The sequence below is a fragment of the Protopterus annectens genome, chromosome 3.part1 (genome assembly GCF_019279795.1).
Source record: "Protopterus annectens isolate FY-2018-M chromosome 3.part1, PAN1.0, whole genome shotgun sequence".
NCBI classification, from domain to species: Eukaryota; Metazoa; Chordata; order Ceratodontiformes; family Protopteridae; genus Protopterus; species Protopterus annectens.
Window position 1 is genome coordinate 1,308,709,808 of NC_056732.1, and position 72,089 is coordinate 1,308,781,896.

A 72,089-nucleotide genomic window follows, 5' to 3' on the forward strand; every position below is an offset into this window, starting at 1 on the left:
CACATGTCAACAAAGACTCACACACATTTTAACAGTTGCCAGGACCAGGAATAGAACTCCTACCTAACTAGTTTGCTACATTATGTTATTACACAGTTATCACAAGCACCACAGCAGTTATATGTAGGAAAGCTGTCCAAAGGTATCTTTAAAGGTGAGTGACATCAGCTGCAGTGCTAAAGGATGGGTGAGGGAAATGCATTAAGTGTGAATGACCACAAAAGCAGGTTTCAACAAAGACTCACACACAAACACACACATTTTCACAGCTGCCAGGACCAGGATTAGAACCCCTACCTAATGAGTCTGCTATACTATGGTATTACACAGTTATCGTAAGTACCACGGAGCTTATAGGAGTGAGATTTGGCCAAACGGTTATTTCAAGGTGACTGACATCAGCAGGAGTGGTAACATGGGCAATGAGAAGTGCAGTGTGTGTGAATGGGCCATCAATCATTCCTCTGGAAACACACACACACACACACACACACACACACACACACACACACACACACACACACACACACACACACACACACACACTTTACATTTGACAGGACTGAGTATACAAATGCTACATGAATACTGTTTTTTACTATTGTGTTACACAGTTATCACAAGCACCACAGACACTATAGCGCTGAGGACTACCAAAAGGAATGTCTACAGTGATTGACATCTGTACATCATGCGATATAGGCCAATTGGATGTGTAGTGGGTGGGACAGGCCTTATAATGGGATTTTATCTGTCACTGTCTGTCTCTCTCTTCCCCACATCTCTGTGTGTGTATGTTTGACATATTATAGTGTGTTGGCCTTGGATATGTGTGAGTATTCCTATCCAATGTGTGTGTGAAGCATATATGGTGTACAGTTTGGTGTGTGTGCATAGATATCTGCAAATGACAGATATGTATAGTCCACTGCGTTGTCAGACATGGGATTCATTTCTCTAAGTGTAGGAGCATGCCCAGTATGACCTTCTGTATTGAGTGTGTGATTCCATTCCAGGTAGGATTGTACTCCAGTCCAGGGTTTGGTTTTCTCAACCTACAGATAGCAACCTGTTTCTGCAGGATATCTGTAGATAGGTTGACAATATGGTGTCACAATGGACGATAGATAGGGGGATACTGTAACTATTGCTGTCTGTGCTGCTTGTGTTACATGATTGGTGTTAGCAGAGATATTAAGATATATGTACTGTTTTACACTGTGATGTATTATGTCATCGACTACTGACAGATATAATTATTTGGTCATAGTTATTTACTGGGAAATACAAGATGAATGAAGCTGAGTCCAGCATTGTGGTCCGCAGCCTACACATTCTTGCACACTCCTGCCATTCTGGAGGAGTAGAATTCCAAAGATGTGTGCAGTTGACAGTTACATTTTATGCACTCTGTCTAGGGTAACGTCATCAAGGTAGCTGCACAACTTTCCTAATGCTCTATAACTGCACACAATTAAATAATGTTCAGCATGAAATGTCACCTGTTTTTTTGCACATCCAGTAGACACTTGCTGATGAGTCTGTGTAAATGGTCCAGCACCTTGGTAGTATGGTGGCTGAGGATCCCCTTGTTGTACATATATCAACTTAACAGAATGGCCATATCCTGCTGTGGCCATACCTCTCAGCTGTACAGATTCACCCAGGTTACCCAGAAGCAGGGCTCATATATCTGGTCAGTTCCCCTTCACATTGTGGTTTATGAGCAGGTTTATAGCCACCCATTACTGGGTTTGCAAGCAGGGGAAATATGCACACACATCAGAGTTTCAGACTTCACACACTCCATGACGTCCATGCATGTACAACCCCTCCCCCAATCTGTTATTCTATCCTCTTCCTAACATTATGCAAGCAATATCTGGGAAGTATCCCTATAGTTGGCCCTTCATCCCAGCAGTATTTATGGATTGGCCCCCAGTTCATGCAGTAGGACATGTTGGCATGCTACTGGGATTTGTCAATATGGCCTTGCATTTGTGTTCTGTTGACTGTGTTAATTTGTTATTTGGGGCCCCATGAGATACCATACATTGGCACTACGGGTGAGGCACAGGCCTTTGACAGAGGAATGTAGGCCATTTGGTAGTAATGTAGGCCATCTGTAGCAGGCCAATGCATTCTGTACCTCCTACTTTCCCAGGCTGCGAGCCAGTGGATTCCCCTGGGGTGACAGGGTAAGTGTTTGAGGTGTTAATGGCAATAGTTCCTGTACATATTGACCCATTGGTCCAGATGCATGCAGGGTGCTGCTTACAGCTAGGGGCACGCCTGTATAAGACACCTCTTCAGCATGCTGCATTCTGTGGGTATTCCCATACAGAGGTGGGGTCATACTGCACTCATTCCCAACAGCTAGGATATGACCTGTGATAAACCTGTGGTTGATGGTGGGGTGAGCTGAGTGCATGTGTGATATGGAAGCTACTTGCAGCTGACTCACATATATACCTGGGACATTCCCCTTATGCTGCCTTGTGCAGGGACATAGGCAGTCTCTCATTACCTCATAGCTGTGCCTTTTGTGCTCTGCCAGTGATTGTCCTGACAGCATCAGTATTCCATACTACACAGACAACTAAAGTGCTGCTAACTTGTATGTACAATTCCAAAGTTGTGTGCAGTTGACAGTTACATTTTATGCACTCTGTCTAGGGTACTTCCACCTGTGTACTGTGTGTATATCTGTGCCCACATTCATGGCATGTCCATCTTTCAGAGAGTGACAGATATTTTAAGGATGACTGCTGACATGGGTATTGCTGAGAAGCATTGTGGTTGGCACTGCAGTTGTCAGTACATGTCCCTGTCATCCACAGTACTGTCCATAGGCCACCAACACACAGCCCTCCATGCCTACAAGCTGACCACTTCAACACAATATTGAGCACATGACAACCTAACACATGGACCCCTGCATATTGTACATATGCAACAATCTATCCTGTAGATTGGGCCAGCTCGGGTAATCTGTGCTCCACTGTTATTACACCTCACACTTACATGTTACTGCATTTCTGCATGGGATTGTGTGGGGGGGGGGCACACTTGATGACTTTAAACATTTCCTATGACTGTACTGGTATTTCAGGTACTCTGTTGGCTTCCATTTCATTTTGTATTCTGACCTATCATGCAAACTGGAAGCATATCGGTAGTGTACAGATCGTAGGTTTTATTGACCTACGTTTCAGTTTCGGACTTCTTACCTTTCAGAACTGACATACAACTGCCAGACCTGTTGTAGTCTGTCTGTGTAGGTCTGGAGGGAGGCTGTTAACCATTGCCATCAATTGGAGGCCTTAGACCACCCTTTCTTTATGGTCATCTACACCTGTTCTGCTGGCTGAGGCTGGTGGTGGGTATGTGAGCCACACTGACAAGCATGTGTGTGTCCTATAGACACACATTTGAGCCATGAAATGTACTGCAGTGGGATTTGTCACCTTATCTAGTAGTGCCTAGTATGTTGATAGCAGTATTTGTTATGGATTTCATGCTGCCTATATAGGTGTCCACTATCTGCTGCCATCCCATTCAGCCACCCGATTCCCTGATACTCACATCCATACCATAGATACAACTATCAGAACATACTACTCCATTCAGCAATTGGTAGGAAGACTGACTTACCTTGTGGCTGTGCCAGTATTGCGGATGGCTCGGGAGGGTTGACTATGTCAGATGCACATAGTACACTCCCTATACATGGTAAAGCACAGGTAGTGTCATGTTTGGCATCCCTTTTACTGTATGTGCGAGTCAGAGAGAAATGTCATTCCCTGAGTCCCTACCATATCAGTGTATGTACTATGCACTGTCTCTGCCAAGGCCTGGGCATACTGGGCATGCCTCCTTCTGCCTACATGGGCAGGCTCAGGCAGTTCCTCCTCCGAGCCACTCTGTGCCTGTGATGGCCTTGGCAATAGTGAGGGGCTGTGTGGCCTTGCCCCGTGCTGTTCCTGCTGCAGCTGTTTCCGCAGGATCATATTGTGTAGCATGGCACATACTATGAACATTTGTGTACATGTAGCTGGAGAGTACTGCAAGACATCACTGGATATGTCCAGGCAGTGGAACCATGATTTGAGCATTATGATTCTGGTTTGTGCGTGTGCCTCATTATGGAGTTCTTGTCGGGTGTGTGTGCATTTCTGATTGGTATCATCAGCCAAGGTTCCAGTGCGTAACCTACATCCCCTCACTAGGTGGCTATATGGGATGTCCCCACTAGCAAATGACTGGTACAGCTGTGCTAGTCGACCTAGCTGCCATCATAAACTCTCCTTTCAGCAGATTATTATACACAAGCTTTGGGTGCATACTAGACCTGTGTAAGCAAGACGAATTAGACAATTTTAACAGTTAATGAAGATTTAAAAAATGTTAGACAAACCTCCATCTTTTGCTTTTAAAAATCAAGAGATAGTTATACTATAAACGGTCAATTGGCTCTTTTGGTAATAACCCTACTGTTTGTAGGGTTCTCATCATGCATCCTTGTTATAATTGTAATGCTTGTGGATATGTACTTAAACATTTGGATTTTATACATCGTGATACAGGTAAATGTTATAAGTTGAAGTTGTTTGCTAACTACAAAACAGCTAATGTACTGTATTTAGCTAGCTGCTGTGTATGTTCATGTTTTTATGTGGGAAAGACTAATCAAACCTTTAGGGAATACATTCTTGAACACCAATATGACATTAAGAAAGAAAAGCTAATGAACGCTTTAGCTAAACATGTTTAGTTGGATAGTGTTGAACGTAAGTTCAAACTATGGTTCTATGAGTCTTGGATTTAACTTTGAAAGATAAGGTTCAGGTCCATGAAATGCATAACCCTAGTATAATTTTTCTTGTGAATATGTAACAATTTCATCAGGGCTGAATCAGAGAATGGCTTGTAGGTCGGGCATAAGTCGCTTCTCAATAAACGATATAAGATGGAGTAAAGGGAGTGGGCCTTTAGTTGGTCTGCATAAGACGTGTCTTACGCTTTGTATTTTTTTAATGAGAAACCTCTTATGTTGCTACAATTGGTGTAAATGCCTAGTTAGGTACATGCAGAAAGGAGCATTGTACTCAATTATGGACCTAATGAGGGACACATGCAACTTCACTATGACTTCCTTTGATTTTGATGCCTTGCTTTTACTTGTAAGTTGAACCACACAGAAGGATCTATCTGTATTTCTAGGTCCCTCCCCACTGGCTCCACTTTTAGGGGTGTGCTATCAATATCATAATTTGCAGGGCTATCTGATTTACTGATTTACTGAAGGGTATGATTATGTATTTTTTAGCATTTAGTCTCAGAACATGGTTTGGGCACCAGTTATTTGTCATTTTTAGGCCTCTATAGGATGTCAACATCATTTGAGGATTCAATGATTGCTCCCAGCATATAGTCATCAGCAAACCTGGTGAGCCAGAGCCTCCCCAGCATTGGCCTTCACTGCAGAGAAGTATATGCCAAACAGGAGAGGTTCTAACACTGAGGCCTGTGGGACACCACTGGTAACAGGTTCTTTATTGGAAGTGGATTAAACTATCTGGACAACATGTGCCCTGTCAGTGAACCAGCTGGCTATCCATCTGATGATGTAGAAATTTATGCCTAACTTGGTAAGTTTATCTATGATCCTTAGGTGGGGGACTGTGTAAAAAGCCAGGTCTAGATAAGTGGTGTGTACCATTTTGCCCTCATCCATGGCCCTAGTGATTTTCTTGAAGAAGTCCACCACATTGAGCAGGCAAGACCTCCTTTTGTCAAAGTCAAATTGGGTCTGGTCCATTGTTTGGAGAGTTCCTATGTCATTATTGATCAGGTCCATGATAATTCTCTTTATGGCCTTGCAGAGAAGATTGGTCAAGCTTATGGGTCTATAGATCCCAGGGTCAGTTGATGGGCCCCTCTTGTGCAGAAGGATGACTGTTGCAGTGATCCATTCCTTTGGGACAAACCCTGTCTGGAGGCTGTGGTTAAAGAGGTTTTCTAGTGGCCCTGATATCTTTTATTTTAAGCTATTTAAAAAGCATCCTGAAATGTTCAAAGCCATGCAGCCTGTGTTTTTGGCTTTAGTGAGCACAGTAAGGACCTAGTCCCTCATAATGATGAGAAGGGGAATGGTTGTGGGTATTTCTTTAGGTGTGGCAGGAAGTGATGGGGGGGGCGAGGGCTTGTCCAGAATATGAACCCAGGACTTCTCATAACTAAATCGAGGATCATACCCCAGGTGATATAGAGGGTGCCCTATAGTTAGTCATGACATGATTAGGCGTCTTGTTAATGGCAAGTTGGACATCCAGATCATTATCTTGTATAACTAGTGTTGAGGTGAAGGTTTTTTTTATAAATATGACAACATCACCACCACCTTTAGTGCCTTCTTCTAGAGCAGTGTGCCTAAATGTATGATCGACATTGAAGCTCTGCACTGATGGAGTGCTCTCTTGAGAGATACCCCCTCACTAGCTTGCTGAACCTCAAAGGATTCAGTCCTATGTGACCTCCTGCACATCTATAAAGCTAATAAAACCTTCAATATCTGCTGAAGAGATCTTAACCTACTCTGAAGCATAAATAGGGCCTGCAGGCAAGATAGATATATTCCAGATAATTCCTCTATTATGGAACAGACTTCCTTTGAATGTAAAACAAAGTGGCTCCATCTTTAAGCATAACCTGGATGAAAGGATGGGCAATCATAAATTCCCCCTGGGTCTAGTCCCTCAAGCCCTCATTGAAATGGGTCGAAGCTAGGGAGAAATTAGTTATGTCAATGGGTATCTATGTTTTAGGGTATTGTGGCCAGGCTACTAATGGTCCTGTGGCTCAACAGCCTAGTATTGACCTATAAACCTATGAACAATTGGCTACCAAAATACCTGGTTAAAAGACATAATCCTTCATCATCAGATAAATAAGACACTTTGGTGTGATGAATTCATATCTCAGCGTACCTCCATCTCTGAAATAAACTTCCACCTCATTCAATCATAGTAGCATTCTTGCTACATTCAAGGTAAACATGGATTTTAATGGCAGCCTCAAATTCTTTACCAGTCTAGTTTGTGTTGCCATCTTTGAGGCTGCAGGGAACCTTTGAATATTGTTTATTTGTTTGGTTTGCCGTGGTCTGTAAATTAATTCCTAAGCACTTAACTATGAGTTTGCAAACTTAATAAAAATAATGGCAGCCTTTGAGATTTTGAAGAATGCAAAGGACAAGATATCTATTACTGAATGTGAGCTCTAGGTGCCTTTCACTATGTTTTCCCATACATTGAACACATTTTATACATTGGAAACCAGCAAGCTGTTTGGTCAGTTTTGCTTGTCTGTTTTCTCTGCACATATATAACTTTGTAAAGGTATATGTGGGCATGCTTGTCTCTCACTGGATTTTTCTCTGTTTTTATTGTCTCTTGCTTGCAAGAAAATGAGTCATGGACACTCACAGTCTATATCAATGCTGGACGCCATAAACATTCAGGCACCTGGCTGGTCTGGTACAGGTTCAAAGCTATGTATTTAGCAAGTATTGAATGGCCAGCAAAAAAAAAAAGAAGAAAATATCATGACATGATTCAAACTCTTGAATTTTCAGACTAACAAATCATCCCAGTTTTTACATGTTCAGTAAGGAGGTCATTATTTAGCTGTAACTTTCCCAGTCTGGAGAAGAAATATAATAATAATAGTCAGGTTTAGTGTTGTCAATTGATCGCATTCACATTCTCAGCAGATACTATGTCATTGTATAACAAATATGTCTTGCGTTCATTTCCCATGTCTAAGGCCGTATTTACAATGGACAATGAGATTTAGCAGTGCTGACAATGACATACAATGCTCTTCCTGGGGTAGAAACCTGCTAGCCTTGGGGAGCTGAACTCATACTTGATGTTTTAAAGAAAAACATCATCAAGGTAGCTGCACAACTTTCCTAATGCTCTACAACTGCACACAATTAAATAATGTTCAGCATGAAATGTCACCTGTTTTTTTGCACATCCAGAAGGCATAAACGATTGATCCAATAAATTCATAGAGGTGTGTGTGTGTGTGTGTGTGTGTGTGTGTGTGTGTGTGTGTGTGTGTGTGTGTGTGTGTGTGTGTGTGTGTGTGTGTGTGCATATATACATGTGAGTGCGTGCGTGTCTGTGTGACATATCCTGAAATAGTCAGGCAACAATCCAGGACTGGTTTTCTGTTTTTTGCTCTTTGCTTCTTGGTATGGGCTATGGAAACTCCATGACCTTGAAAAGATTGAAGCAGTTATCAAATAAGGAATGGATGATTCTTCTTGCTTTTGTTCTTTGTGTGAAAATGTTAAAGTAGGTATCAAAGGGAATGAAGTAATGAATGTATTGCTGTGCCAATGAAACGAATAGAACGATATATAATGATCACTGTATAAACAGCTTTTACATATCCATATATCTATATCTGTCTATGAATACATATACATAAAATACAGATATAGATACATTAAGATGCATTAGCAGTATATATATATATATATATATATATATATATATATATATATACACATATATATAAACAGTATGTATATATATATATATATATATATATAGATATATACACACACACACACACACACACACACACACACACACACACACACACACACACACACACACACACACATCTATATCTCACACCTTATGCATTCACACACACACACACACACACACACACACACACACACACTGAAAAAAAGTTTTCAACCATCTAAAATATAAATTATTTTATTTAAAATTGTTTACATTTAACAAGAAAGGTAATAAAACAAAATTCAATGCTTGTGTTTAAGAAAAAATGAAATGCACAATTTTTAAAAAATGTGCATTTCTAAATAGAAATGAGTAATAAAATAGATCCGTTTATGTTACAGTTAAAAGTTAATTCTGTAAAAAGATTAAAAATTAAAAGGCAAGTAATATAAGAAGCTCAATAATAATATACAACATCTGCTTATTTTCGAAATCCAAATATTTTCATAAGGAATGCACTACTCATTCAGTGACCTTAACTGCACCTTCATTTAGTTAACTTTTTCTGGTGAAGGTCTGTATTACATATGAACATACTTCATGGTTTATGATGTAATATTATTAGACAGTCACTGTTGCTAAGTACACTAGTAGATGCATGAGCAAAGGTGGTTACTGCACATTAATTATAGTTGAGAGCATATAGTCTTCAAAATGTTTTGGGCATATTTCAAATTCTAGCATGCCTCCGTGATGGCAGTAAGCATTAGCTAATGTGCCCACATTTCCTGTGTTCTTTGCATTCATTTCTTCCCTACAATATGCCTGCCTCTCCACTACTTTCCTTACATGTGCACACCCACACATGCACACATGTGAATGGTTTGCACTATGTACTTATAATAATAGTCTGATTGTTTACATTTATGATATAAAAACTAAGCAGGTAAAAACAAACAAACAAATAAAATATCCCTGAAGTCTAAGTATCATACTGGAAAAGTTGAGTGTTTGAGAGATACCATTAATGATTTTTAAATAAAATGAGTAGTAGTTTTTCCAGTGTACTTACTATCAACCACATTGTGTGATGAATGGCAGCTCTTTATATGCTACCATTTCAACTTGAATGCACCATACTGGTGTAATGAATTTATATTAGTTATATACCTCAGTGCAATCTAATATAGATTGAGCGACCCATCCCTAAAGAATTCAGATTAACATGTATATGTAAAATTGTCCCATTTTCTAAAGCACCGAGAGGTCATGACAAGATTTTGACTTCAGTTTGAATGCCACATTCTTGTTGTTTTTGGCAACTACTTTATCCAGAAATCTCCTAGCCTTCTTAGGCAAGCTTTCCTTCCTTTTGTGATAGCTCATCCGCTTTGCATTCATTTCTTTGCTGTCTCTCCTTAAACGAAGTTGACGCACGATCCCTTCAAATAATTCTTGGACATTGTGCTGGACAGCAGCTGATGTTTCAATGAACTTACAGTCAAACACAACAGCACATGCTCTACCCTCTGAGAAAAATAAAAATAAAAATAATGTAACAGAATAAACTTCAGAATGTGTTCAGCCATTATCATAGTAAAAGTGAATTATAGGCAATATGGAAAACAGCTTTAAAATGTGATATTAAAGTGATAAAATACTTTTTGCACACAAACCGCTTTTTCAAATACATAAACATTGCTTATATTTAAAAAATATTAATCCATTACAGCCATAAAATGCAATATTTATTAAACAATAAATATGACTACCTGCCAAATCTATACCCATAACACAACATTAAATTATTCTAACAACAATAAAATATTTTAAAAGCAAACAGATTTTAAGCAATTCCATTAATAACTTCTAGGTATCTTATGCCTAAATCAAGGTCTTATTCTTGTAGCTCAGTCAAAAGCAGGTTGTCCATGGGGAACCATGTTATAACTACATTATTGGCCAAACACAATATCACATTTGAATAAAATGCACTTAACTGAAATAATTCTAAAAGAAGAGAAAGGCATTTAGGCAGTGTGACACAAAGGAAAATATAATATCCCTTCATCATCAGTGATATATATTGCAGGGTTAAATGTTTTGTAAAAAATAATTAAAAAAAAAAAAAAATGTAATAAATGGCGACTATCTGATGCAAAAGTTTTCACCCTGACTACAGTAATAGCAATCCTGTTTCAATTAGCAGATTAGGAACTAGAATATCAGCCATAAGAAAAAGTGGTGAAGGATTGGCAAATGTCCTTCTACTTCAAGAGCACCTTCAGTGGGGGCTAAAGGCTAGTCTTAGTTATAAACAGAAGCATCCTGAGGTACATACATTGTCTGAGAAGGAGAGCATATATAAGAAGGGAACGTTTGTATATGCAAACCTACAAAATCCATTCTATTTTGGATATCCTTGAGCCAAGCAAAGAAAAACAAATAGCATAACCAGGAAAAGAAATGTTCTCAGCCACATATACAATAGGTGGATGGCTAGAGCCAACATTTGTCCTTCACTACGTACTCACTGATGATTAAGGTTCTTCTTCAAACAGATAACCCACATTGCTTTATGACATAAGGAAAAAATGAATGGGGGGGGGAAACAAATACTTTTAAACTAGGCATGTTACTCTGCTCTACTGTATACTAATTATTGTGTTATCCCCCCCCCCCCAGAGATTTCCTTCCTAGGTCTCTGATCAAAAGGCCCCTTCTGAGCTCTATAGGACTATCCTGGTAAATAAATGAAAATATGTAAAGAGTAATAGTGAAGGACAAGCAATCAATGAAAATAAATCAATAAATCAAGTTTATCATCAGGAAATCTGGAAATCAGATATTCTGTCAGGAACTGAATTATGGTACATACTTGTTAAGCATTCTGAGTCATTCTGAGCACTCGTATACTCCTGAAGTTTATTTCCCAAAATATGTACTGTTACACTTCAATTTCCTATTTGCATTTACTTTATTTTGTCATAATAGCCTTTTATTTTTTGTAACTGTCACCCTGAATGATGTAAAATGTGATCATTAGCAAAATATCGGACTAATCAGAAGAATTCTCTTCGTTATTCATCTTAGAAGAGTAAAACAAATCCCAGACCTTTTACTTTAAGTGAAACAATTGATTTGTCCTACAGTTAAACTTTTCATTCTTTGTGGTAAAATTAGCAAGGTGTTTGCTTATCTTCAGTATAAATAATATTGCAGATATAAATGAAACCTGGATTCAGGAATATTGCAAAGCAGACATTGCAGGAAACAATGTACAGTTATCCAGTCTTCTGTCCTCATTCCCTCAGTATCATTTAAGACCTCCATACTTGTCTAGGTAAAGTTTCAATAAACACATCAGTTTCCAAAACAATATTACAAGTTTGTTTTAACATGTGCATTGGGTAGGACTGTGGGTGGTATAAAGGATGGGGCTTTTGTCAGTTTTTCCCTCTTTTAAAGATAGCAACCCTATTATTATGTTTGATAACTGCAACACTGTTTGAGAAAAAGTTGCAAACTTAATCCCAAACTGTATGTCAGATTTTACTCCTTACTGACTATGCATATGATTGTGGTATTCCTTTTTCATGATTGTCACAATCAGATAATCCAAAATAATCACACATAAATATATTATAATTTCCTATGTCATTGTAGTATGTAACTTTGTTGTATACAAAATAAAAATAATAAAAATAGATTAACAGATGTAAGCATTGTTACAGAATACTATCATTGTATTATTATGCATCACTGATGTATATGAAGTCAAGAATAATTCAAATGTAAAATTTTCCACTTGTCATGTCATGTTTCTTAGTCATGACTAAAAAAGCCTCTAGATTATCCCATTCATATTTAATGATTAAGCAATAACCCACGTCTGGGTGTGGGTAATGCTAGATTTACATTTGACAATATGACCAAAAAATGTATAACATCATTAGAATGTATTTGCAAAGATTCATGGGAATTTTTAAAAGGAATAAAAAAAGAATTTTTTGCAGAAACACGGTTTATGATTACCATTGATATTATTGATTTATTCCCAAGCATCCCGCACGAAATAGGACTTGATTGGTTCAACGAGATGTTAGTTACAACTTTTAGTGGTGACATCATTAAGTTAATAGTAGAATTTATGGGAATTATTTTAAATAACAATTTTATAATTTTTAATGGAGAACTTTCATATGCAAATCTTGTCCTACATCATTGGGAACTGGAACACATCTTTGTATCAAATTGGGCCAAATATATTGTCCACTACAAAAGATTTCTGGACGATATATGCATTTTATGGAAAGGTACTTACCATGATTTTATTAGTTTTATAGATTACATCAATGGATCTACTAATTTCTTAAAATTTACTTATGAAATTAACTCTAATCAATTACATTACTTGGACATCAATTTAATGAAAAACAACGAAACCAATAACTTTGAATCTAGTATCTATAGAAAGAGTACTTATTCAAACATGTTTTACATTTTGACAGTAGCCACCTTTTTCCAAAAAAAGAGTATCCTTAAAGGCCAACTAATTAGAGCATCAAGAATTTGTAATACAGACAACTTATTTCAAGCTGAGATAGAATATTTAAAGACTCTTTTTCTAGAGAAAAAGTATCCTTTAAGTTTGATTAATGATTTAATTAATGAAATTTCAATGAAAAGAAATGAAAAATATGCCCCACTTTTAGGTAATGAACTAATTAACAATACAAATGAGATTGAAAATAACGAAGAATATAAAAAGCAAGCATTTGTATATACCTTCAATAGTGATAGTAATGAAATAGAAGCCATTATTACAAAATATTGGCCGGTGATGTCAAATAATTTAGAAATTAACAAAATGATTCCAAAATTACCAAAGTTTATAAGGAAGAGAAATAATAACCTTAAAAATCTCTTTGAAAAAGAAACAAGTAACAACCCAAACAACACAAAACTAATGAGGGGCACCTATAAATGTGGAGCCTGCAAGCAATGTGCTTTTATGCTTGATGATATAGGATTATATTTAAAATCAAGAAGTATGGGTTTATATGCCCTAGGACATTACAATTGTAACTCGAAGGGCATAATATACTTAGGAATATGTCAGCATTGTTTATCTTTTGAAGAGTATATGAACATTCCAAATAAAACAAAAAAAGAAACGAATGCATTCTTTAAACATTCTTTAGCATGCAAAGAAATGAATTTAAAATTTTTAGTGCTTGAACAGGTAAAAAATGATATCAGAGGGGGAGACTGGGAAACATCCCTGGAATACAGGGAATTAGTATGGCAAATTAAATTAAATGCTGCAAAAACACCAGGGTTAAATGAGCATGTTAGTATAAGCAGTGTATTAAAACAAAGAAGGGCAAAATTATAACAAAGCAACAATGAATTAGAAACTTAAGCATAGATACTAGGGTGAACAGGTTTCAAAATGGTTTTATGATTTTTAAAAAAATTTTTGATTTTTTATATATATGTAAGAATATATTGTATAATTAATTATTTATTTATTAAAGGTAATAAGTTATGTATTTATTCAATGATTGTAGTTATTTATAATAATTACAGTAAAGTAATTTTTGATGTACAAATTAACATCCTAAATAAAAATACATATAAATTCTTTTAATGTAGAAAATACAAAAATCAACAACAATAACAGCATTAATGTAATAATTTTAATAAATAGCACAAAACTGCAGTACATATCCATAAAATGCCAATATATCAGTGACCGAATCAGTAAAATCAAATGTTAAGAGATGACAACCATCATTTTTATGACTAATCCTTATAAGTATAGCTTTCTACCCAAGGGCAATGAGCATAATACAAAGGAAGAAAAGAAATTCATTTGCAGCTTGTTTGAAAAACACCACATGCATAAACATAAGCAGTCCGGTCAAACAAAGCACTCCACAATAAGTGGTGGAAGCTAAAGAACATAAAACACGTTACAAAAAGGACATCTTTTAAAGATTGTTTAATATTTTTAACACTTCTTATCCTATGAAGGGAATACAGCTTTAAGTATAGAAACGCTTGAAAAAGTCCTAATGAGATAATTACACAATTAATTAAGCAACCAAGGGGTATATAAGCATATAGATTGCATAGTAAAATTATCTTGAGAAAGCCGATCTATTGGAATTATTCTTTTGTGGTTTACATTTTGAGTTAAGAACAGAACTGTAAATCTTGTTTTTTATTGGCTTCATTGAATCTTTTGTTTTTTACTGGCTCTATCTGAATAAAATTGGATTATCAAAGAAAACGTTGGTTCTGCTGTGGTTTTCGTTACAAACCTTGAGGTTGTCCTGCATTGTTCTTGTTTGCTTATAATGCTAGATTTACCCACGGTTGGTGTGGTTTAGTCACGAGGGCAAAGCCTGAGTGACCAAACAAAGACAACCGTGAGTAAATCCAGCATTGCCCACACCCAGATGTGGGGTATTGCCATTATACAATGACATTATTTAAGAAAACAAAACACTTACTTTTCTTAAATAATGTCTATGCTGCCCTTCCATGGTTTTTCACTATCCTGGGGCTTTTTCTGATGTACTGTGCATGCATATGGGACTTGTCCTCCCACGCTTACACGGTACATCAGAGCTGTGCAGAGGAAGCAAAAGAGAAAGGAAGATCTCCATTGCTATTTTTTTTAATTCAAAATAAAAAAAAAGTAAAAAACAAGAAATTGGGAGACATTTTACTTTCAGGAGAGCTGAGATAGACAAAATAAAAGAATAATCAGGTACGTTTCTTTAATTTTGCAGAACTTACCTGATTATCCTTTTATTTTTGTCTGTGCCATCTCCCTCATTTGCTTTAAGTCTCATGGTTTCTTTTTTTATTAAAAAAAAAAAAGAAAAGTAAAAAACTTATGAAAAATGCTAACAGGAAAAAGTCTGGGTGACCAGACCTTTTCCCATTGGTATAGCCTCCAGTTTACAACAGGCACGCTGGTTGGGCTGGCCAATCCGCGTGCTTGTTTTTTAATATTAATTGCCAGCCATTGTATAAAATATAAATAAATCATTCAATGGTACATAATATTTATGGAACAGACTAATTTGCATAGATTAAATAGAAACAGTGGAAAAACTGAAACACTCATTTAAGGCATCCTATGCTGACATTGAGGGTCTTATTGTTAGAGATGAAACAAAAATCTTTTCTGCTATAAGAATAAGTTTGATAACTGCAAGAAGATCCCTAGCACGCCTACTGAAAAGCAAAACGACTTTTTCTTTCAGGAGTGGAAGCATTCAAACTCATCTCCTGCCTCATCCTATTTAGAAACCTACTTACACCTAGCCTGTATGTATTGCCACACCTCCTAACACGTGTAGAGATCCTACATGGACAGCCTTCACCTGAGCTAAAATTCTGAGAATGCAGTTTTCCAGCCTACCTGTAAACAAATGTATATATATCTCACAAACTATAAAAGTTATAAAAGGTTAATGTACAAAAGTTATTCATTGCACTCTCCTCTTCACAAAAGTTATATTAATATGTTAGCAGGGCCTAATGATAATTTATGTTGAAAAAATAATGAAATAATATGCAAATTAATTATGCATTTATTTTGAATTTGTTAACTGGGATAAAACATTGATCCTATTTGACCTATTTCACTCACAGCCCTGTGTAAAACCAACAGACAAATTATTCTATAGAGAGTGAATGACAAAATGCAATATATACAGATATACAGTGTGACTCTGAGAGTTGGTTTGAAGGTATAAAGGCAATAGATACATGATGTTATATACAGAGTGACTGACAAAGCACAATAGATACATAACATTATATACAGGGTGACTGACAAAGCGCAACAGATACATGACATTATATATGACAAAGCATTATAGATACATGACATTATATATGACAAAGCGTTATAGATACATGACATTATATATGACAAAGCGTTATAGATACATGACATTATATACAGGGTGACTGACAAGCACAATATATACATGCATTATATTCAGAGTGGATATCAGACTTGCTGCATTAAAGGAATCGCAATGAAAAACAGAATCCGAGCAATGTATGCAGAGGGAAGAAGGGCAGGACGGGCTTATGGTATCTGGCCAGAAATATAGCAATTGCATTTTCCTAGAGTTTTATAACATGCTTTTATTTCTGAGCAGAAAATGGGGTAAGAGGAATGATCTTTAAGAAAAGAAGGCAGAGATTCGTACAGTTTGGGACCAAGGACTGAGAAAGCACGGTCTGTGCAGTATAGCCTAGTCTGTAGAGTTTGGAGGAGAGAACCTAAGTGATTAGGATTTCTAAAGTTATATGTTGGTGCATCTCTGAATAGTCAGCGGGATGCTAGTTGTATGTAAATGTAAAGAAGCATTAATATCAGTGTAACCATAGCAGATAGACTCCAACTATTAGTCTGATGTTTGTTAGTGTATATATGCTGTGCATTTTTCCGCAAAGCAATTTTGCAAGTGTCACTTCACTTTTGAGTTATTTGCATAATTATGAATGACATGCATGTTTGAATATTTAGTGAGCAAATACATGCATATTTGCATATTTAATGAGCAAATATATATAAATATCTATAAATGGGTGCTGGATGGACACCAGCAATCAGTACGTTTTTTCAGCATTGTGTATGCTTTCATTTGAAACCCCACAGCATTATATAACCACTTTCTGGTTCAAATTATGAATATATGTAATAATATATGGCATACCTCATAGTATATCCAGAGCAAAAACTCAGGTTTTCTCTGGTACTGAGTACCCCATTTGTCTGACAAAACATTTCTGACTTCTGTGATGAATGGGTATGTGAAATGATGTTCAACAATGTACCCCTGTGAAAAAATGCCTGAAATATTTATAGAAATATAGTATTTATGTGTATTTACATATTTTGTTGCTAAAACAGTGTAAATACCTACAAACTGATTGTAGGTTCACAGTAGGTGATACTCTATGCGATATTACATAAGCTTTTGTTTGATACCAGGAAGTACCATATATACTCTGTCTTGGTCATGCTATTAACATAAATAATGATATGACACATATTCATAATTTGGCTTAAAAATAAAATTATACTTTCTCACTTATGGGTAATCTCATTTGAAGCAGAAGTCATTTTTAATCCTGTGTGTTTGTATATATACATATATGTGTATGTGTATATAGATAGATATCTCTCTATCTACCTGTACATATGGGTTCAGTGTGTTTCGTTGTACATTTATTATATCAAATGTTTCTAAACAAAACTTTTTAAATGAAATGCCACTTTATCACAGGGTGCCAACATTTGCTTTGCAGGATTTTTATACAGTGGGTAGTTGGATTTTACCTTTCCATAGTCTTTTGCAATATAGTAGTTGGTATATACAATTAGCTGGGGGTGTGGCATGGTTAGGGAAGCTTTATCGGCATAAAACAGTTTTTTTTTCAGTTTAATGATCGTCAACTAGTCAACTATTAGTGGACTGATGATGTAGTGAATGATAATCATATATATATATATATATATATATATATATATATATATATATATATATATATATATATATATATATATATATATAGAGAGAGAGAGAGAGATATGTATACAGATATGAATATATTCAGAACATAACACTTAACATTTACCATATAAAATTAATTATAAAAGTACATTTCTATGATCACATTCCAAAAGCAGCATGTTACATACGTACCTGCTACTGAAACATCCCGACATCTCACAAGATCACATTTATTGCCTACTAATATAATGGGGATATCATCAGCCTGGCGTGCCCTCCGCAGTTGTATTCGGAGCTCAGAAGCTTTTTCAAAGCTCACCCGATCAGTAATAGAGTACACAATGAGGTAGGCATCACCAATTTGCATGCAATGATCCTGAATCCAGTCTTCATTATACTGATACTGAGAGAAGAAGAAGAAGAAGAAGAATTATTAGAAAGTGGTACCAGAGCAGCAGCAGCTTAGTGGCATTAGAGAGCAATATATCTCAGTGCAAGAATCTTTAAAGAGTGATTTAAATGTACTAAATAAACATGTTCACATTTCTGGAAATATTTATACATAGTTAAAAATCTTACCAAGCTCTGAAAACAAGCACCATATAATGTGTCTATACAACATAATAACATTAAAGTAAAAGATTTCATATACCAGATTTATTAGTGATGTCCCATTGGAGATGATATGTGAAACGTCACTACTGGAAAATGCATTCTGGCAGTATTACTTCTGTCTACAATGCAAATCATCCCACTGATGGCAAACGGGCATCATGTCAGTAGTAAAAGGCAGATACAGACTAGCTGGTAACCCAGCTATATCATCATTATGCTGTATAACAGAAGGTCTAAATGACTAAATGACTCAAATCACATTGGGTCTACTATGGATAAAGAACCACGCACCAGAAGAATGCTTTTCTGCTAACTTAATTAAGGAAAATCAGTACTTGCTCAGCTAAACTGTACTGTGCATTAAATATTCAGCCATCCAGCCTTTTTCTAAACTGTTCTCCTGGTGATGACCATGGTGGTATCAGGAAGAATAAAGACCTGATTTTTCCATCCTCAGTCACATTTTCTAGCTCACCTAATGAGATCCCTGGGTGTACCCAGGCAACTCATGGATATAATAGTTCTGGCATATTGTGGATCTGTTGCAGGACCTTTACTTAGTGGACCAAGGCTTTTATACCTCCTGTGAGAGACAGGAGGAAGACAGATGTTCACAGCACAAGCATTCAACATTAGAAAGTGCGAGCACTATTGTGTGATTTAGCTGAAGGATGCTTAAGCACTCAGCTGATATTTGAATTGGACTAAGAAGCTGCAACTCTTGACATTAAACATGATGAAAATGTGTGGTCTGGCACTATAAATAAAATTCAAAATTATGTTGAGTTGGAGGAGACAAAATGATTTTCAGCAATTTTAAGTGCAACCTTACAGTTGTCAACAATGAGGACACATTCATTGCTGATGGGAGGTGGCACAATGTATGAGGGACTGGGTCTAGGAAAGCTGAGTTATCCAGGAACTGTGGTTTAACAGAAGTGATATCAGATGCTGGTAAGTGTCCACTTTCTTTTGCAGATACTGTATGGTGGTAGTCTGATTTAAATTTGGAGAAGAGACTGGAGGTGGGTAAACAGCCTTGAAGGAAAGGCACCTTCTGCACCATTTTTGATGGCTAAAGGTGCAGACTTCTATGGACAACTCCATGTTTTGGCAGATAATATTGTACCTTTTAGAGACATGATTGATACACATACGACCATTGCCTCATTTTGTTTGGGAAGCCATCTAGTATGTTAACTTAGAATCTGAAGAAGTTTTCTTAATTGCCTTGATAAAAAAAAAAAATCAGTAGCAGGACAGAAAAATTTTATACGGTATAATCTGCACCTGAAATAAGACAGTTCACATGTAGGCAAGGTACCTTTTTTTGAAGAAGAAGTAAGATGTAAGAGTGGCTTTAGCAAAATACTGTACAATTTTGCAAACTTTGAACTAGACTGTGGACATATTGGAGATATTTACATCTGACGATTTGATTGCTTGATAAATTTAAATGTAAAAGATGGCTGTTGATGTACTCTGATAATCAGTCTTAGTAGGTATTGTCAATTTATTGCTCAGTATCCTGGCCAGTCTGGATGAGTTATTTATTTATTTATTTATTGGATTCTGAGATACTTTAAATGGAACTGCCCTTATTTGATGTGTGCAGATTTTGGTAAGGTAGGACATAATACTATTGATGGTCCTAGAATGTATACAAGTTACTGCAGTAAAGAATACTTTTGAGTGGACTGTCCAGCTAATAATAGTGTGGTTTCACAAACAAGGGAGGTAAGTGTATCAGGTATAGACACTATGCTTCTCAGTTTGCTGCTGCTGGATAAACTCTTCAGGCGGACACTGCTCAAGGAGTGAAAGGGTTAATACTGACAGGAAGTGCTTTCAGAATATATAGTTTCTGTATTAACCGTTAGTGAAGGAGAATGCAGTAAAATTCAGAAATCTGGAAATATGAGGAAAGAAGAGCATAGAAGGAAAGGAATTAAAGTAAGAAAGAAGAAAGAAAATTTGTGATTCTTTTTGCACTAGTCTGATATCCATGGCACATAGATGAAGATAACAGAATGGCTGAGAAAGTCAAATAGTCTTTTATGTATTGCAGGGTATGAGGCAAGTCTCTATATTCAACCAGTAATCAATGGAAACATATTGTGGGAACCCTGGCTTTTAGTCTGTAGGTTCAGACTTTTGCTCTGTGATAGCTGTGCTTTTTAGCAGGCTTGCAGTTCATATTTTGCTGTGGTATGTTTTTGATCCAGGCTGATATAAGGAAGAGTATAGATATTAATAAACATGCATACCTCAACAAAATATTTGTTATGGAGGCAACTCTAGAAGAAAGTAAAAACTTGATGACACACTTCATTTTACATTATGCAGTTTTCATTTTGAGGAAAAGAAGAAGTCTTCAGAGTCAAGTGCCGCAAAAAGGCTTTATTTACAATAACACATGTTGTGCACTTTTGTCCACAGGTAATAGGACTTCTTCAGAACAATATAAATTGTAACAGACTGAATTTATATACCTGTGGGTGGCAGCCTCAAATGATTAATGACATCCTATGATAGCCCACAAACTCAGTGTGTCACTCAACCACAGCCCATAAGGCATAACAACGTACCCAACACTCTAGTCATAGGTGACTCTATAGTCAGGCACACTGATGTTCCACTCACCAGGCTAAACAAGGAGAAAGTTACTGTCAGCGGCCTGTCGGGTGCCAGGATCCATCACATAACGCATGCACTCAGGTCACTCCACAACAAGTACAAATAAAAAATAAATAAATAAATAAAATTTTTTGTAACCTCAGTAATTTTTGTTTTGTCTTAAAACCAGAAATAGTTAAATTGTAAATTGCTGTAATCTTTGTGTAATCTTTGTGTTGGAGCTTTTCTCCACAAGACTCCATTGAAAATGGGTTCTTTTGGCCCAATGGACTATCCTGGTTAACCAACTACAAATAAATAAAATAATAAAAATATGACTCTGTCATTGTTAATGTTGGTGTGAATGACCTGAGATGTACCTCCCTGGACTACATGAAAAGGGACATGGAGGAGCTGTCCAATCTTGTAGCCCAGCCAGGTATGACCCTAGCCCTGAGTAGCATCCTGCCATCACCCAGGATGATACCACAGTACAAGGACAAAATGATTGACTTCAACAATTGGCTAAGCATCTGGTGTCATTCTAAGGGGATCCAGTATCTGTCTGCCTGGGATGACATGCTCGACAAACCACGATGCTTTGCCAGAGATGGCCTGCACCTGTTGCCCCTGGGATTCTGGATACTGGCTAAGGCTCTAGCCACCCCTATAGTGCCTTTTTTAGGCAAGGTTCAAATGACAAATTCACCACTGTAACAAGTACAAGCGAGCAAAATCTGAGGGTATTGCTACTCAATGCTAGAAGTCTAAGCCTCAAAATGCACTCACTCGAGGCACTCCTTAAAATGGAGAACATTGACATCTGTGCAGTGACAGAGACCTGGTTCAAGGCTCCAGAGAGTACCCCATGCATTACCAGGCTATAATTCATACCACACCTTTCGGCCACCTAACCTGGACCGAAACACTAAAGGCAGAGGTGTGTCCATATTCATTAAGGATATCCACACCTCCAGGCTAGTTGCTCAGCATAATGCATCCGAGATTATCCAAGTGCAAATAACTCTGGGCAAGACCGCAATTCAAATTGTAGCTTGCTACAGATCTCCCACCATGCCCCAGGATTCCCACTCCTCATTTCTTGTACACTGAAAAATATTAGGGCATAACCTAACACCCTAATAATGGACGATTTCAACTACCCCACCATTAACTGAGAAAACTACTCATGTACCAACTCTTGTGCTCAACATTTTCTGGAATTCATAAATTCCAATGCCCTGGATCAATGTTTTAAAAGGTTTTAAAAGTTGACATTTGCTTGTGATAGGGAGGGGTTGAATAGTCAGTTAGGTGATGATGTCATTAATCATTTGATGACGCCACACACAGGTATAAGCCTTTTTGCGGCACTCGACTCTGAAGACTTCTTCTTTTTCTTTTTATTACTGCTTGGTGCTCGTGGTTTTATCAGTTTTCAATTTGAGGTTGATTAGACTTTTAGAGAAGAAAGGGGAGGCAGACAAAGAATATATGTATATTAAAGAGTGTAAAGTGTGATTCCTAACTTACAAAGTAACTTTATAGGGGCAGAAAGGTCATACATTTAGGAAAGGAGACAACAACTAGAACTGATTTTATGTTTTCAGAAAAGTGACTGTCTAATGAAAGAAACTAAGCAGTATCTAGATAGCTTTTGGCAGGATAAAAATTGGTTTGATAAATAAACATAAATATTGAGTGGTAGAATTTGCTGAAAATGCAATTATTGAAAGAATATAAATGCAGAATAAATGTGATAGGGAGACCAGAAAGGGCAAAACATCATTAGTTAGCATTTTAAAATAATATGTTAAAACCTAACTAGAATTGCTTGCATGACCCTGGTCTACATCAGGAAGTGTGCTCGGGTATATGCTCTACCCCAATTCCTTCCTCTGGGATGGGTAACCCACCACAGACTGCACAATCCCACCCTTATACGGATGGCTCCTCCAGCTCATGGCTCTATCCCAATATGTCACAGAGCTGAGCAGCTAGAAGTAGTAGGTCTGAAACTGTGTAATTCCATGCATACAAGAATGTGTCAAGTGCAGCCTGCAGTCAACTGAGTCTATTTGTGTGTTAATCAGACTGGCAGCTGCACAGAATTATCAGAAGAGGTAAATTTACTAACAATGCTTCAGTATTGTAACAGTGCATATAAATACAATCACTGTATAATGCAAAGCCAAAATAGGGTAATGACAGCATTCCATAGATAGATCATGACACACCATTTTATAAAATATCTTATCTATAAAAAAAAACATAACTTAGAACATAATGAGTTATAATACCAGCATTGCAGTAGCTAAAACAGCCAAACTAAGTTTGCATTCACAGGCATGTAAGTCCGAGGTAGTATACAAAAAATCAATTTGTTTTGTTTTGAATGTCCATAGGTTCATAGATTAGTACTAGGCTAACTACCCTTGTGGGCCATTTCAAGCCTAGCTAATTACCCCATGTGAGAATCAAACCCTGCACCTTGTGTTTGTAAGGTAAACACCTTAACCATTATGCCATCCTCCCACCCTATATAGAATAGAATGGTTAGTAAATGATAAACTTGAAAAACTTTACCTTTGTGTTGCACAAATCCATTAGTATTACAGTTGCAGTGTCCCCATCAACAGTTATTGTTCGCTCATAGATGTCATCTAACAGAGACAAGAATGTAAAGAGAGATAAGTATAAATATGTCAGTCTTTTTTATCTGTAATACCGCATCATTAAAACAATGTAGTAAGTATATCACATCAATAGTCAGTGAAACGTTCAACAAAATGAGTTGAACATTTCAACTTTCATTTCTGAATTAATTACAAATTGAGGCAGGTAGTGTATTATGTCTTGATGAGAGCTATGCCAGGAACTAATTCAATGGCAGAGGGATCTACAGACAACATGGAAAATCTTTCCTAAGAAATCACAAGAAGAGCCTGACTATCTACTTTGCCTACTTTCTTTCTGTTTCACAAGGGGAGGGTTTGTTGCAGTGGAGGAAGTTAGTGTAAGACTAAGCATGGTAAACCAGACATCTCTTTCACCAAACAATAATTCTACTTCATCAGACATGTTGTTGTCTTTCGGCTTTTCCCAGTTACGGGTCGCCACAGCAGAACTCCAGTCCGCTAATGATTGGCAGTAGATTTTGATTAACGCCGTGATGCCAGCTCGAAGTTCAACCTTCAACGAAGGCACGCCCATTTACGCATGTCTTTCGAACATCCACCCAACCGCGGGGAGGGCATGCAGACTCCACACAGAAGGCACTCCCCGCACTCTAGCCAAGAATCGAATGGGAGAACCTCTTGCTGTGAGGCAACAATGCTACCGCTGCACCACCGCGGCTATCAGACATAATTTCCAGAAATAACTATACTAACTAAGATATACAATTCCTTCAGAGTTTCCCATGTCTGATCACACCATCACCAGCAGCTATACCAGGAACAGGTCAAATGTATTCCACTCCTGGGGATATCCTTATATCCTTAGAAGATCCTTAAGCTATTTCATAAGATCCTTGAACCAGTTCATTTGGCAGATCTAAAGCTCAATGAGCAGCAACTCCACTCCAAGGATCTCCATGTCCACCATGCTTCTCTTCCCTCACAGGGGACAAGCTCAGTGACTCTCTTGAGAAACATAATTTCCACTGCTTGTACCTGTAAACATATCCCTTCAGTCACCACCCACAGCCTGTGACCATTGCATTAATTTGCGAACAAGACCATAAAATCCTTAAACATCTGTGCTAACACTGTCTGTTTCCCCAAATAAATAGTTGTCCATCAGTGGCAGATAAAGTACATCTTGGATCCTGGGTGGTTTTCATACCATCGGCACCAAAACACTTGCCTTTCTTTAGGACCATGCATAAATGCACAAATTCTTTTGGATTTACTTTGCTGACTGTTATAAATGTATACTTATGTGTCAAATTGTTTTAAATGATATGTATTGTTTAATACAGCAAGCTCTATTTGAATGCTTGCATTAAAGTCAACTGTTATTTTTCCAGCAAGATTTGAAACATACAAACCAATAATAATGAAATTACAAATTTCAGAATATTTTAACCATAAAAAACCACTGGAACTGCTGTTATTATAATACTCCATACAGAAGCAGGGCTAGCCACCCAGTGGTGTAAACCTTGGCTTTAGATGATTGTCACTGTTAAAGTGACAACATGTTCCCATGTGCAAAAATGTGAAAAAGGGCTATGGATGGGAGTATCTGTACCCATTAATAACAACCATGTTGATGACAGTGTACACCTCACATATCTGATTGTGATAAACAAAACTTGTCACAATAAAGTATTCCAGCTTAATTCATACAAATGCATACTAGTTCTGCAAAGGCAAACTAATGACTGTTAAAAATGCATATATGACAGACAACAGGGTATGTTACTTTCATCCACAGGCAGCCCTCCACTGCCACCCAAGACTTATAGCTTTTCTTGATTAAGCTCCCCACAGACATCAGACTGTAATAAAGATAGTGGCTACAGTCTTGCATTTAAAGTTTGTCTCATATAAACTCACAGTAGCCACAATAAACTATTCTGACTTGCTTCAACAAAAGCACATGAATCTCACAAAACAAGATAAATAACCGACTTTTAAAAAATGAGAACATGACAAGAGGATGTTACTTTCATCCACCGGTAGTCTCCCTCCCCACCCTGCAGTTATACCCACTTTGTTAACAGAGTACACTTCAAATGTTTGATTTTGATACACACACACACACACACACACACACACACACACACACACACACACACACACACACAGTATGTGCAGTACAGTTGGAATACTTTACTGCACATGGTATGTGCAGTAAAGTATTCCAACTGTTCTCACAAATGGACACTAGCCATGAAAAGCCAGCTCTATAGCTCTTTAAATGAGCAAACAATAAGTGCTCAAGGTACTGTCATCAGCAAACAGTCACCACAAACATCAATTGCATATAGCCACTTTGTTAAATGTGTACACTTCAGATGGCCATCCATCATGCATCATCTGTCCATCCATCCATCTACAACCCATTTTCCAATTTTTGCACATGGGTTCAGGGTCTAATTGTGATAAAAATAATGATCACAGTAAATTTAGTTCAACCTGATTTCATGCAAGCAATATTCAGTACTCTAACATAAATCACAAAAACAACTTTAGTTCTGCGAACCTTGAAAAATAAACAAATGACAGCAGTTAGTCACTTTCATCTACAGATAGCCCCAATGCTTAGAAAGTAGTTACTTTTTCTCTGTGTATATTTCAGATGTCTAGCTGTAACAAAATAATAAAGAATACAATAATGTCCAACCAGTAATGTATTCCTTTCAACATTTTTATGTGAATACACTGTTGCTAACCAACCCCAACAACAAATTCAAAATTACATTAATCCTGCAAAACCAGAATAATGAGCAAAAGATAACATATCTTTTCATCAATAGATAATGTATGTACCCAGCAATTACAGTTACTTTGATGTCTATGTACTTCTTCAATGTCTGGCAGTAGTAAAATAAAAGTAAATAAATAAACAGTCACTCAGTATTGTATTTCTTCCAGCACTCTTTTATACAATCACACAATTGCTCACCAGCCCCACAGCAAGGTACTTGTTCTACAAAGCCATCAACTGCCCATATTGACTTTCTTCCAAGAGTTAAAAAAAGAAACAAAAATGGACCTTGTGCTAGCACTGCTCCTGATGCTTCTTTGCATTGTGACCTTTCCATTACTGTTTAATATTTGTGGGCTTTCTGCTTCTTGCCTTCTCACAATTCAGTTAGATCTTGGGACAGCAAGTAGCAAAAAGTCTGTTAATGGATTGATCAGGTGCACCTGACCTGTCCCACAAGGCTCATTGGGACACTTATTTATTAAGTAAAGAATTGCAATATTGCTTTACTTAATAAATAAACAGTAAATGACTTAAGACATCCCTGTAAAAAACAACCATACTAGTGGTGTCCTACTCCAGCACTGGCCATAGGTCCCCCTGGAACTGTTGGCTACAGTGGTTACTTGAATCACACCTAATCTAATCCTCCACTGGAATCCATTCATGACCTTAGATCCAGAGGTATTGATACTTATTCTACCCACTTTACACTGTCCACTGAATGGCTCAAGTGTACATCAGCTATTATAGTCAGAACAGGCCAGAAGGACATAATATTCAAACAACAGATATGCCACCTCTAGGGCACCAAACCAAACATTGCCCTAGCCACAGGTGTAGTCTAATACCGTAGCCATACAATCATGAAGTAGAGTGATGACAAGACACAAGATGTAGTTCAGTGTTCACACTTAATGACTTTGACTTAATGCCAAAAATGCAGACAGACACAGCTATCTCTGCTTTCATATAGGACTGGGTAGCAATCAGTGCCAGCTCAAGTACCCCATAATTCCACAGTATGACCCACACCACATCTCAGGCAATATTGTTTTAGACCGTCTACAAGTCCACAAATAATTGTAGAGAGGATTAGCAAATTCCTATGATCGCTTTCTCATCTGGGTTGGTCTATTGTTTCTTAATATGGACAAAATTTATACAGGTACTGCTACACATAGGGTGCAACTATTTGTTAATGACTTCTGTTAAGCATTCTGACCTAGACTTTTCTAGGGAAGAGGAAGACTGTGAATCCTCTATACTTGGAGAGCTGGCTTAAAGTACGTACAACTGAAAACAGACAACTGTAATATATTTTCATAAACTAGTACCAGAAAATGCACAAAATACATGTATATCATTTTATACTCCATGGTACAGAACATGATGAAAATGCATTTAAATATAGTAACTGTGGGGAATTTAGATGCTGCTATAATACAGTTTCAAAGGCAGACTAGATTCACACCAGTGTTAACGTCTGAGAAATCTACATTTATTTTAATGTGGACATTAGCAGGACAGTAGTCCAAAACATTTTAATAACAAGTTTGCCACATTAGGGTAGGTCCTGTGGTGGTTCATCAGGTAGCAACCTGATTGACAAACAAAAAGCACATAGTCTTATTAAGTCTGCCATTGCCTAAAGAAAGGTAAATTATGGGTAGTCAATACAAGGCTGATAGCATAAAGTTCAGTTGCTTGATGGCATACCTTATTATAATTAAAGCTGATATTGTATTCATTTATCTTTAAAGACCATCCTTGGTGGGTTGCTGGTTGGGTGCATCTTCTACTCCGAAGTTTTCCACTTTTTCTGTAAACACCCATGTTAGAGAACATGTTTCAAACAATACAGATACATGTCATGATATAATATACTGCCTACGTAAGTGTACATCTCCCAAGATCCTGCCAGTTCTTTTGTTTTATTTGTTTATTTGATTTCCTACTAGCATAGTTTGGATATAAATTCTTGCTATTGATAGTAAAGTCCTGCAATTGCCTGCTTAAATATCAGCACACCTGTCCATGTGACACTCAAATTGCCATCAAACATCTCCACCAACATTGCCTGTACTATCTCATGGAACAGCATGGCACTGACAACTGCCTGATGTTCAACACCGTTACAAAATAAAATAGAAACTGTTGTTCAGTTTTACATTTGAAAACACTGCAGCTGTTGACAGCTCTTTGTGTCAAGACCAGCAAGTGTTTCCTTCTTGCTGTCTCAGGATTAAATCATAGAAGTATCATAAGGATAAGAACTTGGGGAGCAAGTGAAGGACGGACTGACCCTCTTAGAAGCAAGTCTTATGTCTAGCTGGCTTGAAGTTCCCTACAGGCAGTGTGTTTGCCTGCAGATAGTAAAAGCTCAAACCCCAGAATGGCATCAGTTTTGTTAGAGTATGTATTGATTAATGAATATTCACCACTGGCTCCTACCATTGTTGTTACTTCCTATGGTCTTGCACAGTTTGGCCCATGAATAATCAGCTGGAGTCTTTGGTCAAGCAACCTGGTGACAGAGAGTGGTTTCTTGAGTCAGCCAGTTATATATATTGGCAGTACTCAGGAACAAGGACTCTTGGAAGAGTATCACTAGATAGAATTGGGCCAACAGGCCCTGGAAGAGGAGAGTCCATTTCAATATTTTATACTGGAGTTGTTATCTCAGAATCAGGAAAATAAGCAAATGTTCAATATTTGGTGGGAGCTTAACTCACAGGTGCTGGAGTGCACCCTTATGGAATTTAGTCTGAAACCTGTGCCAGTCTTTGTGCAAGACTGTCCCCAGTGTGCATTATCATTGGCTGGGATGTAAAGTCCTAGGATACCCAACACTAGCTTGCAACATACTTAGTTTCACACAGTACTGTACATGAGCCTAGTCCTGTGGCTAGTGAGCTGTAGCACTTCCTTATACTTTGTCTCTTAGGATGACAAGGAGTATTCCAAGGCCACTGTTTTTGAGACGAAGAAGAACAATGAAGTCATCTTTCTGTCCTCTTCTTTCCCAGATGACCCCTCTATTGCAAAAGTCAGCAGGCAGATAAGAACTAGTTTGAACTAACTTGAGCCCTATTCCTCACTCTACTAGAAGCACCTGCCAGTGTTTCTGAGGAAGAAGCCAAAAGAACCACACAATGCTATCAGTCCTCTGAGGACAGTCATTTGGGATGATATCAATGCATTCAGGCTTCAAAGAAAGCAGATTTCCTTAAAGTATCAGATTCCAGTGCTGATTTCAGAGTAACATCTTTCATCCAGCATAGTTCCCAAAGACTACAACTTTATGAAACCTCTTAGGTTCATAGATTCATAGCTCATACTAGGCATACAGTCCAAGGGATCATCAAGGAGCCTAGCCCTAATTCGCAGAGCACTGTCTGGTTAGTTGACTTGCTCAAGGTTACACAGTAGGTAAATTAAGATGGAGAGTCTCAAACCCTGAACCACTGTATGTAACTCCTTAACAGCTTTATCCTCTACACTAACTGCCAGACTAATAAGCCAAGTCTAACAAGGACTCCCAGAGCTTTGATCAGATATAGCAAGAGTGCTTTTCTCTCTATCACTTTGAAGTTCATAATTGTCAATTGTTCATCATACTTTTCCCATATCCAGTTGCTCTATTTAAGGAAGGCTACATAGAAGCTCAATGACCCCCTATCATACAGGTGAAGGTGGATATTGTCGAGACCCTATTTATAACTTCTACACAGGCAGCATGTGTTTTACTGTAATTTTGCCAGCAATGAAATTCAGGCTAGGGACACAGGCTCAGGTGAGTTTCTGAGCAGAATTGCATGGCTGAGAGCATTTTTCTTTAAGAAGAAACTCAGAAATAGCATCTAGGATTCCAATTTCCTGGAAAAGTGTTGTGCAGTCAGCATGCCAAGAACTGATGATGACCTATAGAGGAAGAACAAGCATCTAAATTTTGGAAAGGGTCTTAATGATCACAGTTCATTACCAGTTCAGGAAGTATAAGACCCCTCACTACTCAAGGAAGGCTCATAAGCATCACATGGTGCTGCCCCTTATCTTTCAGACTAAGTAATGCAATGGCTACTGTAGCTGATCTGCTGCAGCTCTGACTCTTGTCTGAGACTGCTCATGGGGGAGGAGTGCTCTTCAATTTTGCCTCATCTGTAAGAAATATCAGAGAAGATCAGTGAGTTCCAGCCACTCATTCTTTAGATCACATTTGGGAGCTCACCAACCCTCTGTCAAAAAGCTAGGCTGGCAGATTCATCCTCCTTAAATGGAATTCCTAGGACAGACCCAGACTTCATTGCTCAAAAGGTGTGTAAAGGTTATTCTAGCTTCAGAGGATGGTCCATGTTTTACTCCTGACTCATTTTAGTCACAGGGGAGAGCAGCATGGACTTTCTGCCCATTCTGTATCTCTGTAACTCTATCAAGCACATTGGATACACTTGGCTTTTGATGGTTATTCTTCAGGATATTATGCCTTTCTTCCCACAAGGCACATGAATGATGTCTCTGGATATTATGAATACACTGTAACACATCAACATTTAGATGATATTTTTCAAATCATGTGGATAGGAATCACTTCCATTAAAAAGGTTTGTCAATTTGGTTTTCCTCAGTGTCCAGAGTCTTCACCCAGGTGTTGTGCATGGTGGCCAAAATCATGGAAGAGAAGGATCTCTTAGTGTTCCCATATGTAGATTGCTAGATCCTGGTAGCTCCATCCAGGGACTCCTTGGAAGCCATCTAGTAATTAGTGTTTTCATGTTTGCAGCCTATAAAGTTAACTATAAGTTGGAGGCAGACATATCTTACTGATGCTCAGAGGAAAGTTTTTACTTGACGTTGACATGCTTTGTTTCTGGTAATTTCTGTCCTTGAAGAGAGGCCAGAATGTACTGGAATTGGCTAAATAGGTGAGGGCAGACCATCTCAATTTAGTTTCTTCTGTTGTTTGTAACCTTCATTGGGTACTGCACTCACCAAGCAATGAAGTACTTTGCAATTCCCACACACCTTCTGGTAAGCCTTCCCTTCCTGTAGCAAATCTTGTCATGGAATCTAATGATGAATGCTGTGCCTGTAGGCTGAAAAACTCACCTAAGACTTCCTCACAGTGTAGGGAATGGTATATCTACAACTCATTACAGAATTTTCATGCAAGCAGATTTTCTATGATTTTTCTTTTCTGTTGTGGTTAGATCATAATGACTTGTGCTATGTAAGCCAGTAGTGGAGTCCAGTGGGTTTTTCACTTTTCCCAACTGTAGTGTGACCACTGAGATGGTATACAATGTTTGGGTGGTGTGTGGAAGCCCAAAACTCCCACATGGGAAGTGCAGAGGGGTATACTCTGTGTAAAAAAGTATTTTTGCCTGTTTTTATATATTTTCAAGGTATGCTTCTTGATTGTGAAATATCAATGAAGTATGACTTAGGTTCATAGGTTCATACTAGGCTATCTGCCCAAGGGCATTTATAAGCCTAGCCCATAGTTATGTGGCGTTCGCCACCCCTTTAGTTTGAATAAAAACTATGCCTATCATTTTTCTGTGCCTCTGTCAAGCAGTGACACTGAAGTAATCCCTGGGGTATATCTGCGATCTCCCATCCATTGGTCAAGATTCCTCTTGAACAAGGCCAGCGAGGTGCTCTGCCTCACATGTACCAGGATTTTGTTCCACAGCATAGGGAGTCTCTGGGTGATGAATCTGTCCCTCCAGCACGTTCTATTTATAACCGTGTCAAGGTTTAAGTCTCCGCCCTTGTGGTTCTGAGGGATCTAGATTTTTGAGGTGAAGCATATTCATCAAATCTGGGTTTGACATGGCCTTATATGTCAGGCACAGGTCACCTCTGAGCAAGCGGTATGAGACTGAATAAAGCTGGAGTTCTTTCAGTCGGGCAGCATAAGACATATTTTTGAGACCCTTTATCCTTTTGGTGAGGAACTTTTGGGGCCTTTCAAGCTGCATCAGGTGTCTGGTCAGATACATTCGAACGGGCATTGTACTCAATCATAGGTCTAATGAGTGATGAGTACAGGGGACGATGACCTCCCTTGATCTAGATGTGAATCCCTTCATGATCAGGTGGGCGATATAGAAGGTTTTCCTAACTACTTTAGCAACATGAGTGTCAAACGAAAGACTACTGTCAACTTGGGTCCCCAGATCCCTGATGACTTTTTCTGTGCTCAGTGGATTGTCACCTATATGGTAGCTAGGGGTAACCTTGTTTTTCCCGAAGGGTATGACTATGCATTTTTGGCGTTTAACTTCAGGCCATGGCTCTGGCACCAGTTATCCGTTTCTGTGAGGCCCTTCTGGAGGATATCTGTGTCAGATGTGTTTTCGACTATGGCGCCCAGTTTGCAGTCATCTGCAAACTTTGTCAGCCATAACCCTCCTGTGTTTGCTTGTACTTCAGAAAAGTAGATGCCGAACAAGAGTGGACCCAGGACTGAGCCCTGTGGGACACCACTTGTGACAGGCTTTGAGTCTGACATGGCTCCAGCAACTCTGACCCTGTGGGTTCTGTCGCTTAGCCAGTTTGCAACCCATCTTGTGATGTATGGGTTTACATTCAAGCTGATGAGTTTTTCGATGATACCTGAGTGGGGCATTGTGTCGAAGGCCTTTGCCAGGTCGAGGTAGGCTGTATGGACTGCCTTTCCCTCATCAATGGCCTTGGTGACTGTCTCGAAAAAGTCAACCAAGTTTAAGAGGCAGGATCTGCCTTTGACAAAGCCAAACTGGGTTGGATCCAAAGTCTGCAAGTTCCCTATGTCTTTATTTATGAGTTCCATTATGATCCTCTCCTAGCTAGCTGATCATCTACTTGCTAGATGTTTCAATGGAACTGAGAGAAATGAGAGGGAGTGTTGTTTCTTCTGGGCAAAGGTGCTTCATGTCAGTCAGTTGGAACAGTATTTCTGGTCCTGAAAACTTTACAAAAGAAGTTACTCGCAGGACCTTTCCACTACTGTTTAAGCAGCCAATCCATTGAGTGTTCCTTGTAAAATCAAAGGGCACATAGTCATGCTGTCTTTGTAGACAGACAATGCTTGTCTGACATTCGGCCATAGACAAGCGTATCACACTTTCAATGATTCATATCGCTATAGAAGTAAGTGAACTGGCAGCTGCTCTTAGTCTCACATCCAGTCCTTTCCTGGAGCTACAGTGGATATAAAAAGGGTAGATGCCCCTGTTAAAATGCCGTTTTTTTGTGATATAAAAAAGTGAGACCACAATAAATCATTTCAAAACTTTTCCCATCTTTAATGTTACCTATATGACTATAATGCACACTTATGCAACCAGCTTGTTGTAATTTTCTTATTTTTTTTATATTTTTTCCCCTAACAGATTTGTTTTTCAATTGAATTGCACAGGTTATAGGTCACATTAAAGCTGAGAAATGTTTTGAAATGATTTATTATGGTCTCATTTTTTTATATCACAAAAACCTGGTATTTTAACAGGGGTGTGTACAATTTTTATATTCACTGTATGACTTCAAAAGATATGCTTGGTTAGGGTCTTCCTGTGGTGGGGAACTCCATAGATTGACCTGTTTACCCTTTTTTAAAATAAGGTCTTCCTCTTTCTCTTCTCTGTTTAGCATTGCAAGTGTAGGATATGGTAAACATGTTCCTTCTACCCACCTGCAGCTTGCTTTACCCATTCCTGCCTTTTCCACTAAATCCATGCCTCATCAAAAGTTCAGAGAAGAAAGACCAAAACTAACTTCATTGTCCTCTGGTGGTTGAAAACCATATGGGTTTAGGCATAATGGTCATTGCCATATATTGACTTCTTTCCAAGGAAAAGAGGGGTCATCAGACTCTGGATGTGGATTGACAATTCGAGACTTACCTGAAATGAGTGCAAACATTTAGGAAGACAAAACATTTATTCATTTCTTTCATAACAAGGAAACAAAAGCTGCTTGTTATCAAGCAACTACATTTTTTTTCCATCTTTGCCATCTTTTGCAATTGGTGCTGCTGCTAGCACACATTCCATTAGAGACATGGTTGTCTACAGTGCTTTCTACAGTCTGCATGATTTCAGGTCATTTCAGGGATTTCAGTTGACTATGGTGCCTGAGGCAGTCTGATATAGGCAGAAATCAGTGTAACTGAAAGAAGTAACTGTGTATATACAGGGAAAGAACCACGGGAGTTAGATCATTGTTAAACAATATATTTTGTGTCTTTCGGCTTTTCCCGGTTAGGGGTCGCCACAGCGGAACTCCGGTCCGCTAATGATTGGCAGAAGATTTTTACATACTGGCTTGCCGGGCCTAATGCACAACCTTCAACGAAGGAACGCCCATTCACGCATGTCGCTACACAGAAGACGATCTAACTGAGAATCGAACGGGCAATGTCTGACTGTGAGGCGACAAAGCTGCCGCGGTACCACATATGTTTATTATTTTGTTAACAATTTGTAATGTCTGCTAAATCAAGGATAATAGGACCATATATTAATTTTGCTATTTTAGTATAGCTAGATATATATATATATATATATATATATATATATATATATATATATATATATATATTTATGACTGGATTGAAAAAGGATGGCAGAACACATGTCTATCTGTTTTAAGTTGGCAAATAACACTCAGAAAGAGAAATCAAGTTATGGCTTATGATTGGGACCAGTGCTAGCCTTAGCAATTGTGGGGTCTACTTTGGACCATTTGGGTAGGCCCATGCACATTGACCCCCGTATTCTACTCCAACCCTCCATCCTTGCCAGCTTCCTGGACTTAATTCTAAATTAGGTATCAGGAATATGTGGTGTTACTGTATATTAAAAATCAAACCATATGTTTATTACCTTCTACTTTGTCATACTACATGTTAAAACTGAAGTAAACTAGCAGACTTGAGGATTAACCCAAATCCAATATCTCTTAAAGTTCCTCTTTCAGGGTCTGCTTGAATTGTTCATGCATACTATAAAGGACCTGTTTTAAGGGCTACAGAAGCATTATGTCAGTCTGATGCGTCATCAAGTGGATGCACCTGGGCAAATTCATGTAGTACTGACCAAATCTCCCAAACCTGGTCAGGAGATAGTTGCACACCTTCTCTATGTCTCACCTTCACCACTTCCTTTATTTTATTTTTCCTGTCTTATCTGTCTCCCTACTTTCCCTTTTCCTCTCATGTTAGTCATACCTTACTTTCCTTAACATTCAATGCCCAGCAATAGTAAGTACTGCAAATACTTTCTTTGTATATTATTTTTTTCATATAAATGTTATACTCTATGATGCTAGGACAGTGCACAGATACTTTTTTTACTGGTTTTACTGACTAAATTCTTGTATCACATCTATTTATGATTGCGTAGAATTATGCTATGTATTATCCTGACATATCTTCCTGCATAATTACGTTTACATTGCCACTGTCCCATTGATATTGATTAAAGCTTTTTATTCCTACCATGTTGAGCCTGAAAATAGTTTAGATCGATTAGAGTTCGACATTGGTAAACAAAATGTACATAAAAAATGTAAATAAATATAAATGTACATAAATTAAAAAAAAATAAATATAAATATTTTATAGATTCATATGTACTTATTAGGTTATTATTAGACTCAGCAATTCTAGTACAACAGCAGTTTAATGTCTTTTACCTCAAATGTCCAGATTTGCAGTTTTGGCTTCTGCATATCACATCCAAAAGCTGTGCATATACCGTTGAACCCAAAGACTGGACAAAATAAATCACATTACTGATGTTTGCAGCCAACTTTAGAACTGGAAATTTAGTGAGGGAGAATTTATAAAATAATTCAGTGTGTCTGAAAACAAGCTTATGAAAGTCTTGGGAACAGAATGTGGTACTCAAAGAAGTTACAATAGGTAGTGTCATGGTATTATAGTAATAAGTATAAAACAAAAAGTAGCTAATCAGCTGCAAATTTCACAGGAATATATGTACTTTTATATTAATAAAAAGCAGTCTTATTTATCAAATATTTCATCTAGGTAATTCTTCTTTAATTTAAATGCTTAATAATCAAGTTAATGGTTAATGCCCAAAGATATAAAAGCATATAAGATGATATGCAAATTTCAGCTGCTAGAATGTCTTCCTTCTGGTAATCTAAAAGGGGTATAATTTTTAACTGAGTTTGCTGTCTTAATCATCTATATACTGTATGTATAAATTTTTTCATTATGGTCTTTGGCCTCCATTTTGTGTATGACCTACATGTACCCTCCAGGATCTGAAACTCCGCATTTATAGCTTGACTTATGTTTTGACTTTTGACTTACATTTCTGATGATACTGACATTTAGTATGCTATAAACTATCAATGCACCCAAGCAGGGGTTAAAGAGGGTCCTTGGATCAGCTTACCTATCTGAATAACAAAAAAAGAAAAATAAATAAATATAAAAAGTAATTATGAAGTTAACTCTGCTATATTTAATAAAATTTCTTCTTAAAAAAGTATAGTATTTAATGTAGCTTCAAGTGGAAACTTATATATACTAACTGCAAGACTATCATGCCTCTGAGAAAAGAGAATCTCTTGAACTTAATATATGTAAGTCCATTTTTGCAGCCATTCAGTCTCCATGTTTTGGGACTTGCTCTAGCAGATCCTGGACATTTTTAATGGTTACCATGAATTACATTTCATACATCATGCTGCAACAAACTATTTAAAGCACATCCTGCTGTGAAACATTTAAAAATGGACTTTTTCCTAATACAAATCTTACATGTTTTAACAAAGAAGATTAGTATTCATGTGTCATAAGCATTACCTTCCTGACCGCCCTAATGAATTATTCTTATCCTGAGGTAGCTGCATGAGGAAACAGACAGTAAGTGTTTTCACACATACATATTCACACTGCAGATTAGTGCAACTTCAGACTGAAAAGAAGCATAAGAGATGTTACAGCTAAGCCCAGAAATGGGGGTGCAGTGGGACATGCTCCATGAATAAATGTAGGCTTAATCTAGTACCAATGTCAAGTCAACTATCTGACTTTGTAGGAAAGAAACTTTGATTATGTGTATTTAGTGTATATTGGTCATGTTCTGAAGCATCTTTGCTTTGCAATTAGTTTCATTTCCAGTAATATTACTTGTGCTAATGTTACAAGTAATTTGGGGGAAAATGAAGATTATAGTGTGCTGTTTGTTTGTTAGTTTCCCTGTTTACTTGTTTTTCTTTAAAACAACACCCACCAATGATGCCATGGTAAGGTATTAGATGATGGTTTACATAAAGGGCAAAGCATTATGGGTAAGCAAACAACTATATAAGATCAGCTTCTTACATTGTGGAGTCAACATCACATCATGTGTTTTTTTTGCAGGTAAGGCATTCCATCTACAAGACTTAATTGATAACTTATCTTTCTACAAAGTACAAAAATCTTCACTGATGTATTTAACATGAAAACACAGTAAGTCATCTATGCATTCATTTTGGTAGTGAGTCATTGTGGGCTCAGTCTTTCATAGATTTATAGGTCCATAGGTAAATACTAGGCAGGCTGCCCTTGTGGGCCATTTTAAGCCTAGCCAGTTTTCCTTTTTGTACTCAAAATAACCTATCCCATCAGGTTATAGATTGGCCTTACCCATCCCGTGGATGATAATTATATAGTATCTTTAATGTTAACAACTGGGATCATACCCTAGATAATTTGAGGGGATACATGCATGGGATAAAGCATTTAGGAACTCCCTCTGTCCATTAGTAGCACAGGCGGTAGTCCTGGGATAAATTTTCTGTTTCCCATCCATAGCTCTAAGTTGCTTTTGAACATGAACATGGATGGTTTTACGTGGATGGGGAGTCTATTCAACAGCAGCAGTACCCTTTGTGAGATATAGTTGTCCCTCCATATCATTCTGTTAATGTTTCAGAAAAGGTTGAGATTCATAGACTGAGTATTTCTGATTCCATTTGACTTGCTGATTTGCAGTAAATCCATCAGTAATGGGTCAGAGCATGCCTTGTAAGCCAGCGGCAAATTTCACAGAAGTATATGGTCTCTTATGTTAATAAAAAGCAGTCAGTCTTAACCCAGGTTAGCTTTTAGCAATCTATAGGATCATCATGATGTCATGATGTCTTCAAAGGGATTTTCAGGTCCAAGAAAAGTTTCATGGGTCCATTTTTATCAATAAAATAAAATGCAAAAACAACACACGTTTTGCCTCAAAAACTGCATAATTTGGCATTGAATATAGCAAATAAGTTATACCCAACTAAAAGGGTTTATTAATTACATTTGTCACAGAAAATGACCAATACACTTTAAATACATTTAATTCAATCAACAGTCATTTTTACTAGTCTGATTCTGGACAGAAATAGTGCCAGTTTCATCAAAGTGCTGACACTGGTGGAAAAATAGTTTTTATAGCTAAAATTGCCTCATGGTAAATTGTATTGCATGTCCAGTGTGTGTCCCATGTGGACGTATTAAGCTTGCTGAATGAAAAGGCATGTTTACAATTTTTTATCTTCTGAATACAATATAAGGCTGATGCTACCTATCTCTGTAATGTGTGTCTTCTTCTAGAAAATGTCAGGAGCTAATTAGAATACTGGAAATATTACTAGTTAGACTAAAGTAATGCACAGTAAAAGATATATGCCTAACAGTAGCTTTACAGGTTCATTTGCAAAGCTTGCAATGAATAGCTATCAAGAAGCCTAACTGCTATAACTCCATGTTAATATTTTCTACTTCCCATATGCATATCAAGATTGCTTTTGAAGGAAGTTAATGACTGACTTCTTCTAACTGTAAAATGCTTATTCTGTAATATTTGAAGGCATTGTTTACTGTATCTGTCAAGTTCTTTCTATTACAGATATTTATTTTTAGCATTACGTTACTGCATCTGGTGTTAGCTCCCTCCGTGGTGCATTTCAGTCACAGACTTTCAAATAAAACTGGACCATATACTAAATTATATATCAGCCAGAGTTCCCAGCTAGTGGCCTATAATAAACAGAATGTAATGTCAATCGCTAAAGCCAATCAGAGCAGTTCTAGTTTTTCAATGTAGTGATTTTTCTGGTAAGAAATCATTGTACCTTTTTCAAATTCTTTCCAGTGTCATACTCAATGGCTACTCATCACGGCACCACAATCAATAATACTTGGATCAGTGTTGTATAATGATCTCCCTAGAGTAACCAGACATACCCTTTGGAATTAGATGGGCAACACTATATGTTTTTTCTGATGGTGGTAGATACACAATAGTCAAAGTTTAAATTGTTGTGTGCTATCATCCTTATACTTCTGCATCAGGTGAACTGTTATTGTTCTTATTGGAAGGATAATGGAAAGGTGTATCCATAAACAACTACGAGATCACTTATTGCAAAACAATCTACTTGCAAATTGCCAACATGGCTTCAGACCATTTCATAGTACTACCACTGCTCTTCTATCCTTCTCTGATAGTATCAATCATAACAAAAATAACAACACTCTCTCCTCAGCACTCTTTATTGACCTTTCCAAAGCTTTTGATATGGTCAACCACCATTTACTTATAAATGTACTAAGATCTCTTTCCCTAGATTTACTGGTTATTCAATGGTTCCAATCGTACCTTAACAACAGACAAGCGGTGCTTTGGGACAATAACTTATCTTTACATCTCCCCATTACACTAGGAGTCCCTCAGGGCTCAATTCTTGGTCCTCTCCTATTCTCAATCTATATAAATGACCTTCACCTAGCAATTACTCAAGCTACCTGTATTCAATATGCAGATGATTCTGCAATCATCTGCTCAGCTAAATCTTCATCTGAACTACAGTCCTTAACCCAGAAAATGTTTACTGTAGTAGAAAACTGGTTTTTACAATGTTGCCTCCTCCTGATCCCATCTTCACACCCACCCGCAAGTCCAGACCAATTAACTTCTCAGCCCTATCCAATAACGGTACCATTATATCTCCAGACCTAACCACTAAACTTCTAGGTATAACAATAGATAACAACCTTACCTATGAAACTCACATTAACAATACTATAAAAACTGTAAACAGGAAACTGGGCTCCCTGTATAGGATAAAGCCATTCCTTACTCCACAAGCCAGAACTTCTGTTGCCTTTACCCATTTAATCTCCACACTCCTTTATGCTTCATCCATATATACAAATCTGACTAAAAACAACCTCAACAAACTGTCAAACCCTTATAATAACATAACTAGATTTGCCACAGCCTCCTCTTTCAGAACCCACCACTGTTATAATCTAAAACAACTAGGCTGGCTTGAGCTACAAAACCAAATCCATTATAACCAACTTATCATTGCCCATAAAACCTTCTTCTAACCAACTAAAACTCCAATACTATCAAACCTTTTTACCCCATATAAAAACCTTAATAACTTACGCTCATCCAAGAAATTACTAGTATCCACAAGTATATCCAACAATATCTCTGGTGACTCTCTGTTCTCTAATGCTGTTGGAAAATACTGAAACCAACTTCCAAATGAATTGACATCTCTGTCCTCTTTAACACTATTTAAACAAAAATTGAAACTTTACTTTAAAACACACTGGTTATGCCCCTGTACAAACCCAGACTAATCTAAAGGGCATTGCTATCATCATCACTGCTGACCTGGTATTTTTCAACCAATACCTCTACTTTCATGGACTAATATCTGTTCCTTACTTTATCCACAAAAAAAAAAAAAAATATTTCTTTTTTTCTTCCTTGAGAATATAGTTTCTAGCAAATTTATATAATGTTCTGTAATAATTTTTGTATTCAGTGATTGAAATGTTATGTAATAATCTGCTATTACTTTTTGTACATGCATTTATATATGTTTATGTTTATCTTTTTGTTAATCTTTTCAAGTGGAGCTTATCTCCCTGGGCCTCTACTGAAAATGGACATGTATCCAGTTAGACTAGCCCAGTCAACAAATGTAAAAATAAATAATTAAAAAATAAAAAATTATTAATGGAGCTTAAATAAGGTTCATTTCCTTTTATTATTTTCATAACGACATTAAACTTCGACCACTGAAGTGAACTCCTAGAATGATTGATACCAAGCCTTTTAATAGCTATGCTTAACTTAATGAGAATAGAAAACCTAAAAGACCAGGTAACACCGCTGTAACAGTAGTCTCTTGTCTGCATGTATATATGTCAATGTAGATCCCTTCCCTTACAAGATAGGTAGGTTAATTGTCCTAGACACAGGACAAGCACATTTCTGTCCCCTGATGGTAAGACAAGTGTTCCCTATAATGGAATGGTCTGACTTAGACCTTTACCTGTTTGAATCTATGTGTCTAATTAGCTGTCTTGAAGTAGAGGGGGGCTTTAGGATTATAAGGTACTTTTGTTGTCCAAAAGTCTTGAGCATACCTCTCAACCTCTTAGAGCAAGAAATCTGAAGAAAGCCATAAATAATGAGGGGACAAAGGCCGAAAAATAGGGACACTTTTTAAATATTGTTCTTACAAACTTAGAAAGTTGATAGAATAACAGGTCTTGCATTAGCATGAATTATCTGAAGGGTATGAAGTCTGAAACTCAAATGTCTGTCATTATTTTCTGATTTCAGCCTTCAGTGATTTGCCAGTAATTTGCCAGAAAACACAATTTTATGAGAAATTAACCAAAAATATGAGGCAAAAATCTGAACATTCTGCAAAAATCTGTGTCACAGGATCATAGGAAGTTACTAGGCTATTGGCCCTGGGGCCCTTATAAGCCTAGCCAAGTATTTAGCCCATATATAGACAAATCAGCACCCGATGCCCCTGTCCAGCAGGGACATCAGGTACAGTTGAGAGGTATAGTCTTGAGTGGTTGAAATTATGTAGAGTCTATGCTGGTTCATAGATTCACAGTTATTTACTAGGCCTGCAATCCAGGGAAACATTGAGGAACCTACCCCAAATTTCTAGTTGTCTCAAAGCACTGTCTTGTTAAGTGACTTGCTCATAGTAACACAGTAGGCACATGATGGCTGAGGAATCAAAGCCTTTGCCACAGGAACTACAGCTCAGGTCCTTAACTCTATTAAAGTGTCTAGCCATAGTGATAGCTGAGACCCTGTCTTGAGACATTGATCAGAGGCTGATGGCATCTACAGAGAATTGTTGTTGCTTTACATGTCAGAATAACTAGTTCATTCAGTAGCCATCTTGGTATGGATGAAAGTTGATTTTATCATATTGTTATAACTCTATTAATTATTTTTAATGATCATTTTTCACATTTTCCTGACTGTTGTCTTATTTGTAATGTAATGAAAAAACAAAAATAGGAGATTATTTATTTTTCATTCATTATATTTTCTTGACTCATGTAGGTTCCCCTGGGTAAAAGGCTTTATCAGAGAAAATGTATTCACTGTAATTAAAGCATATAAGGCAAATTCTTTGAATATGTAATAGTTAATGCACATGTATATACAAAACTAAATACAAATTATATGCAACGTAATGTTACACTTCCATAGCAATAAGTCATTCTACAAAGTATTAAATCCACATTTTAGATGTCAGTTTGTGTATTTAAATAATACCTAAAAATACAGTACATTTGGGATAACTTCTCAGCATTTCACTGAATACTGGATTAGAAGTCATGACATTTCCATTTCCAGAGCAAAGGGTCTAAAACTTTAAAAGTCTTGTATAATGTTCTGTTAAGCTTATATATCTTCTAAATAATTGTGACGACACACATTTTCTAGTTTTCTGACAAGGTAGATTATTTTTAACTAATTCTACTTGATGTCTGGAGTTTCTACATGCAAAAGTGAAAGCAATACAGATGACAGTACTGCAACTTTTATTTAAGGTATAGCCAGTTGTTCACCTGTAATGTAATACAGTGGAGTGCTTTTCTAGTTGTTAACTTCAGGCTTATCAGTTCTGAGATAGTTTCTTTATATTCTAGGCATATAAATCTTTAATAACTTGTTCAGAACTCCCTCCTAAAGCAATATGGACATCAGTGTAGCTTTCCCAATCACAAAGTTTGGATCTTCCCTAACGATGCATTTCAAAGTATTAAAGTCATCACACCTTTTTATTAGCTTTCTTTACAGCATGGTTAATGCTACATAAAGGCATCTTACTGGAGGTAGATTACCATATACTTAACATTAGTTGCACCCTTATTTTTTCCATTTAAAGTACTTTTAAACTGCAGTATCATACTGTGTTTATGTAATTTTCTAAAACCAAGTAAAATCTATTCACATTTAGTGGTATTTATAGAAAGGTGTTTGAAATAAGTCAGATTTTTAATACAAAGTGAAGGTCTGTTGAAGAGTAGCATTTTTTTATCCACAGAAAAGGTACACACCTAAGAAAAGTGAGGGTTCTCTATGATGAATTTGATTTCCTGTATCAATGGCTTGCCTCATCTGGTTCACAGACATATAAAACAAAACAGTCCTTGTATAAAGTAGAGTTGTGTGATATGTATTTTATGTTTGCTGTGTCACATAACACATACATTCCTATTTGATCCACTCCAGTTTCCTCCCACATCCCAAAGACATGCATTTAGGTAAATTAGTAGTCCCTTACATTGCTATTAGGTAATTGTCTCATGTATCTGAAATGAACTCTGTTTCTCAGACCAGCTCTGGTATGTATTGTGAAGTAGAAGACGGAGCCTGGAAGACTGCTTAACATGTGTAGTATGATATGACTAGTTATTTACATAAAACTTCAGGCAAGCTGAAAGCCAAATACACCAGAACATAGTCCTACCTCATCCATTACCTCATTCATTCAGTTTCTTCCTGCAGCCACCTTCTCACACCCCCACTTTGAAATCAACAGAAAAAAAGGAGTTTGTGGAGAGAACTAACAATTGTAGTTGCAGTGGAGGAAGAACAAGGCAAGGTGAACTTGTGAGAGAGGCCTGATAGCACCATGGAAGGAAATGAACAGAATGTCCAAACTGTAGCTAGAAGGCAGGAGATTGTCTAAGAGAAGCAGAAATTAATATAGTCCATAACACAGAGCCAATACAAAATAAAGAAATATCATATTTGTTCCAAACATTATAAGATATCTGCACTTTGCCTTAGCATATTTATAATGCAGGGTCTGTAGACAACACCTGGAACTTGACAGTCTGCCGATCAGGCAAGGAGGGAAGGAAGGGGCAGTTATCCATCAGCTTCATCTCCTTTCCTCATTATAGGTGAGGAAGACAGACCATTCTGTGCATCAGTCTCTGCCAGAGGCCAGACCTCCTAGCCATGCCAAATACCTTTGCTCTCTCTGTGAGCATAAGAAGTGTTAATCATTTTCATTCATATCAATCTGCTTAAAGGCCTTTACACCCATGAAAATCATATATGTAAAATTATGGCCAGGGAGAATTTTGGATGCCTCTTCATATTCACTGAGCTAGCCTTAAAGTTCCACAGGGATATGATTGAGGGCAAGGATGGAGAGGAAAACTGGTCAACCCCACCACTAATGACTGCACAAAACCATGCAATAAAGTAGATTATAATTCCATCTGGTTTTTAACACAGCCACATATGTGAAAAAAATCAAAAAAAGCTTGCACTCATTGACTTAAAAGAAAATAATAATAGTAATATCATATAACATAGCCTGACATGATCTATAATAAAGCAGCAAACAAAATTTACATTGAAATATGAGAACTTGTCCATACCTCCTAATAAATCACAGTCACTGTCCAAACCATCAGTCACTCCAGCAAATACACTTGCCAGTGTTGACTTTCCAACTCCACTCTCTCCTATCAGTACCACACGATAGCAGGAACTTCCCAACTCAGTGGAAATAACTGAATCCGTTGATTCTGAAGACCAGCTCCCTCTGTAGAACTGTCCAGGGTTCATACAAGATGTAGAGCGAGTAAGGTATGAAAGAGGATCGTTTTGTGCCGTAATATGTCTGCCATCTGCATGGATGCTCCAGCGCTGGTGACATGGCTGCAACCTATTGCTGTGTCTCATTACAACATTTGAAGTCATTCTATTTCCTGTGTCAGACAAAGAAAAAAACAACTGTAATAACTGAACCACTTTCATATTTCACTGTCCAGTTTCATTTACATAAACATTTCTAAAATATGCTTAACCAGATGTCATTTTGGTTTACTTTATCTCCCATATAAAAAAATTATTTTTATTACATGTGTTATTTATTAAATTCCATTTGGGTTAGTCCCTTTTGCTAAAGCAATGTTCATTGACTCACATTTTGTAAGTTTGTAAGTTTAATCCTCTGTCATTTAAGATTTACATAGAAAATTGAATGAAGATATCATGACACTACAAAAAACAAAAAAAGAAAGAAAAAAAGAAAATCAGATATAAAGACGTTGAAATTAACATTTTATTTTCTGCAACATAGTATTGACTAAATGGGACTAGAAAAAATAAATTCTGAGACTGAACGTGATTAAAATAATTCCATTTTAACACCCTAAATTTTGCAGAACTGTGTGACAAGGTTACTATAAAACTATAAAAACATATACCCAACATATAAAGTAAGATTAAAGAAGTGAAGTGAATGTCTTAGAAGGGAATCCCTGAGAAGTGTTGAGGAGCAATTAAATCTGTATCAGTGAACCAAATAAAGCATTAAAGAACAATGGTATAACAAACAAGTTAAAAGAAAATTACAGACCAAAGAAACTGAAGAGTGGGCGATCACATACAACTACCAGTAACCAAATAAAAGTTTGTGATGTGGTCAAAGCAAATGGAGTTAAACCAATAACAGAAACTTTAATAAAATAAAAAATCAAATCATGTTACGTGCTTTCATATGAATAAATACAAGACTTCATCAGAACAGAGAATACAAAAACTAACCCCCAAGTCCCAAAGTGACAAAGAAACTGCCAGATGAAATAATGTAATTGAAATGCAATGAGTAAACCAATTTTGCTAGATATATAAACTCGAAAGTCATAAACTTGAAACCAGAATCTCGAATTTAGAGAAATTCAAACATATGAAAGGGAAAAAAAATTTAACACCTTTCAAATGTTTTCGCAGGGGGGGCTTCACCCCCCCCTGCACCTCCCATCCCCCCCTACTTAAATATACCTACTCCGAGATCGCACTATAGTGAAGGAAAGGGAAATCTCCCATTCTGCATTATACACATAAGTGCAAAATGGAAGATTTTCCATTCCTCCGCTATAGTGCGGTCACGGAACATTCACATTTTAACTGCTAGGGTACAGGGGGACCTGGCCCCTGCAATAAGGTAAGTTAACTTTGTATTTTTTTAAACCTAAGGGTCCCATTCACAATTTCAAGTGAATGGAAGTTTGAGATTCCGGTCTCGAGATTATGAATTTCGAGCTTCCATCCATTCGATCTTGTGAAGGGGAACTATATATATATATATATATATATATATATATATATATATATATATATGAGCACTTTTTAATTTTGAAAGACCAAAATCTTGAGTTTTGAGATACCGAAATCAAAACATCGAGATTTTAAAATCTCAAAAGTAAAACGTCTGACCAAAAAAAAAAAAAAAAACAACTAAAATAATGTTTGGCTTGCCCCCCCCCCCCACACACCCATCTACTTAAATATACCAACTATATATGTGTGTGCATGTGTGTGTGTGTGTGTGTGTGTGTGTGTGTGTGTGTGTGTGTGTGTGTGTGTGTGTGTCTATATATATATATATATATATATATATATATATATATATATATATATATATATATATATATATATCTATAGCAATATATATTATTTATTTATTTTATTTATTTACATTTGTTTACTGGGAAAGTCCAACTGGACCAGAAGCCCATTTTCAGTGGAGGCCTGGCGAGAAAAGCTCCATAGAAATACAAGCAATACACAATAATTAGATTGTACAATAGTATACATACAGTAAGATGCAGAACACACATCATCTAGTTATTCTACAAGGTAGCATTCAATACAGTTTTCTAGTAGATGCAGGTTCATTAAGAAAAACACAAGCATTTCAGTCAAGATCACTGTGAGAAGAAATAAAGTTAGTACTGTGTACATGTTAAAGAATAGTTATGACCAAATGAGATTTCATTTATATATAATTTTTTTGAGTAGTAATAAACACTGAAGAAAGGGAGAAAATGAGGTAAGGAATGGACAGTGTGTTGACAGAGTTATAGATATTTTGTCAGTCAGGTTTGGTGCAGGAGCAATGCCAGTTCGTGGATAGATATTCACATAGTAGTTGTTTGAAATTGGTAGATTCAGGTGTGTTTTGGAGGGTGTGGGGTAGTGAGTTCCATAATTTGGCTATTTGATTTGAGAATAGGGCTTTACTGTGAGTGTTATTAGCTTTGTTTACTGTGAGAAAGTTTCTGTCTGCAGATCTTAGACTTTGTGGACATGGGTAGGGAACAACAAGTTCCTTGAGGGATGGGCAACTGTCAGGATGGAAGATGATATCGTGTATGAATTGAAGTTGGTAGAAATGAAGAAGGTTAGGTAGCTCAAGCCAATTTAATTTATGTAGAGCAATACAATGGTGTGTTTGGTGGGGAAGGTTGGCTGCAAAACAGGCCATTTTGTTGTAGCAAGTTTCCAATTTGGTTAAGTCTGATTTTTTTTATATTGGTAAAGAGGAGGAAAGCATATAGGAGCATAGACAGGAGGAAGGTTCTGGATATGACTAGTCTGTTATTTTCAGTGAGGAAGGGCTTGCTTTTGTATAGTGAGCCAAGTTTAACATGAACTTTCTTAATTGTGGTGGCTATCTGTTGGTCAAATTTGAGTTTGTTGGCAATTGCCACTCCAAGGAGTTTTGTATGTTCAGCTGGTTGGATGACTGTTATTTGCTGAGAGAATGGTGAAAGGACGGGTGGTCAGTGATTGTTTCCTACTGGTAAATAGCATTAACTGTGTCTTTTTAGGGTTGAGGATTAGTTGCCATTTATTTAGATATGTTTCTATATCATTAAAACCTTGTTGGGCTACTATATGGAGGTCTGGTAAAGCATCTGCTGAGCAGATTAAAGCTGAATCGTCAATATACTGAACTACTTTAGCATGTGTTGTGGATGAGGCTACATCATTAGAGAAGATGGTGAAAAGAAGGGGTCCTAGTATGGACCCTTGTGGGACTCAAACCGTGACAGGCAGAAGAGGTAAGAGATCGGATTTCCATCATACTGCTTGTTGTCTGTCAGAAAGATAGCTTAGGAACCAGGAGAGGGAAGTCTTTGATAGGTTTAGTGAGGCAAGAGTACTAAAGAGCTTCTAATGGGAGACAGTGTCAAATGCTTTTGACATGTCTAAGACGACTGATGCTACTTGCTGGTTTGAATTTCTCAGTTGGTTGATGGTGTTAAAGAAATTAATTAGGGCTGTGGTGGTGCTGTGTTTTGGTCTGAAACCATGTTGGGAGGATAAGATAAAGTTGGGAGATAACAGGTATTGTAGTAATTGAGTGTGGATACATTTTTCTAGAATTTTGACACAGGGGGAAATGATGGCTATGGGTCTGTAATTGTTTAATTCTGTTGATGTTCCTTCTTTATGTAGAGGGGTAATATAGGAAATGTTTCATAAATTTGGGACATATTGTTCTGCTATAGACCTATTTACCAGAATGGAGATAGCATATAGCATCAGCTGGCAGTTTGAGGTACTCATTGGGGATTTGGTCAGCTGGTAAGGAAGAAGGTACATATATATATATATATATATATATATATATATATATATATATATATATATATATATATATATATATAAACACTTACTTTTATTCCAGTTATTGAGAAAACCATCCCTTCAGGATGTACGTCTTTAGACACATTAACCTACTGGAATGTTGCTGACCACTAATCAGCAGCTGCCAGGCAATCATTTCTGCTTCTGACCTGTGCAGCTCCCAGCCCGGGGAGTGAAGTGCCATAACTATCTCTGAATATCATCTAGATTACTTCTGTATGCATAACGGGGTCACTGAAGAAAATAGGATGGGACCAAATGTAGTATCGAGGTAGTCAGAAAAGTGTTTCCAGGTACTTCAAATGTACTTCTGTATGCATGCAGGGTCACTGAACAAAACAGGATGGGTTCAAATGTAGTATTGAGGTAGTCAGAAAGGTGTTTCCAGGTACTTCAAATGATATGGTAAACTAGTTCTTCTCCTTTAACAGTCGAAGTATGAAAAAATGCTTCTGCTAAGGAATTAATTAGGGAAAGAACATGAGTAGTTGTGCTACACACATACGCAATAAAGCAAGAATGTAGTTAAATCTGAAAAAAACATATTGCCTTGGGGAAGAAATTAAACTATACAGCATCTGAAAATATATAAAGACCAGATGCAGAAAAAAAAGAGAAAGAAGCACAGTAAAAAAGTAAAAAAAAGGTAAAAAAAGGGGGGGTGAAAGCAATCATAAGGAATGAGAGTTCAAAGCAGTGATATTCCATTTTAGGAACATGAGACTAAGATGTTTTGTAACAACATAACATTTACCTGAAGACTGGACACAGCCACACCCTGAAGTGGGTAGAGAAAGATAAAAACAAAGGAATGGCACCAAATGTCCATATTTTTTCCAAGTCCAGCAATAAAACTTTCTTGAAAACTAGTATTGCATGCAGCTGAGGAAATTCTGGGAATACAGAACAATGATAATCATTGTCCATAATGCTGCTGTGAGTAGAGATAATCTATTCTCAATGTTATTGTGAAGGCTGCCAGCCTAGCCAGAGAGAATTTTATTGATATGTCTATCATTTGTAAATATCAATGTAAGACAAAGGATTGTTGTCTTAAATGGAAAAAACTGCTGTTAGATGTGGAACTGAAAAAAAGGCAACAACAGTGCTCTCTACTGACAAAAGTAAAGCATGTTGTGACCATTTGATGTAGACAGTGGTGCCAAAGGGTCTAGATGAAGAAATTATTTCTATTGTTTTAACCAAGAGTTAAATTGCTAGATTTAAACATGTAAATGTATTTTTATTGCTCTGCTTCCTGACCAGCTGCAGGATAACAAGAAGGGATGTCAAAAATGTAAATGCAGTTTCTTTTAGCCTAGGAGCCCAGGGTAGTGTGAAGAATGATGTAATGTGTAGCATGGGAACCCCAGGAAAGTGTGAAGAATGATGTAATGTGAATCAGAACTGCAATTTCAATTTAAACAGAGAGAAGCAGAGATTATTAAGCATTTTTGTCTTGACCATCCAACTCATCAGCACTCTGTCTGTTCTCCTATGTAAGTTATCTTAGACTTGTGTTTTCTCTTAGAAATAGCTAGAAACTAGAAAAATTAGACTAATTGTTTTTCTGTGATGTCAGAACTGTACTATGGAATTATTTTAAGTATTCCTATATGATCTCTGAACTCTTGACTAGCACTATGTAGTAAGAAGTATTGTCTTGTGTTTTTATTATTTATTATTAAATATTTTAAAACCTTTCAATTGTGGCTGTTTTGTGTAGAGATAATTTAAGATCTAAAGTACATCGCATATTTATAGTGATTACTGTACCAAGTCACTCTAATAAGCCTTAACTGTTTAGTTATACTACCAATTGGATAATAATATTGCACAGTAATAATTGGACACCCTTTTAAGGGCCTTTGAGTAGCTGATAAATATTAGTGGGGTGGTGGCTGGTGGTACTACCGTATAGTCTGGGTAATAGGGGCACAGTTGGAGAACCTTTGCAAGCCTTTCCCAGGAGTGTCTGTGTGGTTGTATAAACTCTTATCTCAAGGTGTGTGTGTGTGTCAGCTACTTGGGCAGGGCATGAAGCACTGGTTGGAAAGACAGGGTGCTGGATGTTTTAGCTTGCCAAGCTGGCTGAGATCTGGACCCTATAGCTGTGCAATGGGGAGTCTTAATGGGGACCTGGAGAGAAAGGGAGAAACCAGCCCCAGACTGACTGTGATATCTGTGTGCTCTTAAGGGAAATTGCACTTTACTGTGTGTATTTGTTATCCTTTCCTTCATATATGCGATGCCCTGTCTGGTGTTAGTGGTGAGGATTGAGGCTCCTTGATTGCTGGGCTAAGGCATGGGCATCACATATTAATTGTTTGGCAGTGGTGGGATATCCACATGACATATTAATTGGTGACAAATACTAAGTGGCTTGTAGTGGTGTGGGTAGAGTAAATTCCTGTGGCTTGGGTATATTGAACTTTGAAGGTGTTTTGTACTCTAAATCAGCCACACAGTGAATACTCAGAGTTCAGATCACAATTGTTTTGTATCTTTTGTTAGCGTAGTTAGTCAGGGTGAGCAGGCAGCATGTCAGCAGAGAAGTATGGAAAGCTGACAAGGAGCCAGCTGGCTGAGATGTGCCAGGCTAGGGGACTGGTGCATGGAAACCTGACTAAGGCAGACCTATTTGCAGCCTTGGTTACAGCTGCATCAGAAAACAGCAACCAGGAGGACAATTAGACTGGCAGTGGAGATATGATACCCTCAGAGAATGGACAGCTCAACCTTTCTACAGAGGACTTAAAAATCCATCTGGAGCTAAAGAGACTTGAGTTGGAGACCAGGCGTTTGGAGATAGAAGCTGAAGAAAAGGAGCAGCAGAGGAAGCATGAGAGGGAAAAGCTGACTCTTTGCCAGAGTCATGGAGGTAATGGGGAAGGGAGTAACTGGACCCTAGAAGCACAACATGTCTGCAAGTTTCTTCTGCAGTTTGAAGAGGGGGATAATTTTGATAGTTTCATTCATATGTCTGAGAGGGTATGCAAAGAGTATAGTGTTGACCAAAGGCTCTGGGTATGGTTCCTGACCCCCTTACTCTACAGTAAAGCTCTAATTGTATTGTCTAAAATGTCTGACATTGCATGTTTTGATTATACTTCTGTAAAAAAATTGTCTATTAGAGATTTTTAAGCTAACACCTGAAACGTATAGGAAAACGTTTCATGAGCATAGACACAAGGCAGATGAAAGTGTGTGTGAATATGTTGCTGAACTGAGCACTTATTTCCATAGGTGGGTGAGTGGATGTCAGGTCACCACGTTTGAAGGGCTGGCAGACCTTTTGGTGATGGAACAAGCCCTTAGCACTTTGCATGAGGACATGAGGATCTGGTTAGCTGATAGACAATGTGCTACTTCAGATGAGTTGGGGAAGAAGGGAGACCTATACCTGGCAAGCAGGGCAGCCCTACACAGGAAATGGACCCCCAGTACTGCTCATGGGTCTAAAGGAACCCATGGTGGGCAGCACAGACTGCTCCAACAGAACCTGCCAGTAGCAGTGGAAGCCACTAGTCCAGGTACATGTCCAGGAGTTAGAGTTAAATGTTTTGAATGCAACCATTGGGGCCATGTGGCATACAGGTGTCCATGTAGGCAAGGTGGGGAACAAAAGGTGAGGGAGCCAGTAAGTGGGAAAGACAAAATGCCAACAGTATGTTGTCTTAAGACAACAGGGGTACCGAACTACCATCCTGCAGATGTCCTGATAGGGAAGGATTTGGATGAGGCAGTACCATGTACTTATGCAGTTACAGACGGTCAGGCTAGGAGACAAGCAAGTGGCTCTGGTAGCCTGGGGGAGAACCAGACAGACTTCATACTTGCAGCCAAGACTGGTGAGGTGGTTACTTCAGGGAGTGAGCTAGGCTGTAGCAGTGATACTGAAGGTGAGCCACAGCTGCTTGGGGGTACTGATGGTCTCTTGAACAGTGTGACTGCAAAGGTAGAGGTGAGTCATAGTACCCATGCTGACAGTGAAGCACCACTGTCAGAGGATGCCAAACTTCCTGTGGAAGGGGAGCTGGGAATGGCTACAAGGAGAGAGAGTTGAGACAGGCTCAGCTCTCTGGCCCTACATTTCAAGGCCTGAGGCAGGTAGCTAGGGAGGCACCTGATTCTCAAGGAAAGGGTGAATCTGTATACTGGGACAAAGGGTTAGTATACAGAGAGTAGACCCCTGAGGGAGGGCTAGAAGGTGAGAGAGTACAGCAGTTGGTAGTGCCTAGAGCCTACCATCTGGTGCTTCTAGCCATAGCCCATCATATTCCCTTTGCAGGTCATATGGGCATAAAACATACAAAGATAAATATTATGCAGAACTTCTATTGGCCTGGAATTTCCAGAGATGCAACAGGGTACTGCAGGGCATGTGAGCAGTGCCAAAAGGTAGGCAAGGCAGGAGACAAGGTGAGAGCATCTTTGATGCCTTTGCCTATGATTGAGGAGCCATTTCAGAGGGTAGCTATGCATATTGTGGGTCCTCTGATTACCCCAAGTTCCACAGGGAAAAAGTATATCCTAGTAGAAGTGGATTATGTTACATGATACCCTGAGGCAGTGGCTTTGTCCTCCATTGAGGCAGAGAAGGTGGCAAATGCTTTGTTAGAGATTTTCAGCAGGGTAGGTTTCCCAAAAGAAATACTGACTGACAGAGGTGCCAATTTCATGTCAGACCTGCTGCCTTGTCTGTGAAAGTCTTGTGGGGTGAAGCACATGAAGACCACCCCCTACCATCCCTAGACTAATGGTCTTGTTGAAAGGTTAAACTCTACAATCATGTCCATGTTACGAGCATTTGCAGATCAGTTTAAGAGGGAGTGGGGCAAATATTTGTCCCATCTGTTGTTTGCTTACAGAGAGGTTCCCCAGGAATCCACAGGTTTTTCAACCTTAGAGCAGTGCTGCAGGAATTTGGGGACATGTTCACTGGGAAACCAGGGTGCACCCACCTGGGGCAGCACCAGGTGGATACAGGACCCCAAAGGCTTATTAGACAAGCCCCTTATAGAGTGTCTGAGAGAGTCAAACAGACTCTGAGGGAGGAGGTACAGGTGATGTTGGAACTAGGGGTGATTCAAGAGTCCAACAGTCCCTGGGCCTCCCCAGTGGTGCTGGTGCCAAAGAAGGATGGCAGCACCAGGTTCTGTGTGGACTAGAGGAAATTAAATAGTCACACAGAGTCAGATGCTTACCCCATGCCTAGGAAAGATGAGGCCCTAGAGCAGCTGGGTGGGTCTAAGTAACTTACAACCATTGATCTTACCAGGCATTACTGGCAGGTGCCCTTGACTCCAAGTGCAAGAGAGAAGTCAGCCTTTGTGACTCCTTTTGGCTTGTATGAGTTCACAAAGATGCCCTTTGGGATGAAGAATGCCCCAACAACTTTCCAGAGGCTGCTAGATCATATCCTAGCAGGAGCAGGAGGGTTTGCCCTTGCTTACCTAGATGATATTGCCATCTACAGCCATTCATGGCCAGAGCACCTGCAGCATGTCAGGGATGTGTTGGGCAGACTACAGAGGGAAGGGTTGACCATTAAGCCAAGCAAATGTCAGGTGGGTATGGCAGATGTCTCCTACCTAGGACATAGAGTGGGGAGTGGTAAGATGAGGCCAAAACCTGCCAAGATGGAGCCTGGGGTTGCAAGCATATGATATGTCAGTGTAGCACCACAGTGGGGTTAGCAATGCCAATGCAGATGGGCTCTCAAGACAGGGAATGGGATAAGGTACACTCAGATAGACTTAACCCTCTCAAGCAGCGTTTCTCAAAATAACTTGAGTTCTTCAGGGGGGGGGGGGATGAAGGCTGCCAGCCTAGCCGGAGAGAATTTTATAGATAATTCTATCATTTGTAAATATCAATGTAAGACACAGGCTTGTTGTCTTAAATTAAAGAAATTGCTGTTAGATGTGGAACTGACAAAAATGAAACAACAGTGCTCTCTACTGACCAAAGTAAAGCATGTTGTGACCATTTGATGTAGACAGTGGTGCCGAAGGGTCTAGATGAAGAAATTCTTTCTATTGTTTTAACCAAGAGTTAAATTGCTAGATTTAAACATGCAAATGTATTTTTATTGCTCTGCTTCCTGGCCAACTGCAAGATAACAAAAGGAGATGTTAAGTATGTAAATGCAGTTTCTGTTAGCCTGGGAACCCAGGGATGTGTGAAGAATGATGTACTGTATAGCCTGGAAACCCCAGGAAAGTGTGAAGAATGTAATGTGAATCAGAACTGCAATTTCAATTTAAACAGAGAGAAGCAGGGATTAAGCATTTTTGTCTTGACCATGCAACTCATCAGCACTCTGCCTGTTTTCTTATGTAAGTTATCTTAGACTTGTGTTTTCTCTTAGACATAGCTAGAAACTAGAAAGATTAGACTAAGTGATTTTCTGTGATGCCAGAACTGTACTACTGAATTATTTATGTATTTCTTGTGATCTCTGAATTCTTGACTAGCACTGTATAAGTAAGAAGTATTGTCTTGTGTTTTTATTATTTATTATTAAATATTTTAAAACCTTTCAACTGTGGCTGTTTTGTGTAGAGATAATTTAAGCTCTAGAGTACATTGCATATTTATAGTGATTACTGTACCAAGTCACTCTAATAAGCCTTGACTGTTTAGTTATATTACCAATTGGATAATAATATTACACAGTAATAATTGGACACCCTTTTAAGGGCCTTTGAGTAGCTGATAAATATTAGCTGGGTGGTGGCAGGCGGTACTACCAAATAGTCTGGGTAATAGGAAGATTAGCTGGAGAACCTGTGCCAGCCTTTCCCAGGAGTGTCTGTGTGATTGTATAAACTCTAATTTCAAAGTGTGTGTGTGTGTGTGTGTATGTCAGCTACTTGGGCAGGGACACGAAGCTCTAGTTGGACAGAGAGGGTGTTGGAGGTTTTAGCTTGACCAGCTGGCTGAGATCTGGACCCAATAGCTGTGCCAGTGGGGAGTCTTATTGGGGACCTGAAGAGCAAGGGAGCGACCAGCCCCAGACTGACTGTGATCTCTGTGTGCTGTTAAGGGAAATTACACTTTACTGTATGTATTTGTTATCCTTTCCTTCATATATGAGATGCCCTCTCTGGCGTTAGTGGTGAGGATTGCGGCTCCTTGATTGCTTGGCCAGGGCACGGGCATCACAGTTATAATCTTTAATTAGTGTTTCTGTCATGGCAATATTTGTTGTGTATAAGCTGCTAGAAAATATTGGTTGTAATAAGAAACTCAGACAGATGAACAATGGATGGCAGTGAAGGATAATACAGATGCAATTAATAACCAAAATGAGTGGATGAAACAGATGCTCACATATAAGATAGACTAAGTCGACATTTCAGATGATCAGTTACTTGCAAGTATAACAGAGAGAACCAAAATATAGGTCATAACTTTTCAATACCAAGAAATTACCTGAGAACATTTACATAGAAATGAAACAAGAGGATTCTAAAAGAGTGAAGCAGATATAAGTAGGATATTAAAAGTACTGAGACAGAAGAAAGCAAGATATACTCCTAGACTATCCCGGCAGATCACTCCATACTCCAAATTATCACCCTATTCCCCAGCCTCTACACCTCCTTTTCTCTTTCCCCTGTTGTCTCTTCTTTCCCTTCAGTGCTGCCTCTTCCATAAACACCTTCTCCTCTCTATACTATACTTACTGCCCCTTCTATATACTCTTTCTTCTCCTAGTACACAAGTCAGCCTAGCAACAAAACAAACTGTGAATTTTACATTCATTTAATTTCTACACTACTAGATATTTTAATCCTTTCTATCTCTATACTTCCCATGTACCCACTTCCTAATTATCTCTGCCATCCATCTTTTATTCCAACTTTTAAGGGGGCTGTGTATAACCAATTTAAAATAACATAAAGTGTACATTAGCGACTAAACTCAAAACAATAATACTATTTCATGTCATACTAAGCTGTACTGCTAAGGAATTTTATTTGTACTTATCTGAATGCCATGTCACAAGTTACATGTTTGGCTCTCTTATTCTTACAAGAAGTTATGGTAATAATCTCAGTTGTTATATAGATGTTCTCATGTCTTAAATTTCTGCATGTAGAGCATGTTAATGCAATTTTCTGTATGTATGTATACTTTTTTTTGCAATGTTTTAATATCTGTAAACAGAGCTTTTCTCCCTGGGCCTCCAGTGAAAATCGGTTTCTATTGACCCAGCTGGACCATCCCAGTAAACAAATGTCAAATAAATAAATAAATATGTAAGTAAGGGAAGGGGCTAGAGGTACTGTAGTATAAATAATGTTATAAGATGTTGAAGAAGGTAATAAGCAGAACTAACTATTGAAGGATATGTATTAAGATGGCATCTTTAAAAGACAAGAATAGAAAAAAAAAGTGAGTGAGGAAAGGAGGAATTTTAGATACCAGGGGATAATAAATCTTTTAAAAACATAGAAACTATTATAGAATTGAATAGTTAAAGAAAATATCAGCTAGAAGAATGTAAAAGTGTTTAAAAAGCGAGTAACTTTGTTGCTGGTCATCTGATCAACAACGAAAACATTGTGAATGAAAGATCGACACTTTTTTGTCATGTTAGACTTGAAGAAGAGTAACAAAGAAAGCATTTTGCTTTCCTCATTTTCTCTTTTTGATGTTTTCATTTCAAATAAGTGCAAGTCAGTTAAATGAAACAAGTTTACTTATAGGCAAATATTAGGCAATCGGTCTGCAGATTCTTACAAGCCTAGCAGATAACCAGTTAGAGACCAAAGGTGAGAATCAAATCCTGTAGCTTGTGTCTGTGAGGAAAGTACCTTAATCATTATGCCAACCCCGAAATGTGAAAAAAGTAATTTAGAGAAAACTGATTAACAATTGAGTTGGTCTGCCTGAGCAAGCAGCCAGATGATTCAGTAAGAAAACTAAATGCTGGTCTTAAAAGCTAATTTGTTTATTGATGAAAGTTAGGTTTAAATTGCTTCCATTACGACGACACAAAAATCACAAGAAGGACTTCATTTGGTTAAAGAGTCCAGCACTTCACTTCAGTGCAAGCCAGTAAGGCACTAGTGTTAGTTCTACAGCTTAACATTTACTTCATTTTTGTTTTGTTCTGTAGTTTGTGACTGTTTTTTTCAAAGTGAAATTATTCATTGTTCTCAGCAGAGTGTTAGGTAACCTTCAAAACCATGTTTTGTTATTCCTTTTGCTGTTCACAATGTGGTGTAAAATAAAATAGCAGACACAGACTTGTTATATGCTGACCTTTTGTTAAAAAAAGTTCTATTACTAGAGGATAAGTGCATCAAATATTATCCCCAGGCAAGAAATGTAGCAACAACTGATAGATAAAATTGTCACTACCGTGCTACCATTGCATAACTAATTTTATATTATATTTTATGAAATTTGGTCACTGTTGTTTAAAGCCAATAAAATTATAAATACAATATGTCTACTTAGATTATAACAAAATATTCAAAATTCAGATGTTATTTAAAGCGTAAAATATTTTTTTTAGTAAATTAATGTTGCAATGTATTTGCTTTTCCAAATTAATTTTTGGTGTCTAAAACAACTTTTCTTTCTCAAAAAGAAGTGCAAAGTAATCGCAGTGTCAAAAATGTTAGTACCAGAAGAATCTTTTTCAGTAACCTTATCATCTAAAAACATTTGTGCTTGGCATCTAGTTTTAAATTAAAACACATTTTTTACACTCATGCTGTTGTATTAAACTGCGCCAACAAGAGTGTCTCATTTCCACAATACAAATACTCCTAGAAGTATGCCTGCTGAAATAAGAAATGCAGAGCAATTCAATGATTTGACATCAGAAAGTTATAACTTTAAAATGATTTGCTGAAATGTCAAAAATTCATGTGACCTATTCCCATGACTACAGCCCTAGAGACTAATCCAAACATCTACTGCACCCCAGAGACAGGACAGTCCTAATAAATATTTGCTTATGTTGTATAAGTTTAAAGCAAATCTTGAAATCTACCATTTTGTTTGTACAAATAGCATTTTTTCCAAAAGAAAATACATCATCTCTTTTCTTAAAGAAAACTGCATTACCAAATGTAACATGCATCAAATGAAATATAGCTTTTCTTTAAAAAAAAATCCTACCTTTCCTTAGGACAGTCTTCTGCAAAACGTCAAGTCAGTATAGTAATCCTATGGTTTATTTCAGTTTGTAGGATATGCAAGATTGTTTTAGCAGACTAAATCCTTTTTGGATTCTCTCTCTCTCTCTCTATCAAGTATCTTTCTCTGTGATGCTGCAGCTCTTAGCTGTACCGGTTATATTCTCCCTTTCTCTCTAATTCTTCCTTCCTTGAGCTCCTGATTTATATTAAGTACATCTGCTGAGAGACAGGGCTTTTCCGTGATGTCATCCTTCACTCTGCTGAGCTGGAGAGAATCAGGAAGCACCCATCAGTGCCAAAAGGTCCTAAGACTGATCACAGTGGGATTTCTTTTCTAGTATAGCAACGTGCAGTTTGATTGTAGTTTGTCTACCTTAGTGAAAAATGCAATAACATGAAGCTCTTTATTTATAGTATATAACCTCTTGCTCAAAAGTACTCATCTGCAGCATTTAAAACTCTTTGTATTTAGAACGATTCATTAACCAAAAAGGGAATGTGAAAACAACGGTAAGCAACTAAGTAAAGTTTCATATAAAACAGGGCTTAGTCTGAATAAGCAAGACTTCATAATATCCGTTTTGCTGATGTATGATAGGCTGAGCATTCTGTTTAGTTTTTGTTAATAAAATTTCTTTTCCCTCCATTTAGAGTTTATTGGTGATATTTTCATGCAGTTTAGCTTCTCAGAACAGCAGTTTGGACTACATGTTGAAGTTCAGTATCTGTACCAACTAATTAAATGTTGCAAGACACATTGCAAGCCTTCTGACGCTGTTGCATCTTCCCTGCAGTCAATTTCATTTCTTTAAAGTGCAAAATGGAAGTTCTATTTTATCCCAGCCTTAACCCTTTCCAGACACATACAGATGTACTTGTAAGTAAAGTAGTTGGTTATTATCTACATATATTCTGAATAAATAGTATTTTTTTCATCTCGGCTGTCTTATACTTATATTGACTAATGTACCCTGCAACATTTATGCAACAATAAACCAAGCACGGTCCAAATTATATAAGGCTGTAATGCTTTGCGCATGGTTAGACATGTAAAACTTTTTGCTCAAAAAATAATTTATAACTCTATTAATTTACTCAGTGTTTTTTTATTTTATTTTCAGTTTGGCACTTTATTTATTTATACATTTGTTTATTTATTTTCATTTGTTAACCAGATACATTGGCTGGTCCAAAAGACCCCTTTCAGCCATGACCCATGCCATAAAGAAAGATACAATTACATAAACAGCAATATAAGAAACAAATTATACATTACCATAAGACAGTATGCATAGATACATGAAGAAAAACATAAAAGATTTGATAACAGTTTGCCTTAGAAGCAGATGGATTCCTTTAACAACATAGCACTTAAAAATAATTGATACTATTTAATGTAGAAAATAAAATGGAATATGCTGTAATTGGTTAAGGTGTATTTTATAGTTCAGCTTGGGTATCCCACTGCAGAGAGTAACATGATTCAGGAGGAAGCAATACATGCATCCGTCCATCAGACACTGCATCCATCATTTACCAAAATGGCAGGTCAAGCTGTCTTACATATAAGGAATGTAGACTGCAAAGATGGTGGCATAAAAATGGGAAGAAATATGTGTTGCAATTGTAACTATATAGAATATACAGCGGTAGGGGATGGAGGTGTAGGTCAAACAGCAGTGATCTTTTGAAGAATGGCAGGATGCTGTAAGGATGCCACAAACAATATCGGAATGGCAATGAAGAGAGAAGAAGCAATAAATAAAACCAAGGGACTGGAAAGACTGAATGTGTGTATGTGTGGAAGAAGGTGGAATACTTCCAATGTTACCTTAAAACTGGGAAACAGTGGAAAAGCAAGATTTTGAGTGGTTAACTGAAAGGGCATAAAGCAGTTAGTTTTAGGGTCAAATAACAATATACCACACTGTTAAACAGACGTCAAGGACATTTACCTGTTAAGTAAGACTTTTCTTCATTCCAGACTGTATTTTCATCATTACAATATTATCTGTACATTTCCTTATATGAATATGCATTTTTCCACTTTTCTGCCTTTGTCTCACATGTCTGTGTTAGTTACCCTCTTCAGTGTGCACCACCATAATGCTTTCTTTATGAATTTGTCTTTTTGGTTTCACATATTATTTCTCCTTAAGTTTCAAACGTCTAATGCAGGAAAAACACACAAATGAGGATACTCACAGTTATAGAAATAACAACAAGTGAGACGAACCTGTCTCAGCTATGTGAATCAATACGAGTGAAACTGGACCCGGAGAAGTAAAACACGATTTATTCCATTAACAAACAACCACAAGAATAACGGTTAAGCGCTTTCATCTGTGAATATAGACTTCATCAGAACACCATTACTGTGTATTACTGGCTGACTTAAAAGCTTTTTGGCGCCAAAGAGAATCACTGAATGTACTCATTTAAAGTGACAATGCTTAATATATACACACACTACGTATAAACATTATTAAAACCTCATACATAAAAAATATAAATGTAAATATATAAATATATACATGAATTATTAAAACCAGGGATTAAAAACAAAAACAAAAAACAAGTGTTACATATAAATGGTCTCAGCTGATAAACTACTTAAGTTGTAATACTGATTTAATAGAAATAAAATCATTAATACCAGGGAATTTTGTGGCATTAGTTGCAATTTGCCAAAATAATTCCCTTTTACAGAGCTGTGCTTTGTAATTACCCCCTCTAGCTGATAGAAATATTTGGTCAATAATAGCAAATTTAAACGTATGTGTATCACCATACTTATTTATATGCCTAAATAAAGCATTTTTTGTATCTTTAACTTTTATTTTATATAGGTGCTCATAGATACGTCTTTTCAGTTGTCTCTCCGTTTTACCTATATAAAATACAGCACATGTATTACACTTAGCTAAATAGACAATATTATTACTGTTGTAATTTCCCTTTTTAAATCGTACGTATGTCTTATTAATATCATCCAATTTTATTCTTATATCTTCATTAATAGCAAAACAATAGTATGCATACCCAAAGTACATAAAAATATTAATAATCCACCTTTTAGACCTATTATTTCTGGCAGTAAAGCCAAGACTTTTAATATTGGTGTGGTTATTGATGAATGGTTAAAACATATGTATCAATACATTCCGCATATAGTAAAGGTTTCATGGATGTTTTTATCCAAATTATCCAGTAATAAGTGGAAAAATAAACTGATATTTGTCACTATTGATGTGATTGACTTATTCTCATGTATCCCTAGAGAACAGGGATTAGAATTTTTCTGTGATAGTTTGAGGAAACATTCTTGTTTAAGTTGGGACCGCATCAATTTAATTGTAGACATGATGAGTCTTGTGTTAGAACATAATTATATTTACTTTGAAGGTGAGTATTACAAGCAAGCTCAAGAAGTGGCTATGGGGGCATCTTGCGCCCCCATATTTGCCAATTTAGTTATGCTAGAATGGGAGAACCAATTTTTGTTTAAAAGTGATTATTTTAAACATATCGCCTATTATACAAGATTCTTAGATGATATGTTTTTATTATGGGATGGGTCCATAGATACACTTATGGAATTTTTTGAATATATAAATACTACTAGTACTTTTTTGAAGTTTACATACAATTTTAGCGCTGAAGGTATATCATATTTGGATACCTATGTAAGCCATACAAGTACAGGTTTTCAGTCAGAAATATTTAGGAAAGATACATTTTCCAATGGTTATCTATATTATACTAGTAACTATCCCAAACATATTCTTAAGAACATATATAAGGGCCAATGTATATGTGTGGCTAGAATGACGTCTGATTATAATAAAATGAAAGATGAGATAAATAATATACGTGATATGTTTATCAATAGAGGGTATCCTCTAGTAATATTAGATGACATATCAGCCTATGTTATTAATGAATGGGGAAAAAAAATTTCGCCTATTCTTGGTAATGAAAATTTTAATTTAATAAGTAACACAAATAACATACAAAAAGAATTTAACAGAGTTTGTGTTCTTACATATTCCCCATTCATATTCAATATTAAGAACATTATAAAGCTTCATTGGAATATCTTGGTAACTGATGATGAATTATCAAATGTCATTGGCAAGGACCCTAATTTTGTGTTCAAAATGAATATGAACATTAAGAACTTATTAAATATACATAACTATACTAATAAGTTAATAAATACCCATACTAAAAAATGTGGGCAGTGTAAACAATGTTTTGCTATTAATGAAGATATAGGAATAAAATTGGATGATATTAATAAGACATACGTACGATTTAAAAAGGGAAATTGCAACAGTAATAATATTGTCTATTTAGCTAAGTGTAATACATGTGCTGTATTTTATATAGGTAAAACGGGGAGACAACTGAAAAGACGTATCTATGAGCACCTATATAAAATAAAAGTTAAAGATACAAAAAATGCTTTATTTAGGCATATAAATAAGTATGGTGATACACATACGTTTAAATTTGCTATTATTGACCAAATATTTCTATCAGCTAGAGGGGGTAATTACAAAGCACAGCTCTGTAAAAGGGAATTATTTTGGCAAATTGCAACTAATGCCACAAAATTCTCTGGTATTAATGATTTTATTTCTATTAAATCAGTATTACAACTTAAGTAGTTTATCAGCTGAGACCATTTATATGTAACACTTGTTTTTTGTTTTTGTTTTTAATCTCTGGTTTTAATAATTCATGTATATATTTATATATTTACATTTATATTTTTTATGTATGAGGTTTTAATAATGTTTATACGCAGTGTGTGTATATATTAAGCATTGTCACTTTAAATGAGTACATTCAGTGATTCTCTTTGGCGCCAAAAAGCTTTTAAATCAGCCAGTAATACACAGTAATGGTGTTCTGATGAAGTCTGTATTCACAGATGAAAGCGCTTAACCGTTATTCTTGTGGTTGTTTGTTAATGGAATAAATCGTGTTTTACTTCTCCGGGTCCAGTTTCACTCATATTGATTCACATAGCTGAGATTCGTCTCACTTGTTGTTATTTCTACAGTTGTCTTTGGCTTTTTGGGATACTCGCAGTTATGCCTTGTTCCCTTTCCACTAGCAGCCAAAGTTTTACCGTCTGTCATTGCAGGTTTATTAAAATCATTCCTGCATCAAACAGCAGAGAAAGTATTATTAGAGTAATATATCAGTCATAACTGAGTGTCAACTCAGACGTGAAAAAAATAATAAAATGGGACACCTCTTTCTGATGAAGCATGACATTGGGAAAGAACTCCTGCAACTAAGAAATCTTATGTCTTTTCTAAAGAATTTAATACAGCTATGTCATTAGCTAAAAACAGAACACAGACCATAACTCTACTTAGATAATGACAAAGTATACAATCAATATGATTCTTTGAAAAAAAATGTATGGAACTCTGTGTGATGATTGGGGAGAGATGGGCGAAGGCTGCCAGCCTAGTCAAATAGAATTTGATATATAATCCTGGCATTTGTAAAAAAATGTAAAATACAGGCATGTTTTCTTGAGTGTAAAAGAATACTGTGAAATGTGGAACTGCAAAATATGTGACAGCATTGCACTCTACTGGCCCAGTGAAGCATGTTGTGACCCTTTCATGTTAGAATTCGGCTCCAGTGTGTCTGGATGAATGTTTCATGCCCATTGTTTTAAAGCTAAAGTTTATGACCAGAATTTACATGTGGAAGGTGCTTTATTGCTCTGGTTTCTGCTAGAGTGTATATGTGAAATGCCTTTTATTGGTGTAAGTTTCTGAGCAGGTGTCAGATTGCTAAATAATGCAGTTTGTTTGCCTGGGAAAACCTAAGTGTCAACATGATGTAATTTGGGAAGGATCCAGCAGACATGTTTGTTAGCAATGTTTAAATACTACTTCTCACAAGAGACTTGGAGCATTTTGATCTTGGATATCTAACTCAGCACTCTGCCTAAGCTCACATGTAAGTTTTTAGCACTGTGATTTCTTGTAGGAATAGTTAAAGCTAGTAAAGATTAATTAGGTATTTTTCTTTGAAATCAGACCTGTCCTACTGTATTATATTACATTTCTGTGTGATCTCTGAACTCTTCGATATTTCTGTGGTGTAGTAGTTTTGTCTTATGTTTTAATTATGTATTATTAAATATTTTTTAAACCTTCTACTTGTGGCTGGTTTATGTAGAGATAAATAAAGTTTTAGAGTACATTATATATTTATAGAGTTTACTGTGTAAGCCCTTCCAATAAGCCTAGACTGAATAGTCACATTACCATTGGATAATAATATTACACAGTAGTAATTGGACACCATTTTAAGGGCCTTTTAGTAGCTGATATTATTAGCTGGGTAGTGGTAGGGATTGCTACTGTATGGTCTGGGTAAAGGGGCACAGCTGGAGAATCTGTGTCAGCCTTTCCCAGGAGTGTCTGTGAAGTTGTATAAATACTTATCTCAAAGTGTGTGTATGTGTGTGTGTGTGTGTGTGTGTGTGTGTGTGTGTGTGTGTGTGTGTGTGTGTGTGTGTGTGTGTGGTGTGTCAGCTACTTGGCAGGGACACAAAGCACTGGTTGGACAGAGATGGTACTGGAGGTTTTAGCTTGCCCAACTAGGCTGAGATCTGGACCCTATAGCTGTGCCAGTGGGGAGTCTTATTGGGGACCTGGTGAGCAAGAGAGCAACCAGCCTCAGACTGACTGTGATCTCTGTGTGCACTTAAGGGAAATTGTACTTTACTGTGTGTATTAGATATCCTTGACTCTCTTCTAGGAGATGACCTCCCTGGTGTTAGTGGTGAGGATTGAGGCTCCTTGATTTCTGGGCCAGGGCACGATCTTCACAAGTGTTTGGCAGTGGTGGGATCTACTTCACACACTAATCGGCTTGTAGTGGTGTGGGTAGAGCGAATTCCTGTAGCTTATGTACAGTGATCTCTGAAAGTGTTTTGTACTGTAAAACAGCCACACAGGGTATACTCAGAGTTCAGATCACAATTGTTTTATTTCTTTTGTTAGCTTAGTGTTAGTCAGGGTGAGCAGGCAGCACATCAGCAGAAGAGTATGGAAAGCTGACAAGGAGCCAGCTGGTGGAGATGTGCCAGGCTAGGGGACTGGTACATGGAAACCTGACTAAAGCAGACCTGATTGCAGCCTTAGTTACAGCTGCATCTGAAAACAGCAGCCTGGAGGACAATCAGACTGACAGTGGAGATACAATATCCTTGGAGAATGGACAGCTCAACCTTTCTGCAGTGGACTTAAAAATCCAGTTGGAGCTAAAGAGATTTGAGTTGGAGGCCAGGCATATGGAACTAGAATCAGCCGAGAAAATGAGGAGTCTACAAGCTGAGGAAAATGAATGTCAGAGGAGGCATGAGAGGGAAATGCTGACTCTTTGCCAGAGTCATGAAGGTAATGGGGAAGGGAGTAACCAGACTGCAGAAGCACAGAAGGTCAGTAAATGTTTTCCACAGTTTAAAGAGGGGGATAATTTTGGTAGCTTCATTCATATGTTTGAGCAGGTATGTAAACAGTATGAAGTTGACCAAGGGCTCTGGGTATGGTTCCTGACCCCCTTACTCCATGGTAAAGCTGTAAGTTCTTTAGCAAAAATGCATGACACTGACTGTTTTGATTATACTGCTGTAAAAAGACACTTGTTGGAATGTTTTAAGCTAACACATGAAATGTATAGGAAAAAGTTTTGTGAACATAGATGCAAGGCAGATGAAAATGTATGTGAATATGTTGCTGAACTGAGCACTTATTTTCATAACTGGGTGAGTGGATGTCAGGTCACCACTTTTGAAGGGCTGGCAGACCATTTGGTAAGGGAACAAGCCCTTAGCACTTTGCCTGAGGACATTAGGATCTGGTTAGCTGATAGACAGCGTGCTACTTCAGAGGAGTTGTGGAAGAAGGGAGACCTATACCTAGCATGCAGGGCAGCCCTGCACAGGAAAGGGACCCACAGTACTGCTCATGGGAATAAAGGAACCCATGGTGGGCAGCACAGACTGCCCCAACAGAATCCACCAGTAGCAGGGGAAGCTACTAGTCCAGGTGTATACGTCCTGGACCTAGGGTGAAATGTTTTGAATGCAGCCAGTGGGGCCATGTGGCATAGAAATGTCCACAGAAGCAAGGTGGGGAACAAAAGGTAAGAGAGCCAGTAAGTGGTAAAGACAAAATGCCAACAGTGGGTTGTCTTGAGACAACAGGGGTATGGAACTACCATCCTGCAGATGTCTTGAGAGAGAAGGATTTGGATGAGGCAGTACCATGTACTTATGCAGTTAAAAGCAGTCAGGCTAAGAGACAAGCATGCAAGTCTGGTAGCCTAGGGGAGACCCAGACAGACCGCATACTTGCAGCCAGGACCGGTGAGATGGTTCCTTCAGTAAGGGAGCTACTTGGTATCTGTGAGACTGAATGTGAGCCACAGCTGCTTGTGGGTACTGATGGTTTCTTGGACAGAGTGACTGCAAAGGTAGAGGTGAGTAGTAGTACCCAGGTGGACAGTGAGGCACCGCTGTCAGAGGATGCCAGAATTCCTGTGGAAGGGGAGCTGGGAAGGTTTACAAGGAGAGACTTGAAACAGGCTCAGCTCTCAGACCCTACATTGCAAGGCCTGAGGCAAGTAGCTAGGGAAGCACCTGATTCTCAAGGGAAGGGGGAATCTGTATATTGGAACAAAGGGCTACTGTACAGGGAGTGGACCCCTGAGGGAGGGCTAGAAGGTGAGCGAGTATGAGTACAGCAGTTGGTAGTGCCTAGAGCTTACTGTCTGGCACTTCTAGCCCATGATATTCCTTTTGCAGGTCATATGGGCATAAAACGTACAAAGAGGCATATTATGCAAAACTTCTATTGGCCTGGAATTTCCAGAGATGTAACATGGTACTGCAGGACCTATGAGCAGTGCCAAAAGGTAGACAAGGCAGGAGACAAGGTGAGAGCACATTTGATGCCTTTGCCTGTGATTGAGGAGCCATTTCAGAGGGTAGCTATGGATATTGTGGGTCCTCTGAGTACCCCAAGTTCCACAGGGAAGAAGTATATCCTAGTGATTGTAGATTATGCAACACAATACCCTGAGGCAGTGGCTTTGTCCTCCTATGAGGCAGAGAGGGTGGCAAATGCTTTGCTAGAGATTTTCAGCAGGGTAGGTTTCCCAAAGGAAATACTGACTGACACAGGTGCCAATTTTATATCAGACTTGCTGGCTTGTCTGTGGAAGTCCTGTGGGGTGAAGCACATGAAGACCACCCCCTACCATCCCCAGACTAATGGTCTTGTTGAGAGGTTAAACTCTACAATCAAGCCCATGATACGGGCATTTGCAGATCAGTTTAAGAGGGAGTGGGACAAATATTTGCCCCATCTGTTGTCTGCTTACAGAGAGGTTCCCCAGGAATCCACAGGTTTTTCAACCTTAGAGTTGTTGTATGGGCATAGGGTGAGGACACCTCTAGATTTAATTCAAGATGAGTGGTTAGGTGAGTGTGAGTCTCACAAGGGGTCTGTTGTGGCATATGTCCTGAACCTCAGGACAAGGTTCTGGGAACTCATGGGCCTGGCCCAGGAGAACCTGACAGAAGCCCAACAACAGAAAAAATGTGTGGTATAGCAGGAATGCTCGAGCTAGGGAATATGCTGTGGGGCAGCAGGTAATGGTTCTCATTCCTGTCAGACACAATAAGCTGCAAGCAGCTTGGGAGGGACCCTACAAGGTGGTAAGAAAGGTAAGTGATGTTAACCACATGGTGGAAGTGCTAGGCAGATGGCAGGGACACAGACTATACCATGTTAACATGATGAAACCTTACCATGATAGGAAGGCCATTGTGCTGAGCATTTGCAGTGGATTGCAGGAAGAGTCTGAGAGAGATCTTGTGACTGATCACCTCAGTGAGGCTCAGGCTGACACCTCAGTGGAAGGAGTAACAATGTCCCAGCAGCCATCTCCTACCCAGGTTTGAGAAATCTGAGCAGTGTTTCAGGAGTTTGGGGGCATGTTCACCGGGAAACCAGGGAGCACACACCTGGTGTAGCACCAGGTGGATACAGGACCCCAAAGGCCTATTAGGCAGGCCCTTTTAGGGTGCCTGAGAGAGTCAAACAGACTCTGAGGGAAGATGTACAGGAGATGTTGGAACTAGGGGTGATTCAGGAGTCCAACAGTCTCTGGCCCTCCCCAGTGGTACTGGTGCCAAAGAAGGATGGCAGCAACAGGTTCTCTGTGGATTACAGGAAATTAAATAGTCACACAGAGTCAAACGCTTACCCCATGCCTAGGACAGATGAGGCCCTAAAGCAGCTGGGTGGGGCTAAGTATCTTACAACCATTGATCTTACCAAGGGTTACTGGCAGGTGCCCTTGACTCTCAGTGCTAGAAAGAAGTCAGCCTTTGTGACCCCTTTTGGCTTGTATGAGATCACAAAGATGCCCTTTGGGATGAAGAATGCCCCAGCAACTTTCCAGAGGCTGGTGGATAATATCCTAGCAGAAGCAGGAGGGTTTGTCCTTGCTTACCTAGACGATATGGCCATCTACAGCCATTCCTGGCAAGAGCACCTTCAGCATAGCAGGGAGGTGCTGGGCAGATTACAGAGGGCAGGGTTGACTAGTAAGCTGAGCAAATGTCAGGTGGGTATGGCAGAGGTCTCCTACCTAGGACATAGAGTGGAGAGTGGTAAGATAAGGCCAGAACCTGCTGAAGTGGAAGCTAGTCAGGCATGGCCTACACCTGTTACCAAAAAGCAGGTGAGGGCATTCTTGGGGACAGCTGGGTACTACAGAAAGTTCATTCCAAATTATATTACCATAGCTTCTCCCCTCACAGCCCTGACAAGGAAGGACATGCCAGATAAGATAGTGTGGACCTCAGCATGTGAACAGGCATTTCAGAAGCTTAAGGAAGCTTTGGGAGAACCTCCTGTGTTAGCCAGTCCAGACTATAGCAAAGAATTTGTTGTGCAGGTGGATGCTTCAAACTATGGGTGAGGGCTGTACTTAGCCCGATTTCTTCAGAGGAAGAAGAGCATCCAGTAGTTTATCTCAGTCGTAGGCTCCAACCGAGGGAGGAATGCTATGCAGTGGTAGAAAAGGAATGTCTAGCCATAGTCTGGGTACTACAAAAACTTCAGCTTTATCTGTATGGAAGAAAATTCACTGTGATGACAGATCACAACACTCTAACATGGTTAAACAGAGACAGTCAGCAAAATGCCAAGTTGCTAAGATGGAGACTGGGGTTGCAAGCATGTGATATGTCAGTGCAGCACTGCAGTGAGAGTAGCAATGCCAATGCAGATGGGCTCTCAAGACAGGGAATGGGGTGAGGTAGAGCCAGATAGACCTGACACTCTCAAGCGATGTTTCTCAAGGAGCACTTGAAAAACTTGCTTGAGTTCCTGGGGGGGGGGGGGGGATTTGACAATTGGTGAGAGATGGGCAAAGGCTGCCAGCCTAGTCAAATAGAATTTGATATATAATTCTGGCATTTGTAAAAAAATGTAAAATACAGGCATGCTTTCTTGAGTGTAAAAGAATACTGTGAAATGTGGAACTGCAAAATATGTGACAACATTGCACTCTACTGGCCCAGTGAAGCATGTTGTGACCCTTTCATGTTAGAATTCAGCTCCAGTGCATCTGGATGAAGGTTTCATGCCCATTGTTTTAAGGCTAAAGTTTATGACCAAAATTTACATATGGAATGTGCTTTATTGCTCTGGTTTCTGCTAGAGTGTATATGTGAAATGCCTTTTATTGTTGTAAGTTTCTGAGCAGGTGTTAGACTGCTAAATAATGCAGTTTGTTTGCCTGGGAAAACCTAAGTGTCAACATAATGCAATTTGGGAGGGACCCAGCAGACATGTTTGTTAGTAAAGTTTAAATATTATTTCTCATAAGAGACTTGGAGAATTTTGATCTTGGATATCTAACTCAGCACTCTGCCTAAGCTCACATGTACGTTTTTAGCACTGTGATTTCTTGTAGGAATAGTTAAAGCTAGTAAAGATTAATTAGGTATTTGTCTTTGAAATCAGACCTGTCCTACTGTATTATTTTAAGTTTCTGTGTAATCTCTGAACTCTTAGATATCTCTGTGGTGTAGTAGTTTTGTCTTGTGTTTTAATTATTTATTATTAAATATTTTTAAAACATTCTAGCTGTGGTTGGTTTATGTAGAGATAAATTATGCTTTAGAGTACATTATATATTTATAGAGTTTACTGTCTAAGCCCTTCTGATAAGCCTAGACTGAATAGTCATATTAACATTGGATAGTAATATTGTACAGTAATAATTGGACACCCT

At 37.8% G+C, this 72,089-nt stretch overlaps 1 protein-coding gene across 1 annotated transcript; it reads right to left on the bottom strand.

Moving 5' to 3' along the window:
- Positions 1-9,330: 9,330 nt before the first annotated feature.
- Positions 9,331-60,002, bottom strand: GEM (GTP binding protein overexpressed in skeletal muscle). The gene is made up of 5 exons (XM_044067986.1): positions 59,716-60,002; positions 45,504-45,836; positions 23,918-23,994; positions 18,293-18,503; positions 9,331-10,075 (listed from the first exon to the last, which is right to left on the bottom strand). Exons 2-5 carry the CDS (start codon positions 45,826-45,828, stop codon positions 9,798-9,800), a joined length of 891 nt encoding a protein of 296 aa, XP_043923921.1. The 5' UTR covers positions 45,829-45,836; positions 59,716-60,002; the 3' UTR covers positions 9,331-9,797.
- Positions 60,003-72,089: the final 12,087 nt, after the last annotated feature.

Excerpts from the sequence above, each read along its gene's own strand:
- GEM (XM_044067986.1), bottom strand. The coding sequence starts at position 45,828 with ATGACTTCAAATGTTGTAATGAGACACAGCAATAGGTTGCAGCCATGT. Across the intron at positions 23,995-45,503 it reads TGACTGTGATTTATTAGGAG|ATGACATCTATGAGCGAACA; the intron begins GTATGGACAAGT and ends TGTCTCTGTTAG. Across the intron at positions 18,504-23,917 it reads TGGATTTGTGCAACACAAAG|TATCAGTATAATGAAGACTG; the intron begins GTAAAGTTTTTC and ends TTCTTCTCTCAG.